Here is a 69,913-nt window from a genome sequence, read left to right as displayed (position 1 = left end):
CCCAGCTGGTGAGGCCTTATTTCCTCTCTCTCTCTCTCTTGTTTTTTCCCTTTTGCACTTCACAGACTCCTACCAAGGGTGTCTGACACTTTGCCTTTCAGGGCAGCCTCCTAATTGCCTGTGTAAGCAGCAAGGGGTGCCCAATCCACATCCCAGCAAAGGTGATAATCAGGGAGCTCCTCTGGCTTTGGCTGGCAGCAGCTGGAGTCTGGAAAAGGGGAACCGAGGGCAAACAGGGCTGGGGAGGTGATGGGAGTGGCAGGGAGTACGGCAGAGATCCTGCAGGGCTTTGATGTTTTTAGAGGATTTGGGCTCCTCTGTCCGCTCATGGAGCAGGTGTAGGAGAGCAGCATGAGCAAGCAGCACATTTCAGAATAAAACAGAATAAAGAGCTCATCAGGACTGCTGCCTCTGGCCTCTGGACATGCTCAGGCACTCCAGAACTGCTGGGGTGCCTTGGTTTCCTGTGGTAAAACCAGCAGGTGCAGAATGGCCAAGAAAGAGTTTTTAAGCTTGGCAGGAGATAACAGGTTATCAGGAGATGTTGGGCACTGGAAAGTGTGTAAACCACCCACAGCTCTCAGTATTCTATTTTTGATAATTGTTGAATCAGGGTGGGGTTTTGTTTGTTTGTTTGGGTCTTTTTCCAAGCTATTTATTAATTTTGTTTTAAAGCTTATCCTAAAGTTTATTTATGGGTTTTCTGTTTACATTTTCCCTTCTGATTTTAGCTATTAAAAAAATCTGCCGCTTTGGAAGCCTGGGATGCCTGTACTCCCTTTGAAGGTCTGTTTTCTGTTCTGCTGAAAATGAATGCAATCAGTTCATGATCATTACTTCCCAGGTGACTGCCAACTTCCAGCCCAGGGGTCAGTGGCCCTGTCACCCCTGGGAGGTGCCAGGTACCTGCTGGATGCTGGGTACAGCATCACACTGGCCATAATGTGCCATCTATAACCACCAGACCTCAGAGAACTGTTTAGGTTGGAAAAAACCTCCAGGGGGATCATAGAGTCCATTAACCCAACACTGCCAAGCCCACCACTAAACCATGGCCCACAGGTATCCACAGGGATGGTGACTCACTCACCTCCCTGGGCAGCCTGTTTGTGTTCTCACTGAGGTGTGTAATGCTCCCAGCAGATGTTTCACAAGCTGGCTGGCTCCTTATAGACACTCCTCTTCTCTCCACAGAGCCCAGACAGGTCTTTCAAGAGCTCCTTGCTCCTTTCTGCCCTGCAAGTTTTGTGAAAATTCCTGATTCCCTGTGCCAGGTTAGAGAAGCAGGCCAGGCAGCTCCTGCATTCAGGCCACTGGGACAATTTCCAAGTGTGAAAAATGCCAATCACTTGTTCTTTAAAATTTTAAAAGTCTAATGATAATAAAATGGTTATAAAAACAGTAATATAATTAGAGTAATAATAATTTGGACAATTTGGATTAGAACAGTACCAGACAATAAAAATAAGGAGTTATGGACAGTCAGGGTACCTCTTTCTGGGCAAAATAAGCCCAGAAAAGGACCCACGTTAACAGAGGATTAATCCTTAAAAACAACACCCTGTTGAATATTCATACATCTCATACAGGATGCATAAATTCCATTCAAACACAGGATTCTGTCTGGTCAGTGTCAGCTTCTTCCTCTGAATTCTGATGGCTCCTTCAGGGCTGAGTGAGGTGGGAAGAAGTTCATTTTTTCTGATAATGGAACAATAAATTCTCTGAAAGATTGAGGTGTCCTGTGGCTGCTATCTGGTGCGAGTACCCCATTCCTTTCTTAAAAAAAGTATCTCATACACATAGTTTCTATTTTAACATTGTGTTATAACCTAAACTATATTTAACACACTACTTAAAAAAATTAACACAGCATAACTTTCTAACATAACACATATAATATTCATTTCAATATTTGCAAAAAGCCAATATAAAATAGGCATTTTTCACACAAGCATGCACAGCTGCTGGCTCTAAACCCGGACTAACTATCCTGGTTTAGCCCAGCCTTTAGCAGAGCTGGAAAGCTGTGGTGCCTGTCCAGCCCCTCCTCTACAGCCGGGTGAGCTCAGAGTTGTCACCTCCCTCCCTTCAGGTGTCATTAGGCACGTTAATCTGCAAAGCCACCCTAAGTGCTCCGCTATAACAAAACCCAAACCAGCCGAGGTGGCGGTGCTAACAGGGGTGCAGGCATTACCATTTCCAGATAGATGTTTTGGAGAAAGCTTTAGGGTTTAAAAACAGCACCTTCCCGAGAACAGGCATCGCTATAAACCAACCTTTCAAATGCCAGCATTGTCCAGAAAGCAAAATGTTGGACAAGAATGAGCTGCAGGGGGATCAGAGGGATTGATTGTGGCTGTTTCAGGAACAGGCAGAATGGCGTAAAGGTGGGGAAAATGTGTATTTTATGATTGGCTTTTTGCAAATATTACAATGAATACTGTATGTGTTGTGTTAGAAAGTTATGCTGTGTTAAGTTTCTTAAGTAATGCGTTAAATATAGTTTCGGTTATAACATAATGTTAAAATAGAAGCTACGTATGTAAGATACTTTTTTAAAAGAGAGGAACGAGGTACTGCCACTGAGATAGCAGCCACAGAACACCTCAACCTTTCAGAGAAAGAGAATTTATTGCTCTCTTATTGAGTTCTTCCCACCTCGCTCAGGCCTGAAGACACAGTCAGGATTCAGAGGAAGAAGCTGACACTGACCAGACAGAATCCTGTGTTTGAATGGAATTTATGCATCATGTGGGAGGTGTATGAATATGCAACAGGCTGTTGCTTTTAAGGGTTAATCCTCTGTTAACGTGTGTCCTTTTTCGGGCTTATTTTGCCCAGAAAAAGGTACCCTGACTGTCCATAACTCTTTGTTTTTATTGTCTCATATTGTCCTAATCCTAATTGTCCAAATATTTATTATTCTAATTATATTACTATTTTTATAACCATTTTACTACTATTAAACTTTTTAAATTTTAAACCCAAGTGACTGGCGTTTTTCATAAAGGTGTGACCCATGTCCCTGCTCCTCAGCAGCCCCCCCTCAGGTGCCCTGTGCGGAGGGATGAGGCTTTGGCAGCGCTGCTGGGATCGGACCCATCCTCCGTGTCAGCCCAGTGCCACCTACAGCACCCAGAGCAGAAGCTGCAGTCCCGGCAAACCGATGGAAACAATTCCAGCACCTCCAGCAAAAGGCGTGTTCACATCACTGAGTGCCCTTGGAGGAACCAGAGCAGAAGCTGCAGCAGCCAGCAAACCGATGGAGGCAATTCCAGCACCTCCAGCAAAAGGCGTGTTCACATTGATAGTAAAAGATTTTAAAATCATAGAAAATTCAGGGAGTTAGAGAGAAAGTTAGGCTTAGTAGGCACTGGGAATATGCTAGGCCTTGTATTTGCTAGATCATGTCAAACCACACCTGTGTAGTCAGTATATGATAAATAATTGTTAGATGTGATTAAATATAATTATTGTTTAAAGAATCATGAGAAACTCTAACACACTTTAACACGCTACTTAAGAAAATTAATACAGCATAACTTTCTAACACAACACATATAATATTCATTTTAATATTTGCAAAAAGCCAATCATAAAATACACATTTTTCACACAAGCATGCATATTTGCTAGATCATGTGAAACTGCGCCTGTGTAGTCAGTATATGATAAAGGATGTAATTGTTAGATGGGATTAGATATAATTATTGTTTAAAAAATCATGAGAATTTATGTTAGGGGTTTGAGGGGGATCACGAGAAATCCGTGCTTGGATGAATACAATAGAACAATGTGAGTTTATTAATTAATATGTAAGTTATATAATGAGAGAACATGAAACATGTTCGGCTCAAAACCACGTCAGGTCAGGTTTGGGTCTGTGCACCCCTGACACCCAGAGCTCTTCAATAAAAGCACCTGCATATAATCATTCTGTGATTATGAGTTCCTGAACACTAACAACATCACTGAGTGGCCTTTGAGGAACTTGCTAGCACCGTGCAGGTGAGGGCAATGGAATGGAACCTTTTAGCAGCTGTTATTGTGTCTGCTGGTGGTGGTATTGCTAAACCTCCAGTGGTTCCTTCCCTCCATGACCTGTCCTGTTCCCTGCTGTTTTGTGTATTAGATGCACTCATCTTTCTTTCCAGAGAAGAGATGGATCCCTGTGAAGTGAGGAAAAGCATTCTCTCAGGCTTGTGCCAGTGTTTTCACTCATTACTTTTTTTCAGTCAGTAACTCTGAAATGCCAGTGAAACACGAGGCAGTGCTTAGGTCCTTGAAATAAATGCATTTAAAATGACACTTCAGAAGTGTGACATCTGTAAGTCACACCACTTGCTTTTTGGGGAAGTGATTCCATAGGAGAATTACTATTTTTTCTGGGAAGATATTCACAGTTTTGGTGCATTTACAACCAGAAACATCTTTGAAATCTAAAGTTACATAAATACTCAGGAAAAGACAGACACAGGCTGCAAACTGCATTATCCTCTTGCCCTGGACTAGAAAGATCACCTCTGTTCTGATGCCCTTCTCCTACAGAAATTGCCCATATAACACTGGAACTGGTTCAGTTTATATTTTTTTTTCCAGCTGTTGACTTTTCTGTTCTTGTCCAAATTCTTAAAAAGCTTCAAGCCCTTCACCTACTTGTTTCTCTTCTGTTGAAAGACCAGTCTAAGTCCTGTTCTTACCCAGCTGTTTTCAAAAGGATGCCCTTTGAGCATGTGAAAGTCCTGAATTGCCAGTGGGCACCCCTCTGGCTCTGCAGACACAATAATGCTCTAGGCTAATCCTCTGTGTGGGAAGATCCTAGAGCAAATGCTTGTTCCTTTTTTAACTCAGCAGGAGCTAAACAATTCCAAAATAAAATTGCCAAAGTGTGGAGCTGGTTCAAGGTACAGCTGTTGCCCTCTAAAATAGATGTAGGGCATTTCTTTTAATTCTGGCACTACTGAAGATGCAGTTGGTCAATAGTGGTTGGTGCTACTGGTGGTTTAAAATATCCTAACCAGTGTTTTTATGTAATCCTTCTTCTGTTGTGCTGGCACAAATTTGCTAGAGCCACATCAGGGAACTGATTTGGTTTAATGAGGAACCCACAACACTAAAGGCAAGTGTGTGACACACAGGGTAGGCTTGGAAGTGGCTGCATCAGTACAAACTGAAGCAAGAGAGAACTGCAGTGAGGGGAAATAACTTGGGTAGAGTTGCTGCCAAAACACACCACTAAAATGGTCAATTCACTTTTGTCCCACATTCCCCTTCCCATACTAAAAAGGAGCTTGAGTGTGGTCAAAGAGCTGGAGGCTCTTTTGTCCCACACATTGTCACTGCCTTTTAGAGAGCTGGTGACATCAAAGCTTTGCCACCTGGGCAGGGACTGCCAGATCTAACATCCCCACCCTCTGGATTTACACCAGCAAAACTTCAACAGGCCAAGGTGACCTCCCAAGCACCCTGCATCCCAGTTTCCTAATGAAACAGTCAGTAAACACACCCATTTCCCTTCCACACAGAGTCCACTTGTCCTGTCACAACCTCCATGAGATGTGATTTGCAGAGCCTCAGTGTTTCTCTTCTCCCTCCAGTACCCTGTGGAACAGATTCCCAAGCACTGTGTCTATGATGATATCCTTCCCACCTGCCCATCCTTTCCAAAACTCCTTGGGAAGCTTGTGGATGTGAGTTCAGAAGCTGGGGATACTCAGTTGAAAGGATACCAAGAGCTTTTATTTAATGACATCAAATACACATGCAAAAAAAGGTAAATATTCCCAAATCTAACCAGAGGTTTTCCCTTTAGGGGGCTTTGCAAATAAGGATGGCTTGATCTGGTCTCTAGACAGACCTCTCACTGAAAAAAGCCTTGCTGCTCTTTCCTTCAAAGTGCCTCCACATTTCAGTCCCAAAGACATCAATCCCATCTTCAGCTTCTCCAAACCCAGGGCTTCCAGTTCAGCAGCAGAGTTGAAGGCCAGCAGGTCTATTGGTTCTATCTCCTGAAAAGAGAAAAACAATTGAGAAAAACATTCAAGAAAAGCAGGAGTTCAAGAAGACAATGGAGTTCATTTGGACAATGCTTTCAGGCACATGGTGTGATTCTTGGGGCTGTCCTGTGCAGGCCCAGGAGCTGGACTTTTGAGTCTTGTGGGTCCCTTAGACCTCAGAAGATTTTATGATTATCCCAGGAAAGTTCAATACTCCCAAGAAAACTGAATGAAAAACATCAGTTTGCCATCTTGCCCAGCAGTTCAGTAGCATAACCTTGGCTTCCAAAGGCACAGCAAAGCTGACAGCCCCTTTTTAGCCTGATGCAGAATATAACCAATACACCTCCAGCAGGAACAGGAAGGAGGATTAAAGTTATTTCTAATGCAGTTATGCTGTAATTAAAGAAATTTATTAAGAAGCATCTCTTTTAAGTAAGATTAACCCCAAAAAAACAAGTTGTGAAGATCACATCTCATCCTGCCACTAAAAGAAAATGTGGATTAAAATTTCATCTTCAAAGGAAATTGGTATATTTGCAAACTGACTGAAGGTAAAAAGGACCCCTACAGATAGTCTAGTCCAATCCAGAGCCTTGTCTACAAAAGACCATGGAATAGATGGGATAATTCAAATGCTGGAATTTACTAACACACTATAAAGGACACCAAAATCTAAGCCCATTTTGTTCAAAATTTAAATGCACATACTGCTCTTATAGTCTGTACCCAGAGCAAGGAATAACAGCAGTGGGAATGAGAGAACTCCCCTTATGCACTTGGCAAAAACAATTCTTGCCAGTAAAATCAGAACCTTTGTCCTGCTAAGCATACACAACCCCAACTGGTTACCTCATTATTCTCACCCTACTTCTAAAAAAAAAAAAAAAGGAAAATTCATCAAGGACTACTATAAAAATATTTCCACCTGCAATAACAATCTGCCACAGCATTGGTGGAGTTTCCTGTTCTAGGAATAGAAAGTCTCACAAATACTGAGCAAAAGGTAAACAGTGAAGAATGGTAAACATCCTGTTTAAAACTTGCCAGCTCTAATAGTACAGTAGATGCCAAAGTTCTAATTGATCAGATTACATCCTTGGTCTTTTCCCCACTGACCTGTAATGAACTTTCACACATCAGAGTTCATTTGTGCCAGTGGCAGACTTTACACCCAAGGTGAAAAAAGGCAGAAAATCCCAGTAACTCCCTAGCTTGAAAAAAAGAGCTACACTTTTTTTTATTGCTAGAGTAAGGCCAGATTCATTATCCCCACAAATCTTTAACAGTAATATTATGCAAGGACCCATAAAGCAGAAGTATTGGAACCTTCTGCTGCCCAACATCAGTTGGGCTTTCATCAGTCCAGTGGGAAAAGCCACATTGCTGGAGCTTTTTTGCTTCTTCAGCTCATTTTGTCCTACTTACTGTGCTCTGGGACTGGTTTGTTTCCTGTGCCTTAGCAGGAACATTTTCTTGTTCTTCTTTCTGAGCTTGAGTCACTCCATTCCTTCCTTGGGTGTCTTCCTTTGGGGCCTCTGTCATTTTGCTGTTTTCTCCAGACAGAATTTCAGCCTGCCCACCTGTGCACACCTCTCCTTGCAGATCTCCAGGAGCTTCTGGCTGCTCCAGTGGTTTCTCACTTGCACTGGTAGATGGACTGTCCTCTGCTGAAGCCACAGAGCTGCTTGAACACTCAGCTGGATTTCCAACACTTCCATTAGCACTGCTGCCTGATGGACAACTTCTGTCAGATGTACAAGGGGAGTCATCCTTATTGTCATCCTCACAGCCTGAGCCTGTGGCCTCATCCAACCCTGGCCTGGCACAGGGAATATGTTACAAATTAACATGCATCTATCTTAACTTTTTGTCTTTTAAATATATTCTTTTAAATTGCCAGATTTCTCTTTCCAAAACCATCCTCAGAGAGATATAAGGAGCTACTCCAACAGCTTTTTAGGTTAGTTTAGTTAATGGAAGAGCTATCAATATTGAAAAGGAGCTTCAAATGCCCAAAACAGGTACTACAGCATTCCTAATACAGAAATGACTGGAATCTTTGACTTCTCTTCCATGTTACATTAGATGAAAGATGCCAGGGGAGAAAACCAATCTTTTTAAGTTAATTGTAAATTATAATTAATTTATGAAGAAAAGGATAATAGGAAGTAGTAGAATATAATCACTTAGAAGGGGTGGGGGGAAAAAGTGTCTATTTTTGCAAATGAAGTTTGTCTGCTCCATCTGGGACAGAATTATAGGAATGCAGAAATTTTTACTTTCAGTTCTTCGATTTAATCAGTTCAGTTTTCTTATTTCAAGTCTACATCTCAGACTAGACTCTGCTTACTTGCATGTATCTAACTTTACATCCTCTTTAAGGCTTAAGGCTGCAGTATAAAAACAAGGTATAACTCTTACCAAGGACATTTTCTTTTTTCAGATTTTGTTTCGCTCTTCCCAGGCTCACCCGGGCGTTTCCGACTCTTGCCACTTTCTGATGACATTGCTTTGCTGGCAATAACCTGCAAGCCTTCAAAAGAAATTTGAAAGTGAACTTCATCAAGACACAATTAATGTCTGCTGTAAATGCTACTTGTCTTTTCACTTCAGATGCAATTTAAAACACTAGTGGAAAGAATCACTATTGGTGATATAAACTCAAAGCTTGAACATAAACTGAGTAGCAGCAAAACCTTTCCTACATGGATTTACTAAGAGTCAATTAAAATTGGATTCCTGAACTGAACTATCAGGTTCTTCATCCCATTCAGCCTCAAGTTTCACTATCTAGCTGACAGCAAGAGAACAATATAGGGATAAACAAAGTAACTACAAAGACCAGGAAGTGAAACAAGGTATTCTGCAGCTGGATCCAATATCTAGTTTTTAATGTACAACCCAAACCCTTTATAGTTTCACTGGGTAATTCTTACTCACAGAATCTGGCTCTTAATCCCAAAATTAATCTCAATCTTAAACTCAGAATCTGGCTAGGTGACCTAGCTAAGCAAGGTGAAGCATCACTTGTATAATGTCACACAGTTCAGTGTGTGAAAAATGCCTGCCAAATATTTCAATATTTGCAAAAATGGCTTTTTGCAAATATTGAAATTAATATTATATGTGTTATGTTAGAAAGTTATGCTGTATTAATTCTCTTAAGTAGTGTGTTGAATATAGTTTTAGGTTATAACATAATGTTAAAATAGAAACTATGCTATGTAAGATACTTTTTTTCTAAAGAAAGGACTGGCACTGAGATAGCAGCCACAGGACACCTCAGTCTTTCAGAGAAAGAGAATTTATTGCCCCATTATCAGGAGACATGAACTTCTTCCCACCTCACTCAGGTTTGAAGATGCAGTCAGGATTCAGAGGAAGAAGCTGACACTGACCAGACAGAATCCTGTGTTTGAATGGAATTTATGCATCATGGATGAGGTGTATGAATATGCAACAGGTTATTGTTTTTAAGGGTTAATCCTCTGTTAACGTGGGTCCTTTTTTGGGCTTATTTTGCCCAGAAAGAGGTACCTGGACTGGCCGTAACTCTTTGTTTCTATTGTCTCATATTGTCCTAATTCAAATTGTCCAAATTATTATTACTGTAATTTCATTACTATTTTATAACCATTTTATTCCTATTAAACTTTTAAAATTTTAAAACCAAGTGATTGACGTTTTTCACAAGTGGAATTTAACAGACACTGCAGACAAAGAGGAAAAATTAAACAAATTTCAGCAAATTTCTCTGAAATTTAAGATCTCATTTAACTGAAAAAAAACGACCAATTCTTTTTTAAATTTTCCTACTGGGGTGAGGCTAGAGAGGCTCTCAGCGTGCAGTGTGCTGCCGTACCGATGCGCAGCGACTCCTCCTGGCGCTCGGCCATCTCTCGGTACTGCCGCTCGTACTCGGGGTCGGTGAACGTGTGCCGCGGCTCCGCCAGCTTCCGCTGCAGCCTCTCCAGCCGCCGCTGCTCCTTCTCCGCCTCCCGCTCCGCCTGCTTCTTCACCCACTCCGCCATCCTGCGGCGACACCAGCCCACATCAGCGCTCACAGCGGCAACAGCAGCTCCCCGCCCGGCACCGCAGAACGCTCCCACCCCGGCTAGGCTGGGAGGCAATGGGAAATGACAACACCACCCAGCAGAATGACTGAGGAAACCGACAGGGACTCTGCTACAGAGAGGAGAGCAGGGTTTATTCTGAAAGCCAGAAACAGCAGTTCACACATCCCCAAGACTGTGGTCCTGCAGCTTCAGAGAGAACTGTGAGAATTGCACACGAGGAATTGTGAATTGTGCACCAAGAGGTGCAGAACAGTCTCTCAGACTCAGGCTGCAGTAAAATCACATCTGTTTTTGCAATAACAGAATTACAGTCAGGAAAGCCCTGCTGGCTTCCAGTCCACCTGCACTTAAGATTTCACTTCTGCTCTTTTTAGTACTCAAAACACCATTTCATTGCTACAACAGACAATCATTTGACCTCTTTTGTAAACTACAGGATGAGGTTGTTTTATAATTTCAGCCTCTGAGGAAATGCCTTACGCTTTCTCATGATTGACATCCCTCAGTCTCCTCCCACTGAGATCCCGACACGCCTCTCTGTTTGTGGTCTTCTCAATCTGAGCACCCAGGGCTCGCAGCATCGACCCAAACCCTTCCAGAGGAAAAAAGTGAACAGGAATTAGCTACACAGGAACATCTTGTCAATGTAAGGAGTCCAGCTTAGGTTGAATTCTGAGATCTTGGCATTTATATATATTTTTTTAAATAATAGAACATAAAGTCACTACTGAGATCTTGACATTTATATGTATACACATATTTAAATAATAGAAGATAAAGTCAACTAGGTCACATAACACACTCAAATCACAGACTATTTGTACCTGAAATATTTGTCCTAAGTGACCACTGAATGAAACTTGGCAGCCTAAGGTGACAGGTCCTTTTCAACACAATTTCAACTCTGAAGTCACTTTGGTGCATGCTACAGACTTCTACCAACAGAGATAAGCTGAAAAGGGATGTGAGGAAGATCTGGACTTCTTCAGCTTCCCTGGTCAATCCTCAGCTTTGCACAAACACTTGGGTTTTAGCTCAGAGACTTTGTATCAGTCATACACACAACAAGAGGTCTGCCAGTATCTGAGGACTCCTGCTATCAGTACAGACTATGGAACAGCAGCAGTTTTTTAGCCTAAGAATCTAATCACTAAGAAGCAGAATCAACAACAAACCTCCTTTTCCAGCACAGAGCCTCGGCTCCAGGCTATAAACAACTCCACTCTGCAACTCATCTTCATCGCTGACCAGTCGCCCATTACACTTGACATACAAGCTTTCTTCTGGGATGCTCTAAAAACACAGCAAAATTGAGTCAGATCATTGAGCCAGAAAAAATGAAACATTCTGACAAAGAAAACCATTAAGCACTTGTGTTTTCTTCCTTCCAGAGAGGAGCAAAAAAAATGAGACAATCTGAAAAGCACGAACATTCTCTAATGGTGCTTGTTTTAATTCCTGGTTACCAAAGGACTGAATACAGTCTAAATCAGCTTGCAAAAGTGAATGGGGAAAAACTGTACAACGGGAAAAATTCAGAAACAACCTGTGATGATCTGACCATAACCTTCATTCCCTGTCCTCCAGTGCCACTAGTGGGAAGGAGATAAGGGGAGAGAAAGAAAGAGTGAGGGGAGGAGGGAAGGCGTTTTTAGGATTTCTTTTATCTCTCATAATCCTACCCTGATTTTGACTGGTAACAAATGAAGTTCATTTCCTCAAGTCAAGTCTGTTTTGCCTGTGATGCTGACAGCTGAGAGATCACCCTGTCCTTATCTCGACCTTTGACCCCTTTTGTTACATTTTTCTCTCTCCTGTCCAGCTGAGAAGAGAAAGGAGAAAGCACCTGGAGTCCTGCCAGGGTCAACCCAACTGTTTATATATAAACACACACACATATGCATATACATATATGTGTATATATATATATATATATATATATACACATGTATATATATATATATATATGTACATATATACACATATATGTTTATATGTACACATATATATACATATATATACACACATATATATATATATATATACACACATATATATATACACACATATACACACACACACACACACATATATATATATATAAAACACGCTGATAAGAGGCTACAGGACTCTCTTACAGCAAACCCTGCTGCTCAGCTAAGCGACAGCACCGACAGCAAGGCGCGCACAGATGCGGATCGCGACCGCCCTTCCGCGAGTGCGGGCGGGAGAGGCCGCGGGCGGCCTGCGCAGCGCCGCCGGCACCGGAAGCGCAGCGCCTCCCGAGGCCGGAGGGCCCCACACCGCTCCCCGCTGCCCCGGCACTCACCAGCTCCCGGGCGCGGTGGCGGCGGAGGCAGAGCACGGAGCCGCCCCCGGGGGGCAGCGGCAGCGGCCGCACCCGCGGCCCCAGCGGGTCCCGCACCCACAGCGAGCCCGGCCCCGGCGCCGCCATCGCTGCGGCCCCAGCGGTCACGTGACGCGGAGGGGGGCGGGGCGATGAGGCCGCGGCCGCTCCCCCTCAGCCCCGCCCGGCGCCTCCCGGCCCGTTTTTATCGCGTTTTATAATTCGCGGTTCCTTATGCGCACGGTTCAAGGCGAATCCTTGAGGAGCTTTGATCCCGTTCTAATCCGCGGGATTCCTGCAGCCCGACGGGTTGTGCGGCCTTTCCCGAGCCCGTCACGGGCGGAGCCGCGCCGTGGCTCCCGCTGGCGGCGGCGGCGGCGGAGGGAGAGCGGGGAGGGAGCGCTCGCGCCCCCTCAGGGCCGGGCCCGGGGCGCCGCGGGGGCACGGCCGAGCACCGCCGGTGTCGCAAGTGTAGGAAATGCAGCCGACACGGGCAACCCTGCCTTGTCCGGGCAAATACGGTGCAAATTTCACGCGAGCATTTGCAGCGCGTCCCTGTGGATCCTTCGCCTTGTTTACTCCCACACGCGGTTTCGCGTAGGGATGGGAACAGGCCCAGAACTCCGGTATATGGGGGAGATGAGTCTGGATCGCATAACACACTCAAATCACAGGCTATTTGTACCTGAAATATTTGTCCTAAGTGACCACTGAATGAAACTTGGCAGCCTGAAGTGACAGGTCCTTTTCAACACAATTTCAACACTGAAGTCACTTTGGTGCATGCTATAGACTCCAGGTGACTCCTGGGTGATCCCAGACATGAGGACAGACTGGGAGATAAATTCATTGGGAACTGCCCTGCAGAGAAGAATTGAGGATTCTTTTGGGTGAAAATCTGCACAGGAGCCAGCAGGGAGTAGTTCCAGTCCAGAAACCCAAACACATCCAGGGCTGCATCCAAAGAAGGACAGCTGGCATGTCAGGGGAGGCATTTTGCCCCCTTTCCCCTTGTGAGAGACAACTGCTCACTTTGAAAATTTAAAAAGGTTTATTAAACTGTACCAAAAGTACAACAATGGATTACATAAGGAAAAAGCTGCAGTGCTGGGAACTGCCCCTGGAAAAGCTTGGTGATTAGGCAATCTGCATTCAAATGTCCTCTATGTGGATGGTTATGTCGAAAACATGGAGGAGATCTGAAACCACCAAAGATTACAATGCTTGCAGTGCCTGAATCACCATCATACCTCTGTACACATCCTTTCCTGAACAGGTAGAGGTGGGATTTTCTGGAAAGGATGTGTACAGAGGTTGCTCCCAGATGTCTCTGGTGGGAATTGTTTCAAACACCACCAAAGATGTGGTTGGACTGCCCTGAGACCTGCAGTGTCATACACCTGTCACTTTATCTCCAAATAGCAACGTTTCCTGCAGTGCCTTTTTGTTTCATAGCAGCATGGGCAAGGACTGTTGCTCACAGTGTCATCTGCCCACTTCAGGTGTGTCCCCAGCCGAGGTGGGAGCTTCCCTGCCAGGGTGACACCTGGAAAATCCCTGTTAGCAAGTGAGCTAGGCTCCTGTGCTGGAGCCTGCAGCTGAATCCAGCTCTTAAGCGTGGTGCTGGTTTAGAAAGATGGGGGTTGTGTCTGAGCTGCTGGGCTGTTCCCAAAAGTTAGGTGATATGGCTGTCCCACTTCATAATTGAATGATTTTTCTTTAAAGCTCACTCTCTAAAAACAAACAAGGCTCATTTTTCATGTATGGAACCTTTTTAATTTTTAAATTTGTTTTATTTTCTTTGGTTTTTTATTTTATTTGTTTCTTCAGCCTGCTGAAGAGCCCTGCTGCCTGGCCAGGCCTGTGCCAGCATGGGTAAGTGGTTCTCATGCCAGGCTGTCTTAAGCTGATGTGATAAAGAAGGAGGAAGCTGGGAAACAAAGAGGCAGAGAGATGACTTGAAGTGGAGACTTCAAAATGTAAACAAAGGAGTAATAACTTAATTAAGGGCAATCTCCCGATGGGTTTGTCTTGGCCAACTCACAAATCAAACATCACCCACCATTTCTTGCACTATAATTTTAGCTAAAATATTTTTGTAAAGGATTCTGACCCAGACAATCCCTTACTGTCTTTATTTGCTACAACAGGTTGATATTTCTGAATGATGTGTCACGTTGACACAGTGGAGCCATTCAAACCCTATGTGTCTGTAGCCTGCAAAAGCTATGGTTATTTTTTGCTGCATCAGGCCCAAATCCAGTTGACATTGTATTTTAAGTCATGTGGTAGTGCTTGTTTCGTGCCATGTGTGTGGCATGCCACCTGATGTTAAATTCCACCAAATTTGGGGTATTTTTATTTATTTGTCGTATCTAATTGAAATGTAATAGGTGAATCTGAGGTATGCATGTATACTTATGCATATGAATAAGTATTTTCTTCTGATCTGTGGGATTTCACTTGCATTCTGAGGGCATGAATCATTTCCTCCTCTGAAACTCCTGTTCTTGGCATGGAGGGTGTGGAGCTTGCCAGTACAGGCCAAAGAGGTGGAGTTGTACAGGAAAGGGTTGTGCCACAGAGCTGCCCTGTGGATGTTCTGGATCAGTGTAACCCACAGGTTGTTTGAGCTGTGTCTTCTCTGAATGTTTCTGTCTACTCTTATATCTCGGGTTTTGTATCACCTCAGTGAAAAGTGGACCTAAGAAGAGGGTCCTGAGACCCCATCCTGAGAGATGTCCATCCATGACAGCAGCATGACAGCATCCTGACTGTGACACCCAGGTTCTGCCTGCAGGTTAGAGCTGGGATACCCTGAGAGCAGGAGAGCTGACAGCAGTGGGAGGGTGCTGACACAGATCAGGCCCTTTGCAGCTCCTACAGCACCCCCTTACAGCTGGTTTTGGGCTCCTCATGCCATTCCCTGTCCAGTGCTGGGCTTTGTGGTTGGCTGATTGTATCTGTGAGACCTGCCCAGATCCCTGCACACAGTCAGACTGCAAGCAAGCAGCATTTAACAAGCAGAGGAGTGGTTTTCTCCCAGCTCAGCCCTACAGCAGACCCTGCTCTCAGGATTTATGCAACACCATTTAGCTGGTTCATGTCAGTGGGCGAGCGTTCCTGTGTCTCTTGTTCTTCATTATGCTTCTATTCCTAGAACTCATCAAAAGTCTATTGCCTTGCTCCTCACAGAAAAGTCTAAATAAGTCAAAAGGGCTGTTATTATAATTTCTCATTTGAAATGTATTTTATGAGAAGTGTTATTCTCTTGGTAAAACAATGAACACTCTCTGATTCTGCAGTGGTGCTTTGGACTTAGTTAATAAATCATGCTTGCCACTTTTCATTTAGAAAGGATTTCACAGACATAATTAATTAAACCTGACAGTATCCTTGTGGGATAAGTAAGTACTCTGACTATTTCAGTGGTGACACTCAGGCAGACTGGTTATTCTGCCTTATCAAATCAGTCAAAGGATCAAGTCTAGAATTTAAAACTTTCTGCTATCTTGACATAATTTAGGAGATGAGACCACTCATCCTTTTTGTATTTCATCCTGATATCCATATGTGATGGAGATAGTGGGTGGGGTTCTGTGGCCTGGCTGTGATCTGCTTCAAATCCATTCCTTGATCTGACATGGAACACAGATTTTTCAGTCTGTCTGGAACCATCAGATGTGTTACTGTCATAACACTGCAATTCATTCACTTGTTCATTCATTCACCCTCATTGTTTCCTCCAGTGTGTTCCATGTCAATGGTGCTATCAATGCTTTCCTGTGTTTTTTAATTGTTTGTCAAGACCAGGATCACAGTATGGTACTTGCTGGCCCTTGTCTTCTCATCTGCACCTGAAAGATGCTTGTGGGAGTGAAGAACACAAAACCAGTTCTTCACTAGGGGCCCAGACCAGCAAGGATGGGTCAAGAGTTGTTCTGGTAAAAATTCAGTGTTCTTCACTTCTAAAAGTGCTCCTAGACACAGGTAAGAGAAAGGATGGAAGACTTCACTAAAAGTATGAAACAGATGTGTGTGTGTTCCTTTTAGAATATTCTAAGTGTGCAAAGGTGAATTTTGTCCACTGAGGTCACTTCCAAAATTTGAAAAGCTGTCCTTTAAAAGTGGGGGGTTTTGTCTGCTAGGAAGTCAGTCATGTACTATCATAAAGATATTGAACTGGATCATCTGGATATATTTTCTTTTACATTTTAATGGTATCCCAAAGGCTAAATTCCACATAATGTATTTGCAATTAAATGTGTTGCATGCTTTCATATTATTTTTAAATGGAGGATAAGGGATGAAAAGAAACATGTGTGTGTTCTTAGGACAATAACTGAGAGGCTGTATGACATGAGGGAACACTTTTTACTTCAGACAATATGATACTGTTTGACATATCATCCTGTTTGAGAAAAATGTAATTAACTGTAATGAGTCTAAGCTGATATTTGCAAGAGCAGTTTCCTGCCAAATGTCAATAGTCAGTTGCTTCAGTTTCTGTGTGGTCGGTGCAATGGGGAGAGACAGGGAGTCAAGATACCTGATACTGGGATGGGAGCAGGTGGGGGAGAAATAGAAGTGTTACTTATACACTGTATAAATGCAACAGCTAATGTTTAATATTCTTATTGTCTCACAGGGAATGCCTGCATTTCAATCTCTGTACAAATCTGGGGCCAGTAGCTGGATTTTTTTATTCTTACAGCCCATAGTCGTTACTAGTGCACATACTTAAAGATAATCAAGATTTTAAGGCAACTCTAAACCCAGTTTTACCCTCACATTGTGCTTAACACCTTTGTCTCTATTCTGTGCAGGGATATGTAAACTTTGAGTTCTTTCAGGGGAGGAACATGCACTGCTCTACACCTACATATGTGAGAACCTGAGAAACCAAGGTCCATCTTTCTTTGGCCATAAATATCATCAGCACAGTCAGCCTTGTTGGTGTTATTAATAGCAATTTGAAATTTGGCAGCAATAGTTTGAAATGAATTGATTAATTAGACACCCAGGTAACACTGTAGAAGGTAACACTTCAGGTTCTAAGAATTCCTTAACCTTGTGTTTTCTCTGCTTTGCAGGTCTGAATGCCTAGATTTGGTCTGTTGTGGTTAATTTTAACCAAATACAGCTGGAGAGTGCTGAATAGGTCACTTGTAGTGAACAGTGTATTTTATAGGAAAATAATACCAAAACCAGGTCTCTGCCTCTTTACTTTTGCTCTCCCTCTAATGAAGCTTTTAATTACAGCTTGCAGACACACTGCAGAGACACTGCTTAATTACTAAATCTCTGTGCAGGGACTGGATTCTGGTTTCCTAATTATCACCTGTGTGTTTGACAACTTCATAAAAATCCAAAGCTAAGAGTGAGCATAAGATATGAAATGTGTATATTATATGCAAGGTGCATCTCTATTTTCTGTCAGACCCTTATACCTTAAAGTTTTTAAAAAACAGGAGAGAGAGAGTGAACATTTTATGGCTTTGCAATGTGGACTTTTCATCCCATCATGACACTGTCTGCAATAATTAGACCAAAGTTATACTCTTCTTGAAATGATCAGCTGAAGGGGAAAAAAAAATCAGATCAGGTATCTTCATTTGTTTTTCAACTGAGATGAAAATTGATTTGGAAATGTTCCCTGCTAGAACTGAAGTTGCATTTCCAGTAATTGGGAGGAGCTCCCAAATTATACTGCCCCACCCACATCTGCCTGCTTTCGGTTTACCTGAAGAGACTACAAAGAAACAGAAAGAGGAAAAGAGGACAGCAACAAAAGGGAGAGCACACAGGACAGGTGTGCTCTGAAAAGACAGAAATTTCAAGCAGAGCGGCTAAGCCCTCATTTTGGGTTATGTTCAGCAGAGATAGCACGTGCTCAGCAGTCTGTGGCATGGTGATGTTCATAAATCCTGTTTAAAGCAGATGGTGACACTGATCATTTGACCTTTGATCAAGTGTTATGAGTCAGATCCTCAGCTAGTGTAAATTCTCAAAGGTCCTCTGGCTTGAGGGGGAGATGCCCCAAGTTCAGGATCCAGTCTGTAGTGGAGAGAGGCCTCATTCTTTGGGTGCTGAGTTTGACATGGCTGCCTATTGACTGGATCATACAAGCCCCACTTATACTCAGACAACATTCTTGTGGGAGTAATATTTATCTTCTTGTGTAGAGAATGTTCTGCCAGCTTGCTGAGGACCTACAAATTAATAATAACACATTCATATTTGTTTCTCTTAGAAAAAAACATACAAATGTTGATTTAGTTTTTTTGTTGTTGTTCTATACCATAAGTTTGAGTTGGAGAATACTGACATTATAAGATTACAGATATGTGTAGCTTCTTGTTGATTTGATACTGGAATAATTTGCCATTTTGTTTACTTTTTGCACCCATGCAACTGAAATTAAATTGTTAGTGTGATGTTCAGGGAGTACCACTGGTTGGATTCCTCTCCAGTTGTTCTTCTAATCCTTTCCAAAACAGAGGTAATTATATGTCATCTATGAGGAATTTGTAATACAGCTCACTATGCCCCTTGAGGATCTTTCTTAAGTCATATGTATGTGAGGCCTGGAAAAATCATGTCCTCACATGGTTATATTTCAATATTAGAAACATGATGATGGTACAGTTGTGCCTTTGTTCCTTCGTGCTCCTGTCTGACTTGGGCTCTGGCCTAGAAGTGATGTTGGTGTCAGAGTATGCCAGATTGGTTGTTTCTCAAAGCAGGGCTATGAAGAAGTTCTTGCCAGTGTGTGAAAGTCACAGCTGGAAAATCTTGTTGATGATGGTTGTTTTGTTGTGGGTTTTTTTTTTTTTTTCTCCCTCATGTTCTTTTGTATCAGGAAGTTACAGGAACAGTTTGTCAGGAGAAGACTTCATGCCAGTTGTACCCCCACATCTGCAGACTGGGCATGGCTCTGACCTGTGTTCACTCCTGCTTTGTGCAGGTGTCCCCTTGCCTGTGAAGGTTCTATGGGTGACCTTGTGCTTCTCAGAACCAAGAACCTGAAATATTGCAGATGTGGCAGGAGCAATCTTCTGGGCCCTCTGAGCCACATCCCGAAATTCAGGACTGCAGGCAGCCAGCTTGTGCTTCAGTGCACCACGGGAGAAGAGTGCTGTGTGCTGTTAGCAGGGGGAAGTGACCGTGACTCCAGGAATGCTGGCTCTCCATTGGCCTGGGGAATATTGGTCAGGGCTAGGCCAAAGGGCATAACTTCAAGCTGGAATGAAGTGTGTAATGTCAACTTCAGTAGCATCTGATAAATGACTCCCTCTCACACTGGGGGTTTATCCTGCAGAAGCACAGCCCCTCTGCTGAATGCAGGACACAGTGCCAGCATGGAAAGTGTGCCTGGAAGCCTTGTAGCCCAAGGGAAGCAGGCTGGCAGCCATTCCTGTAGTTCTTTGCTGCTGAGGTTTCAAGTGGTGCTGCTTCTCTGTCTCTGCCCTGAGATTTGTGCCCTGCAGTCCATGTTTAATCCAACTGATGTTCTCCACTTTAGTTGCCCAGGCTGTATTTTAGCATCACTTGTACACTGTCAGTGGTAGTGCCAAGACTTAGCATGCAGGAGTTGTAGTGAGTCCCCACAGAACGTCAGATTTGCCAGAATCATGCAATGTTAGCACATGCTAAATTTGTACATTCTCATTTACCTTCTGGTGCTTGTTTGTTTTGATGAGTTTGGAGATTTTAGAGGATCAAGCTTGTTTCTGCAAATACTACTGTCTGACACTTTCTTTAGATTTCAAAAACAAAAGATGAGATTTTTATGTTATCACCTGTCTGGCTTTTGGTAAAACTCCCCAGTCTCATTGCAAAACTTAAGAGGGAATTTTGTCAGAAACTGACTAAGACATACAAATCAAATATAATGAACTGGTGCTGCCTGACAAATCCTTCTCATCACCAGTGATCTCTGGACTCCTTTAGGGCAGCTGGGCCCCATGACAGCAGCTTTGTGGCACTCACAGAGCGAGTGAGGTTTGTCAGGCACTGTTTGATCAGAAGGAACCACTGTTGCCACATGGTTCCTGTGCACCCTCGCTTCCGGCCCCTTCTCTGACACAAGACATGTGCTCAGAGCCTGTTTGGGAGACAGGAACTTCTAATTCTGGCTCTGGCACTTTCTCCCTTGTGATGTGAAAGCAGCTCTATGGGCACTTTAAAGGAGTTTTTAAAAAATAGCCTCTAATTAGGGTGCCCACACCTGGGTCTGTAGTCAGAGGCACACTAGGTCTCATTTTCAGAAGTGAATATCTGTGAATCCTCTTATTCTCAGCTGCAATTGTGGATACTGAACATTGAGTAGTCAGGGCAAATTGTTCTTCAGTAGGTTTGTACATGAACTGTGTTGCAGAAGTTTCTGAGCATTAGGAAACTAATGAGAAGTGCTACTATAAAGTGCTACTCTCAACAGCAACTGCAGTTTTCATACTGTGATGCCTTGTGAGATGTGAATTTGAGAAGAAGAGGAGGAGAAATGAAGAAAAATTACCTAAAAATATGGTACAGAAAAGTAGAGTCTGCAGAGTGTGTGACTTACAAAGAATGTTGGGAAAATAGGAAGCTTTCATTTCTTTAAAAACCCCCAAAGCTCTGTAGTCTCATAAGACTGAAAATAACTTCATGTTCTTTGCTGATGCTTTAAAATGTAATGTCTGCTACTCCATCTTCCCTCTCCCTTTTCTGCTCTCAGGAGACCACTTTCTCCAGAAGTGGGTTTTGAGATTTGGGAATACTTGCTCAGAAAGATGGGACGTGTCAGAACACTTCTCAGCTGTCTTAGAGCCAGACCTCAGAACATTATTTTCATTTTTGAGACCCTTCCTCAGCTGAGGCTTGAGGAAGCATCACAAATGAGGCTTATGAAGCATCAATGCCATTTCAAGACAGTCTTATGTTTTTACAAGAAACAAGCAGATTTATTTTGAAAGCAACCAGCCTACAGAATATTGTTCCAAATAAATGAAGATATAGGGTGTCGTAGCTGGTATTTTGGTCTGCTGTTTGCTGTTGGAGCCTGAGTACTTTGGTCTGTGCTGTCTGAATTGTACTAAAGAGTAGCTGAGTTTCATTCTGCCTGCTATCCCCAGGGCCCTCATGAAGAAGAGATTCATATCTCATGAGATTACCCTACTGAGCAATGAAATGAAATAAATAATATTATCTTTGAGTTCTGTCAAGTATAGTAGCTCTCAGAGCCTTTCAAGGCAGTGTTAGCAGGGGCTGGAGCCTGCATCAGTGTGTGAAAAGGCATTCTTTACAAGAGCAATGCCGCAGAATGGAGCCAATGGGAGCCTAATGGGTGGTGGGAAAGAGTGATCCTTCTTTTCCCCTCCCTAATGCAAGCCTGCAGGGGTTTGTTTTCCAGCAGGTGAGAGCCTTGGGGCAAATCAGCCAGCTGGAATTCTCCTACAACAGGAGCTCCTAGGATATCAGTGTACTTGTAGTAGGGATCTTACTTGGGAACCAATTAGGGCTCGTGTTGGTTGTTTCTCCTTGGCAGTTTTAATGAACTCATCACACAGAAGTACTGGAAATAAAAGATTTTGCAGCAGTTTCTGTTAGAAAACCATGGGCTGCCCAATTCCTTCCACAGTAGAATACAATGCTTCAAAAGACAGCAAAGGTTGTTATCATAACTTAGTCATGTGTGAAGAGCCAGGAGAGCTAAAATCAGTTAAATAATTTTATTCTGCTGTAATGTTGGGAAGAAATACTCCCCAGAACAATTGTTCTTCCCTGTTCTGCAAAAAAATTCTGCAAAAACCCACTTGAAATGTGTCTGTCAATGCAAACTAACTCAGGCAGCTACAGTAAATTTCAGATTCTTGCATTATCATTACAGAGGAAAAACTCCCTTTTCTTTTTACTTGTCCACCAGTCCTTTCACTCAATGCCTTTAACATATTTCTATAATTAAATTTCACATAATATCTCTGAAATATGTTATCACATTTGATCATACTTCATCTGAAAAAATCACAGATACTCCTTGTCATACCATCCAATTTCCAGGCTTTGGCAGGGCTGTACAATAACCTCACCATTATCTGTCCTGCCCTATTCCCTATCGGGTGCTAGGACTTGGTTTCTGTTTCAGTTAACCCTTTAGTGCACTCCAAACTGGCAGTATCCAAGAATAAATCACAATACTGTCCTGAGAAATGGAGGAAGATTGGGCATAAGCTTAGAGAAGTCAATAAGAAACTGAAGTTCTACTGACAGGGGGTTTCTGTTTAGGATTTTTTATAGTGCCAGTGTAATAGGAATACAGCTTTTTTGGGCATGATATTGCAAGTCCTGTTTCCACCTTAAGGTACTGAACTGTTGCATGCCAGTCCTTCAGAGCTGATAAGAAGAAATGAAGACTGTGGTTACAGTTACAGTGCATTGTATGTACCTGGAACTCTTCTTAGCTCTGGATCAGGCAATTAAAGATATTTTTAACTTCCAGTCTTCAAAAGGTAATGGAGATTTTTTTACTTTCTATTAGAAAGTGTACTAAAATATTAAGCATATGTAAAAGGCTTATTATGGACAAACAAATAAGCAAACTAGATAGGAATAGGAATGGAGTTTCAGGATGTCATTATAGGGTGCTCATACAGGATTTTTGTGACTCTTTCCACCAGAAGAAACTCACTAGACCACAGAAAACAAAGAATTAGCAGCATTTTATAGTAATGTTATTTTCTCTTTCGTGTTCTGGGGGACCTCATTAGAAGGATGAGTTCCAGCAGTGCATGTGTGTTAATAATGGGCCATACAAATGAGATTATAATAAGAAAATCCTGGATGATACATAAGGAATTAGAGCCAGGAGTCCCTATATAAAAGCAGACATATACTCAGTGAAACTTGAGGAGCTTGGTAAGTCTTTATAGGAGAGGATCCTACAAGTCAAACTCACCAAGCATCCTAAAAATTAATGGTAATCCAAAAAGAGAAGCAAAATCCAGAAATCCTGAATCTTATTCTCTGAACTATTGTAGGCTTATTTTCATTCTTTTAGAACTTTGTCCTTGAAATACCTTTTGGGAAAAACTTTTCATTGAAATAGTGTTAATTACCAAAAAAGGTTTGGAGAAAAAAACAGATTTACTGCTTTTGGGTTATGAGACATTAGAAAAATGCACTTTATCTCCAAAGTCAGTTGTCCTGAATCCCCTGGCCATATGTGATGCTCAAAGTGTGAAAAGAAGTACCTGTGGACTTTGGATGTCAGGACTGATGATTTTGCATTTTAAGGTAGCTGTTTCTTTTAAGCTTTCCTGAAGAACCCAGGAATCCCAATAAATTTTTTGTGTGGCACATGTATACTTGCATTGTTATTTAAACAGGGAGACTTTCCTTCAGGCTCAGTTTTCAGGGATCCACTTTTTTTTCCAGGCATAAATTAAAAATTTTGTATCCTCCCCAGGAACCTGTGGAGCTTGAGAGTTGCTTAAAAGTAAACACTTGTGGAAGAGTTTTCTCTGAACAGCAGGACCATAATGTCTGATATATGTGAAGCATTTCAGAGAACTGCAAAAGGCAAAAGACACTATTAAAAGACATGATAAAAGTGAGGAAAATGCTGTGTCTACTACTCCTGCTACTCCACAACCACTTCTTATCTGTGTTTCCAGTAGGTGCCAATCTCTAAAGATAGGTGTACTACACAGCTGCTAGTTCTGGCCAGTGTACTTTTGGTGTCTGTACTGGCAGAGAATATAAATATTCCAAAGGATAGGAAGGTGTCCTGTGTGATGGGCAACCCAGCATATCAAACAGCTCTGCAGTGCAATGGCTGCTGTTACTGTGCTGTGATTCTGTGCTCTACAAACCCATGACATAGAAACCTTCAAAACAAATCCTAATAGAAAGCTATTTACACAGAGGCAAGATGATTGTAACTCATTTTGAGGTTTTCAGGTGACTTGTACTTTCCTTAACAAGTGCCAATGATTGCCACCCCTAGTAACTTCCCAGGAAAAAACAGCAAATGTGTATTTTTGTCTTTTATGTAGATGATTATTTAGGAATATGTTTAAATCTGCACAAAATGTACTGTTAATGCAAAGTTAAGGCTACAAATATTTTAATTCTGTCAAAATGCATTTTAAGAGGAAGATAGTTTTAAAGCTTGTGAGCATTTTGTACTGACACTTAACTTTAATTTCCAGGAGAAATTGTAAGTGCATAGCAGGCCTGCCAGGACTGGAGTGAGGATGAAACAACACAGTCCAGTGTTTTTTAAGGATGGGATTGAAATTGGCTAGGAAAGGCTGTCCAGCCTGGGAGCTGCAGAAGGGAACACAGCAGGTATGGCACTGGGGCTGGCTGAAAAACTAGGGGAAGGTAGGAATTGTTTGGCATCAGAATCAAGAGGATGAAAGACAGAGATAGAAAAAAAAAAACAAGCAGAAAGAAGAGAAAAATGCAACTGTCTGAGCAAATACATTGAGTCAAAGAGGTGTGTAGTGAGTATGAAATAAGGAAATGGGCACCAGGCTGGGAGCTGGAGCAGGAAATAGGGGAGAACTTGCAGATCTGGAGTGCAAAGGTTGGTTGGAGGTTCAATGAGTTAAAGAAGGGAGACTGAGAACAGGAAGGGAGAATTGGGTCTGGGAGGAGGTGAAAGAAAGTAGGAGTCAGGTGAAGGCTGTCGATAAATAAAGGTATTCTTTTATACTCCTTCCATCACCAAAATGTCTGAGTAGCTTTTAGATAAATATAATAACAACCCCAGTTTTCCCTGGGTGATAGTGAGGACCTTTATCTGTTGAGCTGGAACTAGACTAAGTCATTTGGATGTTTAGTTTGTGCTTTTGGGGGGATAGGAAAGAAATATTTCTTCTTTGATCAGAGACCCTTTGGAGTTTGGTGACAAACTGTGAATGTCTTTTGTAGTGGGAAGCCTTTCTCAAATGATTCTGAAAGATTACCTGCAGTGTTGCTTGAAAAGAACCATACTCTGATCATACTCTGGACTCCCTTTTTTATTTTTTAGTCCAGTTAACCTCAAAAAAGGCAAACTTCATCTGCTCTGTTGTGTTTTGTTTGGCTTGTACTCTGTGCTTTTGCAAAGGGAAGCGGCTGTTGCAGTTTGTAGATGTTCCTGCAGTCTGTGATGCCACTGGAGTTGATCTGGTAGCTCTTCCTCCAACTGGTCCAGTGCATTACCCTGGAAGCTGACTAGGAGCTATTTGGAAAGGTCCAAAGCAACAATGTGTTAGTTTTGCTTGTTTTGTGTTTCATTTTGTTTGGTCTGGGTTTGTTTTTTTTTTTCCCTAGTAACATTTTGAAACAGTGTTTTTAGCTTGATATAAAGGTTGCAATTAATGCATCCTGATGGGAAAGGTGACTGCCTTTGCTCAGTCTCCCAGGCAAGAGGAGAGTTTCCCAACAAGGGAAAAGTGGAAGAGATTATTTTGAAAAACGTCTGCCACTTGGACAGCCCAAAGGAGTACAAGCAGTGGAAATCCACCTCTTTTTTGCTGAATGAGGGCTGTCTACTTTCTATGAAAGATGCTGAAAACAACTTCTGATTTGAGTGCTCCTCTTTTCTATTCATGATATTTGAATCTTCTTTGGCTCCAAGCTGCACCAGCTGTTTTCCACCCTAATCTTCTTTCCCGTAGCAATCTGGCCGCGTTTGCAGCAGCGGTGGTTCCGCCGGGTGAGGATGAAGTACTGCAGTTGTCCTTGGCGTGTTCTTGCCGGCTAAACCAGTGGAATCTCATTAGGGTAGATTCCTTCATGGCCGCTTATGGATGCCTTAGGGTGGAAGATGCCTGTGGTCTGCAGAGATAAAGGCCTTCGGAAAGGAGGAGCAGAGGCTTATCGGTGCTGCCAGTGAAAGATGAGCATCTGGAGTCTTTTTAGAGTTGGGCCAGCTCTTTCTGTGCTGTTCTGTAGGCACTCAAATAGCATTTGTGGCAAAGCTCAAAGGGCCGTACCTGTTCCTGCAGCTCTGGAAAAGCACGGCTTTAATGGCATTAATGGCATTAATCAGCGAAGGTGCAAAACCTGGTAATACTGGAATAGTTTTTCCTTCTCCGGGCAGACAATACGCTGTAGTGCTGACTGCGGTGCTCCTCACGCATTAGAAACCAGCCGGAGCTGCCAGCGGCAGGGCGGGAGCAGCGCTGCGGCCCTCCGGGACACACGAGAGCTCCCGGAGGAAAACACGGGCTCGCCGGGGCCGGGACAGCCGCGCACCCCGCCCCGCCCCGCCTGGCGTCATGGAATTCCAGGGCGCTCCCGCCAATGGCGGCGGGGGCACGTCCGGTAGCACGGGGGGGGACCGGCCCCGCCGCTGACCTCGGGGCTCGGGCACGCCCGGCCAGGCAGGGCCGCAGCCGGGAGCGCGGAGGAGCAGCTCCGCCTGCGGGAGAAGGGAGCGGGAACCGCCGGACGGAGAGCCCTTCCTCCGCACCCCCGGGAGCGGGCAGAGCTAAAGCTGACAGGGACGGGCTATGGATTGTTAACCTCCGGGCAGCTTCCTGCGGCTGGGAACCGGGGCTGCCCCCTTCTAACTTTTCCATCATGGGATATGTGTGTTGTGTGGGGAATTGATGCCAATTTCGGTGCCTGGCTTTTAGAGTTTACTGAGCATTTGCAAATAGTCTGATTGTATAATACTGAACAGCTCAGAGTTCACTTTGGACTGTCCGGTAAGGTGCTGTTCTCTCATAAAATGCTATGAATAGATAAATCAATCCACCAGTACTTCTGTAAGTATAAATAAAGTCCTTTGTGGTTTCTCTTTCCTGACAGCCACCTCTCATAAACTCACCGTAGGGTCAGAGGTGTGTGTGTGTGTGTGTGTGGCATATCTGGTCATGTCTGTGTAGTGCAGCCCGTTGTTTTTATCTGAGCACTAATGCAGACTATCTCTATTTTAGCAGGGTGTTCTGCCCACGATAACACTCTCTTTCTTGTCAGGTTTGATTAGCCCCAAGTGAATGCTCACATGGCTAAACCACTTCTGCTGCTGGAGGTAGTTTGGATGTCTCCACGCAGAGCTGCATTACATCATCATCCGTAATAAAGATTTTGCAAATCAAATATGGCTCCTTCTAATGCCTAAATGACAGAGAAGATGGTGGCACCAGTTGTGTGAGCAGAGGCTCTGACTCTGTAGTTGAGATGCACTTACAGCAATTGCTAGTGGCTGTTCAGTTGTATTAGAGTGCAGGTTACTTTCCCCCAGGGCCTTTTGATCCTGACATTAATAGAAAATAAAGAGCAAATTTTCCCACTAAACATCATGGCAGCTGATACAACTGGTTGGGGTCTGCTGGTGGTGACAATGCTAAACTTACAGTTGCTTTTGCAATAGCTGCACCTCAAACCCCAAACCGTGGCCCAGCACTGATGCAGGAAATGAGGTTCCTCTTCCTTCCCCAACAGCAGATTTTCCTTGTGAACCATCGTTCCTGCAGTGTGTTTCTGAGACAGAAGTACCCCAGCAGCTCCTTCTGACACTCAGGTCTCATTTTACACACCAAGCATGGCCCTCCCACAGCAGATCCTTGCTGGGTGGGCTCTGATGGGCCAGCTTACAGGGAGAAATTTTGTTTTGCTTCTGTGTAAAGAAAAAAAGCCACAGAATCACAGAATCAATTACGTTGGAAAAGACCTCTAAGGTCATTGAGTCCAGCCTTTGTCCAAACACCACTTCCCAACCAGACCACGGCACTAAGTTCCATGTCCAGTGTTTCCTCAAACACATCCAGGGGACAGTAACTCCACCACCTCCCAGGGCATCCTGTTCCAATGTCCAGTCAGCCTTCCAGTGAAGAAATTCCTCCTAATGTCCAAGCCAAACCTCCCCTGGTGCAATTAGAGGCCATTTCGTCTCATCCTGTCACTGGTTGCCAGGGAGAAGAGCCCAATCCCCACCTAGCTACAACCTCTTTTCAGGGGCTTAAGGTCACTCCTGAGCCTCCTTTTCTCCCGGATAAACACCCCAGCTCCCTCAACAGTTCGTCGGAAGATGAATGCTCCAGACCCTTCCCCAGCTCCGTTGCCTTTCTCTGGACAAGCTCCAGCACCTCCACGTCCTTCCTGTAGTGAGGGGCCCAGAACTGGACGCATCACTCCATGTGTGACCCGGGGAGAAAATCACTCCCCTAGTCCTGCTGGCCGCGGGGTGACCCCCAAACCCAAAGAACCCAGCCGGACGGGCAGCGGCGGCCGCGGCTGTGCCCGTCGGCGGGGCGGGGGTGGCGGCCGGGCCGTGAGGGGGACGCGGGGACAGGGAATCCCCGGGCGCGCGCGGCGTGCCTTTTGTGTTTGTACACACGGCCCGGGGGCGGGGCCGGGGGCGGGGCCGCGCCTTCCCTCCATTGTGCGCCATTGGCGGCCGCGCGGGGCCGGGGCGGGGCCGGCGCGCGGGAGGCGGGGCCGGCGCGCGGGGCCGGCCCTCGCCCGTCAGCCATCTTTCAATTGTGCTCCGAGCCGCCGCCAGCGCCAGCCGCAGCAGCTCCGGCTCCTCCTGCGCCCGCCCGCCTGCCCGCCCTCCATCCCTCCCTCCCGCACGGCAGCCGCGCTCGCCCAGCGGACGGGGTAAGTCTGGCGCCGCGCCCGCCGCCCCCCGCGCCCCGACACCCACCGCCGCTGCCCCCCGAGCCTCCCCACAAACTTTTGGGGCGCTCGGGAGGCGGTGGCGCCTCGCGTTCCCCTCGGCCGCGCCGCCTTCCCGGCGCAGCCGGAGCGGCTCCCTCCGCCGGCACCCCCGGCCCCGCTTGGCGCGGTCGTTGCCCCCCTCTGCTCCCCTCGCCCCCGCTCCAGACCCCCACCAGCGGTCTCCCCAGCCCCTCAGCTGCCTCCTCAGCCCGACATCCCCCGGATCGGGGCCGGGAAGCGGTCGCAAAGGGGAGCCGCTCGCCAGCCCAGGGTAACTCTCCTGCCTTCCTTCCCCTGCTCCCCACAGTTGTTGCTCAGCTTCACCATCTTGTCTCTTTTCTCTGGTCACCGACCATATTTTTTTTCCTATTGCATAAAAAACAATAAAAAGGGAAAGAAATTCGCCGAAGGAACGACCCAAACGCGACGCAATTTTTCGGTTTTCGAGTGCAAACTTTTCCGCTGCCTCCCCCTGCATCTGCACCCGCACGGTTTGGAGTTCCTGGCGATATTTTTGGCGTTATTTTTCGCAATTTATTTTTTCCTCCTTTGCAAAAGGACTAGGGCTGCGTTTCGTGATTGTTTCCATTTTGTTCTGGCTCTGGGAGCTGAGTTTGCCTGTGAGAGGCGCTTGGGAGCGAGGCAGCTCTTGGGGAAGCAGTTGCACAGAAAGAGAAAGACGGCACCCAAAAAACAACCCCCCGAAAACAAAGTTTGTTGCTTTCTCGCACTTTATCCGGCCCCTTTCCTTTTCGCACGATAAACGCCGGGCTGCCTGCGGTTGCCGGCGGCTCGGGGAGCGCGGGCGCCGGGCAGCCCGGGGAGGGCCGGCGGGGGCTGCCGCTCCTCCGGCCCCCGCTCCGCAGTTTCGGAGGAGGTTTTCCGGCGGGTGGGAGCGGCGGGTCGGTGCCAGCCCCCCGATGTTTGCCGGGCGGTATTTGCAAACACTTGGCAGGTGACGGGCGGCCGGCGGGGGGGAGGCGACAGCCGCCTTTCCGCGCCTGCTGCCGTGCGGCTCGCTCGGCTTCAGCCGCCGCCGCTTTGATATTGAATTCGTGGGCAAAAAAAAAGCTGTATTTTAATATTCCGCGATCGGCCGGCGTTTAATTTCTAATTTAATTTTTTCCTTTTTTGGTGTGTTTTTTTTTTTTTTTTTTAACTGGCCGTCGGAGGCGTTCGGCCGCCGCGGGCTCGGCGCTCGGGGCTGGCGGGGCAGGGACGCGTTGCGCGGGACGGGGGCCGCGCTGCCGCCCGCCCCGGGGGCAGGTGCCGCGGGGGGGCTCACGCCCAGCGGGGCGACCACCTCCCCCCCTGCCCCGCCTGCCCACCTTCCTCCTGGCAGGTGTAAGGCAGCGACGTCGGCAGGAGCATGGCCCGTACCAAGCAGACCGCCCGCAAGTCCACCGGTGGCAAGGCGCCCCGCAAGCAGCTGGCCACCAAAGCCGCCCGCAAGAGCGCGCCCTCCACTGGCGGGGTGAAGAAGCCGCACCGCTACAGGTAACGCAGCGCCGCGCACAGGCGGCCGCGGGGCGCGACCGGGCAACCTCCCCCCCCCCCCCCCCCCCCCCCCCCCCAAAAAAATCCCTCCTTCTCCCCCCACCCCGCGGGACCGATAGGCGGGGGGCGCTTCTCCCCGCCTCCTCCGCGCTCCGCTCTCCGAGCAGAATAACAAAAAAAAAAATTAAGAATAAAGAATAAAACCACCAAAAAGAAAGCAAGCGCGAGTCCACGCCAGCCGCAAAAATAGAAATTCCCAGGGCGGCACCGACCCCCGGCGTTTGTCATCAGCTCCTTTCCGGGCGTTCCGGTGCTGGTGACTACAAAATCGACACTCCGCCCCCCCGCGGCGGACGCGGCTCGGCGATTCTTTTAAATTTTTATAATTCTGTGCTCGCGGTTATCTGGAGGCCGCAGCAGGGCTGCGCCGCCGCCAAGTTTATTGTTACCGGCGCGGTCCGCGCTCCGCTCGCGGGGCCGGAGCCGGCGGCGGCGGCGCTGGGCGGGCGCGGGGCCCTGCAGGGCGCGGAGCCGCCGCCAGAGGGAGCCGCGCACCCGCGGATGCGGCGGGGATCCCGCAACCCCCGCGCCCGTCCCGGATCCCGGCCCTGGGATAGCGGAGCGGAACCGGCGACAGGGCTGTCACAGCCCCCCCGGTCCTGAGCTTCTCCACGCCTGGCTCCGGGCAGAGCGGCAGCAGTCGTGGTTCAGCTTGCGGGATGGTTTTGGGCTAGGTGTAGGTGTTCCTTGGGGAAAATATGGATGGGGAAGAAGTGGGTTTTGAATAGGGGACTTAATGTAAAAGTCCAAGAGGGGATTTATTAATGCATCGAGGAGTCTGAAGAAGATGGAGCTGGGCTCTTCTCAGTGGTGCCAAGCAACAGGACAAGAGGCAATGGGCAGAAATGCACAGGAAATTCCACCTGAACATGAGGAAGAACTTTACTGTGAAGGTGACTGAGCATTGCAACAGATTGCCCAGAGTGGTTGTGGAGTCGTCTTCCTTGGAGATATCCAAAAGCCATCTGGACACAATCCTGAGAAACAATCTCTGGGATGATCCTGTTTGAGCAGGGAGGTTGGGCCAGGTGACCCACTGTGGTCCCTTCAAACCTGACCCACTCTGTGATTCTTGCTCTAGGTGTGAGGCAGAATTCATCAATTGGGAGAAAAGTAATAAAGCTGGATCAGGAAAAGACAAAGCTTCCACAGAAATAAATGTGGTATTGATTTCACAGATGGACATCATGTTTGCAAACATATGTTGCTATTCTGAATTTGTCATTCTGACACCAAAACTAACGTGGGGAAATACACTGGATAATTTTGACTGTCAATATAACAGAGAATATACATTTTGTTGGTTCTGTGAATGTTGACAGTGGAGAAGAAGAAGCAATTTCCCTTAAAATCAGGGTTCCTGTCAGGCCCCTTGGGGGGTACCTTTGGCACAGCCGAACTCACGGCAGCTCTGTGGTTTGCCACATCTGCACTGAGCTGTGCTGCTGGTCACTTGGACAGCACATGTTGGCCAACTGTTCCCTTGGTGAAGTCAGTCCTTGGGAGTGTGCCTGGCCTGAGGGATCCCTGCTGAAGCCAGTGGGAGTTGGCAGAGATTGGTGGTGAGGAGACAGTGACCCTTTGCCAGCAGAACTCATTCTGTGTTGTAAATGCTGGGACTCTCATAGGAAAAACAGAAGTGTGTAGTGCTTGGTTTAGTCTGGAGGGTGGACTCCTCTTTTTAAGGCAATGCAGAATATATTTTCAATACTAATTATCTTTATTTCCACTGTGTTTTAATTCTAACAGGCCGGGTACCGTGGCTCTGCGTGAAATCAGGCGCTATCAAAAGTCCACCGAACTTTTGATCCGCAAACTCCCCTTCCAGCGTCTGGTGCGTGAAATTGCTCAGGACTTCAAGACAGATCTGCGCTTCCAGAGCGCTGCCATCGGTGCTTTGCAGGTGAGCTTTGGGAGAGCCCCGGTCGGTCGGGATCCCCCCGGAGCCCCGCCCCACTCCCCCATTGGCCAGGCTGTTTCCAGGCTTCCTCTGGGTGCCCTCTGATTGGTGGGGCTGCCGCGGTGGGCGTGGCCCGCACAGCTGGGAGGGATGCTCACCTCAGCCTTGCCTTGCCCTGGGAGTGCCTGTGGGCACCATAGGATAAAACAGCACAGGGGCAGCTCAGCAGCTCCTTACAGAGCCTAAAAGTCTGGTTTTATAGGTGGTGCTTTGGGGTTTTTTTTAAATAGCCCCTGGATTTGTTAGAGTAGTGCTTAAGATGCTCAAGGAAAACACATTTCCTCCACCTTTGAGCTCTGCAGTTGAAGAGGGAACAGTGTGTGAAGCAGATTCAAGGGTTTCCAAGTGGGGACGTCTTGGTGTCCTCAAATGCCCTCTAAAGAAAAACAGCCCAATAAGCCACATCTAAACACAGTTAGGGAAACAGCTGCTTTCCTAGGGTGTATTTGATACTAAGCACATTTAAAAATATATTAGTTATGTAATTTATTTAGATTATACAGAGAGAAAAATATTAATTACTCTTTCTGGCCCAAATTTTTGAACCTAAGTTAGGACCCCCCACAAGACTGAGTTCTTATCATGGGGACATCTCCCTCTTGTGATAATAGACACTCCTGATTGAAGATAGCTGTTGAAAGATTGTTCCAGAACATATCTGTAGTTGATGTCTGACATGCAGGCAAAATGGTCTCTTTCTAGTTAATGACTTCCACTTGATAAGGGGCCAAGACATTTGCCATGAGAGCCCATAAACTTGGGCATGTGTTCAGCTTCAAAAGGGGCCTGTGTGTGTTTGCAGAGCTGCTGTTTTTGCTTTTAGTTATGTGTGGTAGTTCTTAAATCTTGAGGTTTATCTGTGTGTCTCTTTATCTAGATCTGCCCATTAAAATTTAGTAGCTGTTACACTTTCAGAAAGCTCCTGGTTTGAATGTTCCTGGTTTTGCATTAAGGAGTTGTTGGTATGCAACCTGGTCACATACAATTCCTAGTGGGTCCTGCTTGCATTTGAAAAAACAAGAAAACTCAAAAAAGTATTTTTTTAAATTAACCCCTTGGGTACCATGATGTTTGTGCCAGCAAGGATATTTGGTGAAGTGTCTTAACTTTTCATGTAGTGATTTGACAAAACTGCATTAGGGATTCTCATATCCTCCTGCAAATTAAATGACTTCGTAATACCACAGTCCTCATGTGCTGTAGTAAATATTGGGTTTATTTCATATTGGATAATCTTATGTTTTTAAACAGGATCTTTGAACCTAATAAGTTGATTCCTGGAGTTCCTGGCAATGAAGTGGTTCACACAAGTTGTTCTCTTGTGTGTATTGTAGAAAGAGTGACCTCACCCTCCTTCTTATGATTGAGCCCCATCATTCCCCCCTTCTCAGCCCAGGTGTGGCTGTGTCCAGTACTGGCACACTAAGGTGCTTCCTGGGAGATTGATAGGGTTAGAATTCCATGTGTTCCAAAAGTGTTTGAACAATTACCATTGCTGTGCTGGGCTTAGCAGCAGCTAACTTCAGGTGAGTCAGGGAAATATTTGGGTGCAGCTGAGCATCTGTGTAGCTCAGAGTCCTGCCTGCAGCTGTCCAGTGACAGGGAGAACCACTGTGCTCAGCTTTGTTCTTGTGCTGCCCCTGGCTCTCTCAGGTGTGAGCTGAGAGCTGTCTGTGGTGGTGGGGGCCAGTGCTGTGTCCCCAGATGGGCAGGAAGGAAGTACAGGAACAGGACAGTGTCTGATGGTAATTCCCTGACTGATGCCTGGTTTTGATGGTTCAGGGAGCTCCTGAACCTAAAGGAGTTCTCATTTCTGATAGTTCTCAGTAGATTTTTTTCCTGCTATTTTTTGACTTAAGCCACCTCTTCAGTGTCTGTGGAAGGAGCTGTATGCCTGAACTGTGTGTTGGGAAGGAATACGTGTTCTTCATTTCCCTGGCACCTGCCAGTTTCACCTGATGCTCAGTGACTCTTAACTCTGGAAGAGGCAACAAACAAGTCCCTCAAACAGTGTAACCCAGCCTTTGAAAAGAGAATTTCCTAAACAAACTAACCTGCTGATAATGTAACCCCTTCCTGTCTCGTGAGAGTCCCATGGGAGTATAAGTTCTGCTGTGCTCTGGAGGATGTCCTTACCAAATAGCAGCAGTACACTACTTTAGACATGAAATATTATAAGAAAGTGGAGGGTTTTCATTTCTGAAAATCTCAAACTTTTGATATTTGTGAGTAATAAAGATCAAAACCTCAACTTAATGCCACGTTACCCTGTATTTTAATCCTCAACTACGAATCTTTCTTTTTCCTGATGCTCAGAGATTGAAAATGCTCTTCCCTCTTTTCTTCCACACTAGGAGGCAAGTGAAGCCTACTTGGTTGGGCTGTTTGAAGACACCAACCTGTGTGCTATCCATGCCAAACGTGTCACAATCATGCCAAAAGATATCCAGCTAGCACGCCGCATACGTGGGGAGCGTGCCTAAAGCCTCGCCACCATGGGTCTGTCATCCTCCAAGCAAAATCTTCTTCCTGTTATTGGTAGTAATGAACGTTAGATATTTTTTCCATGGGGTTAAAAGGTACCTTAAGTATATGGTTGCAAGTGGAAAAATAGGGGACAGAATTGGGTATTGGCAAGTTTTCTTTCCATTTTCATTTGTGTGTGGATTTTTAATATAAACAAGGGGGACATAAAAACAAACAATGCGGTCAAAAAAATAAAAAATAAAAAATGTGAATCGTTGAAACTTGTTCACCAAAACAACTTTATAAAAAAAATTATAAATAAACATGTCAAATTTTTCTGGACAATGCCAGCATTTGGATTTTTTTAAACAAGTAAATTTCTTATCAATGGCAACTAAATGGTGTTTGTAGCATTTTTATCATACAGTAGATTCCATCCATTCACTATACTTTTCTAACTGAGTTGTCCTACATGCAAGTACATGTTTTTAATGTTGTCTGTCTTCTGTGCTGTTCCTGTAAGTTTGCTATTAAAATACATTAAATGATGCTTGGTTTTAGTCTTGATTTTTAAATATTACACATGGGTTATATTGATTCAAAAGTGATCAGCCTTTCCTCCCCTTTTGCTCTTCAATGCATGGCCTAATTCCTTGGGGCAGATCTAGGAAATACTGGGGGTGCTGCCTTGGCTGAAGTAGTTTATATATGAGGATCTTTTAAGAGTGAGGATTGGTCTGCTCCACATAAAAGTGAGTTTAGTGAGTATAGTACCAGGTGGAGTCTGGAACCGAGCTGAGCTCTCTAAGCTATAGTGCTGAGAAGCAGCAATTTGTTATTTAGATTCCTTTCTTACTTGATTTTGTGCTGAATTTGGAAGCATTTCTGATTTCATGTTTTTTTAGTATGGTGTAAGTGGTGGAATGTAGCGGTTTGGGTTTTTCTGTTTTAGGGTTTTATTTTTCTTGGGTGTTTTTTGTTTTGTTTTTTTTTTACCCTTTTTTCACTCCATTGGTTTCTTGGTTTGTAGGTGTTCCCTTTTTGGTTGACTACCTTTCTGTTTCCATCACACCCTGTAGCATTTTTGAGAGCTTAGTCCACATGTGATTAGTTTCAGCTTGTACACGCCAATCTAAAAGACACTTTTGTACCATTTTTGTTACAATTCTTCACAGAAGCAGTACCTGGACAGGATCACACATTTCAAACCTACTGGGTTTTTACATTCTCCTACAATTGCTGATGGAAGTTCACATGAAGAAATTTACTGCTGAAATCCCATCCTGTGGAAACCTGGTTTTCATTTTTCCCCTTGAAATTTGCTGAAGGGTTCTGGCAGACCAGTCTGGAAACGAGTTATGTGCTGTAGTTCTTGATAGCTCTTGCAGATAATGAAATGAGCTCCACAGAAAAAAAAAACGTGGGTGGTGAACAGATTTCACCTCCATGCTAAGGCTCCTGCAGAGCTTATTTGCTGCTAACTTCTTTTGAGAGGTTTTGAGTGAGCTCTAAACACAAGTGAATTTGTCTGAAGATTTCCAAAGAGGATTAATAGAGATATATTATCTGCTTTGGTATCTTGAACGGAGAGCCAAAAATTACAGAATAAATCACATTATTCATAACTTGCTCGGCTTTGGTAATGAATGCTATCTGCAAGGGTTGTGCAAAGTAAAGTCTATTTAATAAATGGAGTGGCTTGTCACAGGCAAGACTAATGCTAGACAAAATGTGATCACATCCTTTTGATGCCATGCAGTTCATAGCTATCAACTAAAAATTAAGGAAGACTTGTCTTGGAGCACCCAGAACAACAGAAATATTAAAGGTGAGCAATTGAGATTGAACTGATTTAGGGTGTCACTTCTGTCTATTGATAGCAAGCCTGTTAAACTTGCTATCAATGCATTTCAATATCATTAACTACTTGTTTTGTCCTGTACTTCAGAATTCTGTTTCACCTATCAGTCAGCAGTGCTGCAAGCACTTACACAAACAGGTAATTAGGCTGAGAGTTTTTAGTAATTAATCTGGGACTGAAGTTAGATAAGGAATTTAGGCGTTTTTTCTTTCTTAGGAATGTTAGGAAACCAAATCTCAAAACTTTGGTACTCAAATGACATACTGAGTTCTCTCTCTTTGAGAGAATTGGGGTGAGGAATATCCCAGTTTAACTGACAGTGCAGTTAAATAGTTCAAGGCAGAGGAAATCCTAATAGAAGATGAGGGGATCAGGAATCTGAGCAGATAACATTTTACTGTTCAGTGCTTTGCCTCCAGCTTAGGGATAAACTTTGCCTTTTTGAAAGTTGTGGTCCTAGATGCAGGGGTATCCTTTTAGTGATTAGCTGTCTGTGCCTGAAGCAATGCCAAGAAACTTCAGTTTCCAAAATAGTTTAAGTCTTCCTCTCCTTCCCCTCCAATACCAATTTTTTTGTTTCCTGGGCAGTGCAGCTACAGCTGAGATTTTGAACACCAGAAACAAGTTCTGGTCCTGTGGATGTGCTTCTGTGGAGCAGTTTAACTGTTCTGAGTGGAGGGATGGGTGTGAAGTGGCTCCTTGTTAGTATCAGTCATATCCAGAAGTTGAGCATCTCTTTAAAATGTTGTTTGATGTATGTCCAGTGCCCAATTTCTGAATTATTTTGGTGAAGTCCTTTATGATGTGTTTGTGATAAGTAGGGTTTTAGGTCTCTGTTTTACATTTGTATTTTAGCAGCTGTATTTGCTTGCTGTTTCCTCCAGAGCAAATACAAAACCTCATTTTAAGTTGGTTGCTTTGTATCAGCAACACAAAAAGTCAACTTGCTTACTAGAGCCAAAAGTTAACGTAGTGGGAAATAATTTCAGACACAAGATCAATTTCAGACACAAGATCAGTCTCTCTTATGTGGCTTTATCAAGTTCAATGAGCAGTTCTTGAGAGCTTGACTAAGAGGGAGCTTAAGCCCAGCATTTCAGATTTTATTTAGGAAAGTAACTTGCTGACTCTAAATTAACTAATATTGGTGTACCTATGTTTTAGTGTTGCCTCTCTGGGCTGTGTTCCTCCAGCCCTTTATCCCACCTGGCAGTAGCTGTTGGGTGATCCTAATCCAGGCACCAGATTCCACTTTTTTTTTTAAATGAAAGAAGTGTATCTCACATCCATACTCCCTGTGCCACCATTTTTGGTCTCTGCATATCCACCTGCTCTGAAGATCTGGAGCTTAACTTTAAGATTTAAGGTTTAATAAAGTACAGGCAATGTTCTGGTCAAATATTTTGTTCACTGTGATTTTATTTCTTGCTCTGGCAAAAAACCCACTTGACTTTTCTTGGCCTTCATAGGAGTAAGAACTTAACAACACTTTTCATAGAACTTGGTTTCAAAGGCTGTGGAAGTAAGAGGAGGAATTCTAGTGTCAGGATAGTTGTTGGGTTCTTTTTTGCCCCTGGTCCAGATCAGGAAGATATTGAGGAGCTGTTTGCTCAGCTCTTACTTTGTGTAATGACTCATCCTCAGTGATGAGATGTTTTTGCACTAAGTGGATGTTGCAGACCTGTTTGTGACAGGTTGGCCTCTAAATATTTTGTTGAACAGAAAGGCACTGTTTGTGTATTCCTTTTTTTAATCTGTGAGGAGGCTTAGATCTTTAGACCTTGGTAATACAATGTCAAAAAGATAGCTGGGTGTGTAAAAAGCTTTACATCTGTAAATAATAGTGTTAAAAAGGGATTGTTAGGATTGCATGGGCTTACAGGATCTTAATGTAAGCTACCTTTTTGATTGCCTTCCTGGAAATATTACCTGTTACATGATCAAAACTAAATAAATATACAAGAAATTACTTATTTTAAACCAAGACACTTGCCTAATTCTGAGAAATGGCTGTAAAATGCTGAGGCTCAGGAATGCTCTCAGCTGCAGCACATCTAGGCTGAAGCTTTCTGCTTTTTCCTTGGTGGTGATCCTTACTGTCCCTCCACAGCAGTAACACCATGGATCAGGACATGGGGGTAAAATCCCACAAAAAACAAGGTTGGGGTCAAAGGCAGGGGGTGTGTGCTCTCCAAGTCATCATAGTTGCTCTTCAGTGGGAAATAAGCCTGGATTTTCTGTCCATCTCTCTTGAGAACACATTTGTAGGCTTCTATGTGATTTGAGACGTGCTCTGCTGTTGTGTCCCCTGCCAGCAGCATCCCCCTCATCTCCTTCTGCAGGCAGGCTATTACACACAGCAGGGTCTCTAGCAGCAGGGGGGCTTTATCTTACTGAAAGCTCCTGTGATGTCAGAAAGATTTAAGTTTAAAAAAAAATAAATCCTGGAAAAGAAAAAAAAATCCCTACAGCTCTGGCAACCACTTGTGCCTCCCGATGGTGGCAGAGCTGAGGGTCCTCACCCTGCTCCCTTGAGAGGAGCTGCCTTCACCTCTTTGGGATCATGTGTGTGCTGTTCCATGGAGGCATCCCGAGCAAAACCCAGCTGGAAAATATCTGTGGAAAATGCCTCTGGACCCCAGAGTGAGTGAGAGCTTCTGTGATAAATGCTGACCCTTGGGTTTGCTCCTGAGCAGTTGCTCTCCCTTCCTGCCAACCTAGATTTGCAAGAAATTGTGTGATTGAGGAAAACTTCAGTTGAATTGGCGAGGGGTAAATTCTCCCTTCTGCCTTCATCTTGTGCCTGCTTTGAGGAGAGGCTGAGACAGCACCTCAGTCAGCAGCAGGTGAGGGATGTTCCTTTATTTTCCTGGGACTGGAGGAGCAGGAGGCCTGGAGGAGCTGCCCAGCCTCCCTCTCCCAGAGCATCAGTGCCTGGCAGCTGAGCCCTGTCAGGAGGCCAGGCTGGGAGCGCTGCCAGGAGAACACATGGCCATGGTGCTGCCTGAGGAGCCGGCCCTGGCAGGATGGGCACCGGCTCCCGCTGAGGGGCTGCGTGTCCTGGAGCCTGGAGCCGCTCCCAACAGCCCCAGAGCCGGCTCAGGAGGGGCTCGGGAGGGCTGCCAGGCTCGGGTCTGCACATCCAGGGACCTCGGGCTTGGGATCGGCCGGGGAGCGGGGAGGGACCGGCACAAGGGCCGTGTGCTGCTGTGCTGGATGGATGGATGGATGCATGGATGGATGGGTGGATGGATGGATGGATGATGGATGGATGGATGGATGGATGGATGGATGGATGGATGATGGATGGATGGATGGATGGATGGATGATGGATGGATGGATGGATGGATGGATGGATGGATGCATGGATGGATGGATGATGGATGGATGGATGGATGGATGGATGGATGGATGCATGGATGGATGGATGGATGCGTGGATGGATGGATGTGTGGATGGATGCATGGATGGATGGATGATGGATGGATGGATGGATGGATGGATGGATGGATGCGTGGATGGATGAGTGGGTGGATGGATGGATGGATGCATGAATGGATGGATGGATGGATGGATGGATGGATGGATGGATGGATGGATGGATGAGTGGGTGGATGGATGGATGTTGGCTTTTCCTTTGTGCCTCCTGCCATCTCCGGCCCGCTGGGCCGAGGGTGGGGAAGGTTCTCAGAGGAGGGGAGGCTTCTCCAGCAGATCCTGGGGGTGTGAGCAGCATTTGGAGCATGGGTATGGAGGGGCTTGACAGCTGGCCTGCAAGCAAAGCTGAGGTAATAGAGGAAATAACAATTGATGATTTTCCAGTGTATCCATAGCAAAGAAGAAGACAAGACTGTCAGCATAGAAACAGACTAGAAAAGATACATGAAAATTTTTGTAAGCTACACTATGTGCATAAGTAGATGTGTATCCATGCCTTATTAAATTTCTGTAAAACTTTTGCCAATTATATTGACGTTAATTGCTTTGCACCAATGAATATAATAAGTTATTGTGATGCAGTTAATGACCTAAGATCACGCTTTGTTAAGAATATACAAGCTAAAGACCACGCAGAATAAAAAACTTTTTTCTTCTTGGACCCTGATCATGTGTGTGTGTCACATCCAACCCAACAGTGACACAGGGGGGGCAGGCTGAGGGCAGCACTGCTCTGCCTGGGGAACAGGGTGGGAGCTGGGCCTTCAGCAGGCAGATGTGAGCAGCAGGAGCAGCCCCAGGGGCTGGTTTGGGGGATCCTGCTTTGCATGGATGCACTGTTTTCCTGGCATTCCCTCTGATACATTCAAGTTTTTTTTAAGCAGTCCCTTATGATGACTCTTAATGCTGATTTCTAATTCACAAAAGAGAGACCCTGTTTGCTGACACAGAAATTACATCTCTCAATTTAAGGACACAGTTTAGGTCAGAAAACCTCTCAGAATGGATCCTCCTCTTTCTCATTATACTGATTTAGCTAAATGGCAGTTTTGGAACTAGAGAGTGCCACGGCAGTAGTTTGCAGCGCTGGCTCTTGGAGCAGCCACAGGGGTGACACCAGGGAGCTGTGACTTGCTCCTGTCTGGGCTGGAACTGGGCTGGGTGGGGAGCTCAGGTGTTTCCTGAGAGAACACAGCACCAGCAAAGGAAGGAGTTACACAATCTGGGGACTTGCAGTAGCTGTGGGCTCCCTCCAGCCCCCTCCTTGGGTCTGTGTGTGCCAAAAATGAGCAGAAGCTTTTTCTTTGCATCGTTGAGGAAGAGGGACTCATTTAGTGGATCAGGGTTAGGGGCTTTTGTGCTGATGCCATCCCCACCCCCCCAAGAGAAAGAAATCCTTCCTCCTTCCCCTTCCCTGGGACATGAAATGCTTTAACATTATGGTATTTGCCCTTGTTTTGAAGGGTGGAACTGGCTCTTTGATAAAAGCTCCAGCTCTGCTGTGCAGCTCACACACAGTGGAGTTGAGAGATGTTTTCTGCCTGGTGTCACCGTGGAGCCTCGCAGACACTGAATCCCTCTAGAGGAGGGCACATCTGCTCAGGAATCTGATCTCATTTCTGCCTTATAGGCTCTCCAGCTAAATGGACCATTTGCTCTCATGAAAGTAATTGCTTTGAATGCTGTGGAGAAGAGAAGCCAAAGCCTCAGACAGCATCTAACCTCGCTGGTGTTTATTCAATGAATTAATAAACACCAAGAGGGCAGTTCACAACAGCACACAGCCTGTTTTTAAGCCATCCTGGACACTGCTAGGAGAGCACAGAGTGCAGCAGCCCCTGCTCTGCCTTCCTGAGCCTCAGGAGATGCTGTGAAACGCTCCAGTGCCAACACTGAAGCTGCCCTGGCCCTCCTGCTGCCCAGGGAATGTGCTCCCAGCAGCAGGGACGGAACACAGAGAGCCTGGGAAGCCTGGGTCACCCAAACTCCGTGTCAGGGTGACTTGTGTGCTCTCCCTGCATGCCAGAGAGGCATAATTCCCTTCCTGCCATCAATCTTCTTCCTCTCTGCCCGGCCCCTCTCTGCACATCCACAGCTCTGCTCCCTGGAGCACAGGAGTGCCACAGCATCCCCTGTGTGAAAGGAGCAGAGGGTCCTGCCCTGCACAGGCTCCCTCTCCTGCCACTGCACCCACCCACAATGAAAACAGTGCTATATATACATAAATTTATTGTAAATATAGTGTATGTAATTATATATGTGCATACTAAATATATCATAATAATATGTTATTATTAGTTATTAAACTAAACTAAACTAAACTAAATTAAAATAAAATATATAAAATAAAATATGTTATAAAAATAAAAACAGTGCTATATATACATAAATTTATTGTAAATATAGTGTATGTAATTATATATGTGCCTACTAAATATATAATAATAATAATATGTTATTATTAAAGTTATTAAAATAAAATAAAATAAAATAAAATAAAATAAAATAAAATAAAAATAAAATATATAAAATATATAAAATAAAATATGTTGTTATGAAAATAAAAAGTGTTATATGTACATAAATTTATTGTAAATATAGTGTATGTAATTATATATGTGCATACTAAATATATAATAATAATATGTTATTATTAAAGTTATTATAATAAAATAAAATAAAATAAAATAAAATATATATAAAATAAAATATGTTATTAAAAAATAAAAACAGAGCTTTATATTATATTTTATATTTACAATATATTTATTGTAAATTTAGTGTATGTAATTATATATGTGCCTACTAAATATATATATTTTATATATATTTATATATATAATATATATATAATATATATAATATATATATTTTATATATGTATATATATGTATATATATATTTATATATTTTATTTTATTTTATTTTATTTTAATAACTTTAATAATAACATATTATTATTAAAGTTATTATAATAAAATAAAATAAAATATATAAAATAAAATATTTTCTTATAAAAATAAAACCAGTGCTATATATACATAAATTTATTGTAAATATAGTGTATGTAATTATATATGTGCATACTAAATATATAATAATATGTTATTATTAAAGTTATTATAATAAAATAAAATAAAATAATAAAAATAAAGTATATAAAATGAAATATGTTCTTATAAAAATAAAAACAGTGTTATATATACATATATTTATTGTAAATATATTGTATGTAATTATATATGTGCATACTAAACATATAATAATAATATGTCATTATTAAAGCATGTGAGGTTAGACAGATGCTTTTTTAATGTTCAAATTATAATATATTTATGATAATTATATATTTAGGCATATTAAAAAATACTTCCTCAGTCTCATTCCAATGTTACAATGGGAGAGGAATGGAATGTTATGATAGAAGGCTGCTGCTAGCTTTATATATATATATAACTCTATACTTTTATTTTTCTGTAGGGCTATTTTATTTCTCCATAGGGTTAAAGGTAGGTTGCCCTAGGTTTACTTGGTAATATTGCCTTTTCTGTATTTTTTTGTAAGTGGCAAAAATTATTGTGGATTCTTCAGAAAGAAGAAACATATTTACTGATGTACAGTGTTTAAATGGCACCAGCCAAAGTGTGGAGCTCACGTTCATCACCCAGGCCACAGCCACCAGGGGCCAGCCCAGGCTCTTTCTGTAGAGGCTGTGAAGGGCTGTGAAGGGATTTGTGTCCCTCCTGCTCTGCCCTGCCCTCTCCTCCCCTCCTCTGAGAGCCACCTTCACAGACCCAGCACACTTCTAATGATCATTTCTTTCCTGGGTTTCTTTTACCAGATATAAGAAAATTAATTTTGTTTCTCCAGCAGTCTTCCATCCTGGTGGGATTCCAGCAGGTGCTCTGCAGAGCAGCTCAGGCTCGGGGGGGTGTTTGCCTTTGCAGAGATGACCTGACTGGCACCACATGGAACTGCTTTTCTTCATTTATTTTATTTCTTTTATTACGCTGCTGCTGCTGTCCTCAGGATCACTCCTTCAGCTGGCCTAATCGTGGTGTGTTTGTTGGTGCTGATTTTGTCCCAGCACTGTGGGCATTCACAGAGCACCCATTGCCCCATCCCATGGGTACAGGGAGCTGCTGGACCTGGGAGCCAAACCTCAGCCCCTGGGTGAAACCCGTAAGGAGCTGAGCTGTAGCTTTGGGGTGAAGGCAGCCAAAATAAAATTAACCCAGAAAATACCCACAGGTGTTTGTACAATGGCACAGCTGTGGCCAGGGCTCCACAAGCTGAGGAAGAGCACACTGGAAGTGTTTCCATATCAAATAAACTCGGGACCAAGCACAACAAACCACAGGGTGGAGCAAAAGTGTGCTGGAGACTCAAAGGAACAAAAAATGGGGACTGTGGGTGCAGTCAGCACTAGGAATAGACACCCAGCCCTCTCTGTGAGCCCAGGAGCAGGATTTCCCTTCCAGCCTTGCCCCAAGAATCACTCTCTCAACTCTTTTGGGCAAGTTACATCACTTGTGATTTTTTTATTTTCTCTCCTAAACACGAGGTTGCTGCTTTTATGCCTTGGCAGCGTGGCTGGGACAATTTTAATTGTTTGCAACATGCTCCAAAGAGGCACCAGGTGAGATTTACCCAGGAGAGGAGGGATTCAGCTCCCGAAATGCACCCTCCTCCCATTACAGATCCTCTGGAAGCTGGAATTGATGCTCCAGTGTTGGCAGAGCAGGAATTCAGGCGGGACCTTAGAGGTCTCTCCTGGGGAGCTGGGAGAGGAGAGCATTCCTGCTGATGGAAATCAGCTTTCAGCAACGTTGCTGAGCTCCCTGCTGCTCAAAATGCTTGCCTAGATGTTAATAATGATGTTGTTCCATAGCTGAACAGATTCAAACAGTGGGAAATACACCCACCTTATTTAGAGGTGGCTAAATAAGCATATTTTATTTAATAAAATGTCTTAACACTCTTTTGGCATTAGGCCTGTTCTTGGTGTCCCCTGTGCTGGTTCCTGTGTCTCTGTTGGGTACAGGGCTGCCTGGTGCTGATATTGGCAGCCAAATAATTTTTTTTAATGAGGAACCAACATTTTTGACTGAGGATTTTGGCTCCACTTTGTGACTGCGATCAGCCAGTGACAGTTGAAGACTGTGACATTAAAAATATATTTTTTAACTACAGTTAATTGATCCTCATGGGAAATTAGCATGCAGTGGGCTGTTTGCTCTCTATTTATCACTCTGCTGTGCTGAGTGAGCTTGGCTGTGCTGTCTGCTCCTGTATTTCCACTGCCATCCATGAATCCCCCCGTGCCTTGGTGATGCCAGGCTTGGATTTCAGAAGGCAGAGCCTTAACCCCAAGCTGGGACAGGCAGCACTCAGGTGCCCCTGGAGGATTGCTGGATGGTTTCAGACATTCTGTGGGTGCTCTGCTCCACTTTCCATCCCCATTTTTTCCTTTCTGCTGCTTTCCTTCCCCTGCCCTGCCGTGGCTCCAGCTGGGAAGCCAGGGCCATGTGTGTATCTCCAGGCTACACATGGAAACTCGGCTTTCTGGGGCTGACTGTGCCTCTGCCACAAACCAGGGGAGCCTGGCCCTGCCTGGCTGGCACATTCAGCAGAAGTTCAGTCTCCAGACCTCATTTCAGGCAGACAGAAATGAGAAGGGAGGGGATGATTTTCTCTCCTCCCCGAGAGCCAGGGATGCTCCCGCATTTGCAAAGCTGCAGCCCCGGCGCGGGCAGCTGTGCTGGACTGCAGGGATGCTCCCTCCCGGGATATCTGAGGCTGGCTCCAGCTGCAGAGATGCTGGAAGGATGCTTTAGAGGCACTGAAGAAATGCTGAGAGAATCTGCTGGAAGCTTGGGGGTGGTGGGGCTGTGCCACAGCCGAGCTGACCGCTTCAGCTCTCCTTCGAGCCACTCTATTTATTTCTTCCCAAAGCAGCTCAATTTTTCATAACTGCCCTGTGTGAAAGGCTTATTATTTTCTGCTGCTGTTGTTATTCTCCAAGGTTACACAGCATCTCTGAGGCAGAAATGCAGCCCTAGGAAGGAGCTGAGCCATCTTGGCTCCATTTTCCCACCCGTGCAGACACCTTTGCCCTTGGCAGTGATGGGGAGATGTCCCGTTGACAGAGGGATGTAATCAGGATTAGAAATGGAATAACTGGGCACAAAGAGCTAATTAATGTGTAGATGTGCTCTAGTTAATTGGGGAGCCCATAAGCACCACTCTACACAGTTAAGGGGAGGTGGTTTGCTCCTTTCCATCTGACACATGAGGAGGAGAGCGGGAAGTTCGCAGCCTTGTGCTCCAGATAAGAGGTTCAGCTTTCCCATTTCCAGGTTAGCCACAATCTCCAACCCCCAGCTGTGCAAACTGTTGTTAAAATGACTCCTTGTGTTCCCATTTAAGTTGGTTTAACTGCACAAATGACTTCTGTAGGTCAAAATTGTAGGATTCTGCTCCTCTGCTCTGGAGAGACCCCACCTGCAGGGCTGCATCCAGCCCTGGGAACACCAGAGCAGGAAGGACCTGGACTTGCTGCAGTGAGGAGAGCTGGTTGTCCAGCCTGGAGAAGAAAAGGTTCTGGGGAGACTTTGCAGCACCTTCCAGTACCTAAAGGAGACCTAAAAAAAAAAACTGGAGAGAGTTTTGTTTTTGAAAGAGCCTGTAGTGAAAGGACAAAGGGTGATGGCATTAGACTGACAGAGTTTTGGTTTTGGTTTTGGTTAGATACTGGGAAGAAATTCTTACTGTGAGGGTGGTGAGGCACTGGCACAGGTTGCCCAGAGAAGTCCTGGATGCCCCATCCCTGGAGGTGCTCAAAGTTACATTGGATGGGGCTTTGAGCAACCTTTTCTATTGGAAGGTGTCCCTGCCCATGGCAGGGGGGTTGCAACTGGATGATCTTTAGGGTCCCTTCCAACCCAAACCATTCTGTGATGATTCTGTGACAGATTACTTGTCTAAAGTAACCGAAAACTGCCCCTGCTCTTATGTACATATTCAGGGAGCAGTGGCTCTGAAGAATTCCTGGAGAATTCCTGGAGAGGGGTTGTTTGGTGTGCACGGGGACAGTTTGGGCAGTTTTCTTCCAGCAACAAGGCAAAAAGAAATGAGGGTTAAAGATTCACATGGAACAAAGTCTGCCTGGGGCTCAGAGTCAATTCAGAGATGTCTTAGAGTGCAGGGGAAAAGTGATTTAACAGAGCACAGGGCTCCACTCCCAACAGTGTGGGACACCTGGAGCCTAAGGAAAGGTTTTCCCAGGAGCTTCTGTCTTTGGCAGGGCCTCCAGGGCAGAGGCCATCATCACCTGGCTGGGTGACACCAAAGGTCCCTGCAGCTCCCCCAGGGCACCAGCAATGGAGAAAACTGGGGCTGGAAAGGAGGAGGTGACAGGGCTGGGAGGTGGTTTTGGGTAGCGAGGGGGACAAACTGAGGGCGTTTGCTCAGCAGATGTGCTGAGGCTGCCTGGCACAGAGAAAGATGGATCCCTGCCTGCCTCTGAGCTGGCCTTATCACATCAAAACAAGGGGCCAGAGAATGAGCTTTATGGCTGGTGTGTCTGAAACAAATCAAAGGAAAGAATATTTGTCTTGCCTGAGTGTGGCAGGGAAGATGCCAAATATTTCACATGGGAGCCCAGGGGTCAGGGTGTTGCTGTGCTCTGTGTTGGAGTGGCACATCCTGGTGGGCAGGGACTGATGGCAACAGCAAGGAATGGGCCTAAAGTCACAGACAATGGACCAGAATTGAAATAAAAACTCCACAATTTATTGTACAGCTCAGAATTTGGAACAAAAATCTGGATGTCACCCCAGGGGACTGCAGCCTGCTTTAGGGACATCCAGCTGCACTGCACTGCTGATATCCTGCCTTCCCAGTCCCTTCCCAGTCCCTTTCCTGTCCCTTCCCTGTCCCTTCCCCACCCCACCTCCCTTCTGCAGCTGATGTTGGCTGTAGAAAAGGTCAGGATTTCAGAAACAAGACAAATAAAATGCTCCTTCATTTCCATCCACCTGTATTTGCTCCCTCACTGACTGTCTCTCTGACTTCCTGAGCCAGAATTTAGCACTTCTCGCCTCCCCTTCCCACCCCTCCCCTAATTTTTGTGATTTGGGTTTTCCCTGGGCATTTCTCTACTCATTGGGATGCAAAATTTCCAGCTAGGGGCATCCTTTGAATATACACACATACATATATGTACATATGCATACATACATATATATAATATAATATAAAGGCTGACAGGGGGAGATGAGAGGCATGGAAGCCGTGTGAGGGCTTTGGTGTCTGTATAAACCTTCCAGAAATGGCAGATCACTGATCTGGGGGTGGCAGGAGTGGCTCTGCAGCCTGAGCCCCCCTCACTGGTCCAGCTTTGGGATGGAGGTGCTGGAGGGAATCCCCTCTGCTTGGGCAAGGTGCTGGAGGAGCAGCAGAAACTCCTGGGCGAGCTGAGCCAGACAGGAAGAAACATGGTCGTGGCTGTTTTAGGATTTTTGTGCTGCTGCTCCTCAGCACCCTGTCCAAACCCATCCCTTTAATGGATGCTGCCCCAGAGGAAGCACATGCATCCTCCTGGGAGGGGGTGCTGTGCCCAGAAGCTTTCCCCCAGCCTATAAATTGGTCCTATAAAAGATGTTACTCCTCCCTGCCTCTCCTCAGTAACCCTGTGCTGTGGCCAGAGCAGCTTTGCTGCCAGCAAATTTGTCACCAGTCCCCCTCTCTCTGTTCCTCCTGGCTCCTGAGCAGCTCCCAGCAAAACCAGGCAGTTCAGCATCCCAGAGGGGGCTGGGGGATGCTCTGGGAGCTGGGGGGACACTGGGTGCTGGCAATGGGGCCATGGGGGAATTTGGGAGCTGGCTGGGTGCACAGAGTGGGGTCCCTGCAGCTCTGCAGCCACCAGGGTAAATCCTCTGCTCTTCCAGGCTCAGCCTCCTGGGATGCTCCCTCTGAGGATCTCAGTGCCCTGTGGGGAGCCCAGCCCTGCAGTGGGGGCTGTGGGCTCAGCATTCCTGGCTGTGTGAGGAGCATCCCTACTGCTCCCACCCGGGCTGATGGGTTGTGCTGCCCAGTCAGTGCCCAGCAGCACCAGGGTGGGGGTGAGATGGAGCAGGGAGGGTTCCCAGCTGGCTGCCCCATCTCCTGCCCATCCCTCAGCACAGTGCTGGCATCCCCAGGTGCCCCAGGTTGCAATGCAAGTTGTTCTCCATTCCCATCTGTAGGCAGATTACCTTTGTCAAGCGGGCAGCTTGCCTTATCTCTGCCTTTGAGTGCCCACATTCACTCCTCCCTGGGGAGGGGACATTGCTGATAACAGCTATGGGATGTCACTGCATGGCTGATAAGAGCTGTAACATCCCATTGGGAGATGCTCTGCCCAGGGGGAGGAGCCAAGCATTCCTACCTGGATATAATCCAGAGGTTTTGGAGACACCAGCACAGCTTCTCCATGGGATTCCCCAGAGGAACAGCAGCTGCCTCTTCCACTGGATCCTCAGAGGAAGACTCCACCCTTCTCTACAGGACCCCCCTTGCTCCATCAGAACCACCCCTGACACTGCAGGAGGGCTGCAGCCACAATTCCAATGGCACTGCCACCAACACCCTGACCCACAGGGTGTCAGGTTGGGTTCTGACTCTGTCAGTGTTGTTCTGGTTCACTGCATTGTTTATTTTATCCTTTTATTTTTTTCTCTTCCCTATTAAAGAACTGTTATTTCCTGCTCCCATATTTTTTGCCTGAGAGCCTCTTAATTTAAAATTTACAGCAATTTGGAGGGGTGGGGAGGGTTTCTATTTCCCATTTCAGGGGAGGCTCCTGCCTTCCTTAGCAGCCTCCTGTCTTTCCAAACTGAGACACCAGGGAGCACCAGAGACCCCCCCCCCCCCGACCCTCCCACACCTCAGAGGGGGAGACTTCCAGCTTTATTTAAAAACAGAAAATTCCCAGTTCCCTTTACAAGTGACCAGGTGGGGAAGAGCCCATCTGCACCCAGTGCCACTGGACCAGTAGCAAATTCAGGTCCTGTCTGCATGCCTGGCACCCAAGTTTTGGCTGGTGGTGCCTTTTTGGGGCTACTCCTCTTCCTTGCATGCTTGGGGAGTGTAGCAGAGTTAGTTTGTGTCTGGAAGTTCGTGTTTCTTTTCCCTGAGGATGTCAGAGCCCCTTCACTGAACACCAAAGAGGTGATGTGGTGTCCTTCAAAAATAAATTCATTCCTTGGGTGCTCAGGGTGTAGCAGGGCGGCTGCTGGAAATCTGCACAAGCCCAGCATCAGGAAATTGTGTATTGAGACAATAAAGGTTTAAAATAAACCCTCTGAGGGTCCTCTGACAGCTGAAGCTTGTGGGAATCCCTGGGTCACTGGGTGAAGCCCAGGCTGTGGTTCCTGTGTCACTTTGTGTGCAGGGCTGGGTGCTGCAGGGATCCCCACGCCTGGGAGTCCCCACAGCTGCATCCTTCTGCACAGAAATGGGATTGAAGCAGGCTGGTCCTCCCTGCTGCTCACTGGGGGAAGGAGAAGGGAGCATCTCAGAGCCACCAGACCCTGTCAGCTCACATCTGGCACCTCCTGCCCAGCAGGCTGGGTGACACCATGCAGCTGCCATGCCTTCTCTCTCACTTGTGCCCAGATTTTTTAAAAAAGAAGATCCCTTCCCTTGGCTCTTCATTCCCTCTCAGCTGGGCTGTGACTCTCCTGCTGCAAGTTTCTGCCAGGAGCAGCCCCCTTTGCTTTCTGCTCTCCCAACAAAGCATGGCCAAGTATGTGCACGAGGGCAGCTTTAATGAGCTGCTTTCCTGACAATGTAAATAATCTTGTCATCTTCCTGACAAATTAATGCTTAACCCCCCTCCCCCACCTCCTTCTAACTGGCTAAAGGGTTCCCCATTATTGCTTTGGGGCTTATTAATATTTTGGAGTACAGCAGTGACGCTGGGAGGATGCCAGGAGGTTGTGGTTGTATGAATTAATGCTCCTTTGCCTGTCAGGGTGTCTAAGCCTCAGGTTTGGGATGTGGGTGATTTAAATAATTCCCATGGATTCCTCAGCTCCCCTTGTCACATGCATGGGGACAGGAGAAATCACACGTACAGGCATGATTAACTAATGAGCTGTCTAATGAAGTGCCTCTGACTGCAGGCATTAACCAGCCACTGCCAAACAGATCAGGGAGGGGAAAAAAGGGGGAAAAAAAAGCATAATCCCATGTCAGGGCTCCCTAATGTGTCACCCTGCCCGTGGTGACAGAGGCTGCTCCCACCCCACGTGTGAGGGATGCTCCCTTCTGATAGGGACAGGTTTCTTTAACCAGCCCCAATTAAATCCTCTCATTAAGCAGCCTTGAGCTGGGGGCTGCCAGCTACAAAACCCAGCAGGAACCCGAAATGAATAGCCCACAAAATGAGGAGAAATTTAATGAAAGCAAAAAAACCCCAGAATTTTTCATGTCTGATGTGTATAAAACACAGATTATCACACAGGTGCTCTGACCACACACCTTTCCAACAGGCAGAAGTCACTCCCTGCCTCTGGAGCTGGATTTGCCTGGGGCTACAAGGCCAGGAAACAAATGCAGCTCTGCTTCCTAATGCAGCTAAATCCAAAACTTTCCATGGGAGCAGGAAAAGCAGTGTCTGCAGCTGGCTGAAAAGCTGTGCAGGGTCAGCAGTGCCTCTGGAGGATGGGGAATGTCACCTCTGGGATGCAGGGAACTGCACCAGGCTCCTCTCAGATTACTCCAAGGAATTAGAAGCCTCTCCTGGGGCTCCAGCCTTCCTGCCCCTTGGGTTGGGACTGGGTTTTTTATCCCAACATGGCATTGCTCAATCCCCAAGGAACCAGCCTGTCTCCCTGTTTTTCTCCTGGAGAAAAGGGTTGAAACAAGGGTGTCCCTCCAGGCACACAGAGGATCAGAGGCACTGCTGGTGGTTTGCTGCTCCCTGGGCTGCTGGGAGGGGTTTTGTGCTGGGCTGGGATGTGGATCCTGGAGTGTCAGAACTCAGCACATCCCTCCGGGTGTCCAGAGTCACCGAGGACCCTGCCGGGAGGCTCAGAGCACCTGTGGGTGTGACTGTGACCCCTGGAGCAAGTTACCAGCTTTGTGTGAGGACCTGAAAGTCACACAAGTTTAAATAGTATAATAATAAAATGATCACAGGGTGAAAATGTAGATTTTAGGATTTTTGGTACGGGGGTTATGGGGACAAGATGGAGGAATCAGGGCGTGTCTAGTCCTTCTACTTCTTGTTCTCCATTTTCTGCAGCGATGTTGGCACTCTGGGATTGGTTTAGAGTAGAAGTGCACTGTCTAACACAGGTGATAGGTATCAGGAATTAAGAGTAAATATGTTATATGTAGTTTGTAGTATAAAAGGACAACACAGCCTCGGGGGCGGTCAGAGTGCCTGTGGCTGCCCTGCTGAGCAGATCTCCGCTGGGCAGAAAGAAAATTTTATAGATAAGATTTAATAAACCACCTCAAGACCGAAAAGCGAAGAGCTCTGACTCTTTCTTCAGATCTGGGCCGAAGCAGAGACACCCTGCACATCTCAGGGCAGCAATGTGCAACCATCTGCCCCAGCCTGGGCAGTTTGGCACACCTGTGCTCTGGGGTGAAGCACCATTCCCAAAGCCATGAGACATCCAATGGGATTTTTGCTGTGGGTTCTCGGGGTCTCTCACTGCTCAGAGTGACCCTGAGAAATGTTAGAAAGTCTCTTTTCCCAGCCTGGCGCTTGAGGAAGGAGTCAGAGCTCCTCAGTTCTTGGTCTCAAGGTTGTTTATTGTTCCTTATCTATAAAATTCTTTCTCCTGTCCAGCTGAGATCTGCTCAGCAAGACAGTCTGAGGCACTCTGCCTGCTCTCGGGGTGGTGTTATCTTTTAATACTAAAACCTTCATGGACAGTATTTACAATTGCTTTCCAATACCTATCACCTATGTTAGACAGTGAGCTTCTCCTCTAAACCAATCTAAAAGTGCCAACATCCCAGCAGAAGATGGAGGCCAAGAAGAAGAAGAAGGAGAAAGGCTGGACATGCCCAGATTCCTCCATCTTGCCCCCTGAACCCCCATTCTAAAAACTTCAAAAATCTATTTTTCACCCTGTGATAGATTCACTACTATTCTACTTAAACTGTTGTGGTTTGTAGTTCTTCCTATAAAGGTTGGTAATTGTTTTTTCCAAGGGCTAAATCAAAGGCACAGGTGTCCTGGGCTCTGTGCCAAGGTCTCTGAGCCCCTGGGCAGGGTCTGGAGCCCTCCAGGGCAGCCAGAGGAGTTTCCTGGGTTCTGGCAGTGGCTGTGGGCTGTGAGTCCCCCCCTCATTCCCTGTGTTTAGCCCCTTTCCCCAGGGGCTGAGTGGGGCCCTGCTCAGCCTGGGCTGGGATCTCTCCGTGAGCGTTTCCTCAGGAAGCGCTTTTGGAGGGATGGTGCGGAAATTCTTTGTCTCCACTTCCTCCTTCCTTTCCTGCTCACCCCCCTCCTGCAGCCACGTGTGCTGCCTGCTCCAGCAGCCTTGGCCTTCCATGTCTGCTATTTAGTGCTTTCTAAAGGATGGCAAGGGCTGGAATTTGGTTACCACTTGGTTTGGTGTGGCTGTCCTGGTGCAGCACAGGGGCTTCTCCAGGCTGATCCATCCTTCCCAAAGGCTGGGGTGGCCCTTGCCCTGCTGAATGTCCTCCCAGTTCAGGTGCTGGGAGAGCAGAATGGGTTTGTGTGCAGCCTGAGGGCATCCCTCCTTCTTCTCATCCTGGATAAATGGCTTTATTCCCTCAAATAAACAGGATGTGGGAGCTGCCAAAAATCCCGGTGTTTTCTGGCAGCATTGTCAGCAGCTGTTCCTGGGTGCTCCTGTCCATGAAGGGACAGCAATTTGCCTGCTGGAAAGTGAATTTGTGCTACACAGAACGTGCCTGTGCAGGGAGGAGGCCAATGGTCATGCCTGCAGTTTGGATTTGTGGTCCTTGATCCAGAAGTTCCCACTGATGCTGATGCTGCTGGGACGAGGGCCAGCCCAGCTCCCCTGCCTGAAACCTCCTCCAGCACCCCAGAGGCTCCTGAGCTTGCAAAAGGGATGGGATGGGATGGGATGGGATGGGATGGGATGGGATGGGATGGGATGGGATGGGATGGGATGGGATGGGTGGGATGGGATGGATGGGATGGGATGGGATGGGACGGGACGGGACGGGACGGGACGGGACGGGACGGGACGGGACGGGATGGGATGGGATGGGATGGGATGGGTGAGATGGGACGGGACAGGACGGGACGGGATGGGACGGGATGGGATGGGTGGGATGGGATGGGTGGGATGGGATGGGATGGGATGGGTGGGATGGGATGGGTGGGATGGGATGGGATGGGATGGCCCCATGGCGAAGGGGTCTCACTGTGGCTTGGAAAACCCTGGGCAAGCTCTGCCCCCTGTTCCATGGATGCGCTGGTTCCCCCAGGGATTGCTCAGCTTGGTGTTATTTTGGAGCTTCAAAGTCTTCAGCTGGATTATTTTTTTCCCCCCTAAGCATTTTTCCAGCACCTGCAGCCTCGACAGTTCCGTGGTTTAGGCCAGGAGCTGCTGAGACTCTTTCTGGCAGCCAAAAGAGCCCATGGGCAGATTAGCACTGCCTTGGCCAGGTGTTCCTGTGATCCAGGATCATTTCCCATCTCTGTGATCTGTGTGCCACACCAGGGAAAACCAAGGGATGTTACAGGCTGTGAAAAACGCCAGTCACTTGGTTTTAAAATTTTAAAAGTTTAATAGTAATAAAATGGTTATAAAAATAGTAATATAATTAGAGTAATAATAATTTGGACAATTAGGATTTAGAATAATACGAGACAATAAAGACAAAGAGTTATGGACAGTCTGGGTACCTCTTTCTGGGCAGCAGGAGCCTGAAAAAGGACCCACATTAACAGAGGATTAACCCTTAAAAGCAGCAGCCTGTTGCATATTCATACACCTCATCCATGATGCATAAATTGCATTCAAACACAGGATTCTGTCTGGTCAGTGTCAGCTTCTTCCTCTGAATCCTAACGGTGCCATCATGGCTCAGCGAGGCAGGAAGAAGTTGATTTCTCCTGATAATGGAACAATAAATTCCCTTTCTCTGAAAGATTGAGGTGTCCTGGGGCTGCTATCTGGTGTGAGTACCTCATTCCTTTCTTAAAAAAATATCTCACATACATGGTTTCTATTTTCACATTATGTTATAACCCTGAACTATATTTAACACACTACTTAAGAAAATTAACACAGCATAACTTTCTAACACAACACAGACAATATTCATTTCAATATTTGCGAAAAGCCAATCATAAAATGCACATTTTTCACACAGGGGAACGGGGATGGATAAACTGCAACGCCAGGAGTGGGAATCCACTGACTTCTCCCACCTGCAGCCCCCGTGGTGCTCCCATCCCTCTGCCATCCCACAGGTGCCCATCCCCTGGCTCAGAGCACGGCAGGGATGCTCAGGATTTCCTGCTGACCCCGGGCAGCTCCTGCTGGGAGTCTGAAACCCAAATCCCAATTCTGTAACCACAGCCCCATCTAATGGCCCGATCCCAGCAGCTCCCGGAGCATCCTGGAGTTTGGGGGATGCAAACCCCGCTCAGGAGCTGGGGGCAGGAGTGACCAGGGACACACAGAGCAGCGGCTGCCACCGCCCTGGGGACAGCACCTGCCCTGGCTCTGCCTGAACGGGGATGGTTCCACCCCTTTTTAATGTGTAAACAAAGCTTTGAGGAGCTGTGGGGCTCTGCAGCCAGGCCGGGCAGCATTCCCTGTCTGGGGAGCCCTGCAGGAGCAGCCATGGACAGACAGAGCAGCCCAAGGACAGACAGACAGCCATGGACACACAGAGCAGCCCAAGGACAGACAGAGCAGCCATGGACAGACAGACAGCCAAGGACAGACAGAGCAGCCCAAGGACAGACAGACAGCCCAAGGACAGACAGAGCAGGCCAAGGAAGAACAGACAGACAGCCAAGGACAGACAGAGCAGCCCGAGGAAGGACAGACAGAGCAGCCATGGACAGAGAGACAGAGCAGCCCAAGGACAGACAGATAGCCCAAGGACAGACACACAGCCATGGACAGACAGACAGACAAGGACAGACAGAGCAGCCAAGGACAGACAGACAGCCATGGACAGACAGAGCAGCCCAAGGAAGGACAGAGCAGCCCAAGGACAGACAGGCAGCCATGGACAGACAGCCCAAGGACAGACAGAGCAGCTGCCCATGTCCACCCCAGCCTGGCCACCTCTCTGTCTGCTGCAGGGGCTGGGGCACCCATGGAATGCCAGGCTCAGCTGCCTCCCTGCCCTTTCCAGGCAGGCAAATGGGGACATTCCCAGCACACCCAGGGCTGGGCCAGGCACCCTCTGCTCCGGTGGAACCCGGCTCTGACACCCCAGTGGCCACAGAAAGGTGCCCTGGTGGTGGCTCCAGCTGGATTCCAGTGCTGTCAGAGGCTGGGATAGGAAAAGCCATGAGGAATCAGCCATGAGGAATCAGCAGCTGCTCCAGGGTGCTTTGGTTCTGGGTTTCTTTTCTAACAGCATTTCCACACACCTTCAAACATTGCTGCTGACTCCAACCCAACCCCCAGTGCCAGATGTGGCTGATCCTGTCCTCTGGAGCCAAACTGTGGTGTTGGGATGATCCAGCAGCAGGCTGGAGCTCCTGGATGCTCTGCTGTGTGCAGTGAGGGGGGCAAGCCCTCTGTGCTGCCCTGGGCAGGTTCCAGCCCCATGACCCACGTGTGCCAAGGTGGGACTTGGTGCTGCCAACAGCAGGGAAATGAGGAGGATGGAGGATCAGCAGGAACCAGGCTGCAGCTCCTCACCTTGAAAACAACTTGGGGTTGAAGCCTGGACCAGGATTTTTCCAACCTGGCTGAGAAAAATGCTGGACAAAGAAGCTCCTCTGTACATCCTGCACCCCTTCCAGTGCTGTAGGCATTTCCCTTCACCTCCCCATTCCTCCATGCTGGAGGCTGTGCCCTGGCCTCCCTGTGCCCTGGCCTCTCTGTGCCCTGGTCCTGAGAGCCTCCTGCTGGATGAGTCTGAGTGGGGATGGTGATTTGGGGCTTTTTGGGAGCCCTGGGGGGCAGGAGGGCATTGACAACAAGGTGGCATCATCAGGAATTGTCCCTTTGGCTCTGGAGCAGGACCATGGTGGGAGCAAGCCCCAGCTCTCCCACAGCAACACTATCCCATGAAAGCCCAGAAATGCAGGAATTCCACATCTGGAGCCTCAGGATATTTCTTTTTTCCCACTGTTTTCAGTCTTTGCCCTTCCCTTGGCACCAGGGCAGGGGATCCTCCAGCATGGCTGGGACTGGCCAGGCTGGCACCACCACTGGCCCTGCCAGTGCCTCCCTGCTCCTCCAGGGTTTTCCTTGGCTTTGTGGCCTCTGCAGGTCCCACCAGCCAGGCTGGAAGGGAAACCTGGCCCATCTCCCCCTGGGCTGGCTCCAGGGGAGCAGAAAGTGCCTCTTTGAGGGGTCCCTTTGGCTGGGAGAGGGAGCTCCCCCCCAGCCTCTGTTTATCCAGTACCCAAAGCCTACCTGTAAAAATTAATTTTGGCACAAGAACCCCAGGGAGGGCGTTTGCCAGGGAGAAATATTTTCAGCAGGCTTTAGGAAAGCAGGATTTACTCACCCAGGGGAAAATCACCCAGCCAGGCTGAGCAACCTGCTCAGACCTACTCAGCACAGCTTCGTCTGCAGTTCTATCTCAGATCCAGCTCTATCTCTATCTCTATCTCTATCTCTATCTCTATCTATCTCTATCATCTCTATCTCTATCTCTATCTCTATCATCTCTATCTCTATCTCTATCTCTCTATCTCTATCATCTCTCTCTCTCTCTCTCTCTATCTCTATCTCTATCTCATCTCCATCTCTATCATCTCTATCTCTATCTCCATTTCTATCTCAGATCCAGCTCTATCTCTACCTCATCTCCATTTCTATCATCTCTATCTCTATCTCTATCTCTATCTCATCTTCATCTCTATCATCTCTATCTCTATCTCCAGTTCTATCTCAGATCCAGCTCTATCTCTATCTCTCTCTATCTCTAATCTCCATCTCTATCATCTCTATCTCTATCTCCAGATCTATCTCAGATCTATCTCTATCTCACTCCATCACAGCTTTATCTGCAGAAGGTGCCTGCACAAGGATTGTGCTTCTCCTCAGTGCTGCCCCACCTGGGGTCACCCAGTTCGCCCCACATTGGGTTCCTGCAGGCTTTTGGGTCCCCTCTGAGGGACACATCAGGACAAAGGGGACATTTGTGGGGTGTGGTGGTTGTTGTGCTGGGATGCTCCTGGGGCTCAGCCCTGGGGCACTGCCTGGGGGCAGCTGGTTCTGCCTCCTGCCTGGTTCTTCCCATCACCAGGCCTGCATGAAGTCACTTTCCCCTGGGCACGGAGCAATCCAAGCTTTAGTGTCACTTTCTTTTCTTTTAAATACCAAAAACCTCTGTTCTCCTCAAGACAGAGCCAAACTCAACAAGGATCAAGCAGAGCTCTGCCAGGTACTCTGAGCTCACTCTGTGACCCTGTTTGGCTGCCCTGACACGGGTTGCAAACAACTTCCCAAAGCTTTACACAGCTGAGAGATGGGATTTGAGAACTCTGGGGAGCAGTGCCCATCACCCAGCAGCTGCTTCCTTAAAACAAATCTGCACAAAAGCTGCACTCCAGCACTGGGGAAAACACCAAACTCCAGAGAAGTGGAGGCTGAAATGAGGAATTATTCCTCCAAATCTGAGCACCAGCAAGGCACGCCAGTGTTGGCCCCCTGAACAAAAGGAGCAGGTTTCTCACCAGCTTCCTGATGGAGATGGCACAAGATACAAATAACAAGGGCTGGGAGAAGAAATTATTACAGAGAACCAGTGTTGCCTTGTTTTTCCTCATTCCTTACAAGCTTCTTATTTTTTGGATACCAGATGATAACTTTTTATCTATATTTCATGGCCATATCTGTATCTCTACTAGTCCAAGCAGTTCAATGTGTTTCTTCAAGCCAGTCTGATGTTTCAGCAAAACTTCTGATGTCCAAGGGGCAGGCCTCAGAGGAGCAGTATTTGGGGACAGATTTGGGATGCCATTTCATGCCTTGCTCAATCCTCCAGCACATGGTGGTGGCTGTAGCTGTGGTGTGAGTTTCCAGGTTTTATTTTTGAAAGCAATGGGCCCCAAAGCAGGCACAGCTGGCATTGGTGACCTGCCCTGTGAACCCAGCTGTGGGTCACAGCAGAGCCCAAGGCAGGGGTGCTGCTGTCCCAGTGTTAGCACAGGGACTTGCACATCTCTGTGCCAAATAAAGCAGTGACCCAGCCCTTAAATTTGTCCCTTTGACAGCAGACCCATGACTTTGCTGACCCTGCCCACCACAGTGACCCCAAAGGCTGCATCCATCTGCTCCAAACCACAGCCTCTCATCTGTGACTGACACAGCACAAGGCAGAAAGTGCCCAAAGCCAAGGGGTGGGCAGGACAGCAAAGGGGACAAGCAAGGATAATGGCACAGAGCAGACAAGTGGCTTCATTAGGAAGTTGTTTTGAGCTCACTGCTTCTCCTTCTGGGAGAGCAGAGCCAAGGAAGACCCTGCCTTGCTGGCTCTTACCAAAGTGCCTCCAAGAACCTGTTCTAACACTGTTTTCTGCCTGGGATTGGCTTTTCCCAAAGGACCAGTGTATTCAGAGCTGAGCTGTGTCAAGCTGGTGATGCTGTGGCACCTGGTGCCACTGCCAGTGACTCTGCTCATCACACAAAGTGTTTGCAGAAACTCCTGTGCAAGGGAGCTGCCCAAAGAGAGCTGTGAGGAGCACAGTGCTTCCCTTCCAGCTGGGGAAAGGGGAATTTATACATGCAGGACAGGTAAAATAGGCTCAGCTGGGGCAGGCTTGCTGCTGTAATTGCTTTGGTTTTCAACACACTTGCACATTTTGTGTGAAATTAGCTTGCAGCATACCCAGACTGTGGCACACTGAACTTCTCAGCACCTTGCTTCTCATAGCACAGCACTTGCTTTGCTCTCTCTCTGAAGAGAATTCTGCTCCCCAGGTGAACAGGGACCAAATTAGGGCACATCCTGGCCTCAGCTCCAGGATAAGCTGCTCACCAGCAGCAGCAGCTAAGCAGTAAAAAGTGACTGACACAAACCTCAGCATAACTTGCCTTTTTGCCTCTAGCTCCTTGCTTTTCCTCTTGTTCACTCTAAACTGTGCATGGTCCTGTCCTGCCCTCCAGCTGAGGGACTGCAGGACTCTTTTGGAGGAGAGAGCTTACAGGTTTCAGCTGCCCACATCCAACCCCTTCTGCTACCCCTGAAAACCCAGAGAGACCCTGCAGCTCAGGCTGGGCTCTCCCAGTACTGACAGAGGGCCCCATGCAGGGAGCCAGAGACATTCCTGGGCAGAGCCTCTGACCACAGGGTGAGCAGGGTGCTGCACCTCTGGACATGGGAGAGATGATGACAAGCTTCTCTCAGCTCCAGAGCCATCCACAGCAATTCCAAGGTTTGCAAATTAATAAAAAGCCAACAGCATTACAGATAAATGTCTTTTAATTAGGATTAAATACTATCTCAAGGTATCTTGAAATCGCACTTGTACTGTACTATCAACAGCCAGAGGCAATAAAAAAAAAAGTCTGAAAATGTAGAAGTTCTAGCATCCAACACATGACAGTAAGTGCTGCCATTTAAAGCAACAAACACCGCTCCCAAGAACAGATATTCTTAAAGGAAGAAGTTGTAACATTTTTGTATGGACAAAAAAAACCCAAAAAAAAAGTAATTTGAAGACCAGAAGAAATATATTAGTGCCTGCCTTTTTAAAAGGTTTTTTTTTGTTGTTGTTTTTTTCTTTTTTTTTTTTTTTACATTAAATACAGTTTTCTTTAAAAGCAAGGTACTTTCTAAATTCATGGTTTATATACTGTATGTACACAAGAGCAGAACATTGTACAGTGTTTTTGGATAAAGCAGCACTAACTAGCTGTAAGCTGGTAAGGTGTTGCTGACCCAAAAAGCAAGATGACAAGTGAAGCACTCTAGGAGAAGTATCTCCGTGGTTGGTATGAGCAAAGGAAAGTATCATGTATGTACAAAGTGACCGTTCACACAAACCCTGCCAGCCCAGCATCATTTGCCATGGAACTGCTCATGCTGCAGCTGATCAGTGGGAGCCTGACTGCAAGAGCTGGTCTGAGACCCAAAGCAACCATTTCCCTCCAGTAACAAAGTGCATCACCCATGCAGAGAGCACTTGCACAAATTATTATTGCAACAGGCACCCCTGGGCTCTGGGGAGAGGATTCTTACTGCAGCCTCAAGCCAAGGGACACCTGCACTGCTTTTTCACTTTAGGAAATACCAAATGCCCCAACCAAACCAAGTGAAACTGAGGTTAAAGCTACCTTAAGGATCTGTATGTGCACCTGGCCTTTCTGCCCACAGCTACCAATTAAAGCAGAAAGTTTGCACCCCACTATCAGCAGTTCAGACTAAAAAGGAGTGGCAGTGATTTCCATCATTAGTGCAACGTTTACTCCTATACTCTGTCAAAGTGACTGACTGCTTTCCAGGTGCACAACATGTATTTTGTATTACAAAACTGCTTTCAAGTTGGTAGCCTTGTAGTTTTTTTAGTCTACCCCATTAAAAACCCCATTAAACTCAGGAGCAGTCTGTGTCCTGTTCAAAGTTAACTGCCTCAAAATATGACTTTTATTCTAGGGTTATCAGTGGGGCAGAGATGAAGGTTCTTCTTGTTACACATACTTTTGAACATCATTCAGCTTATGCCTTCAGAAGAGGTTGTTTGCTGTACTTTCAGGACGTTGTTCATCCTTGCCTTACACACTACACTGCTTTAAGGAACTGAATGGTTCTTCTTTGATGAGGACAGAAGTGAGACAACTTGTTTCTAAACTGCATAAACTCAAAGTTTCAAGTTTTAATGGTGTAAAAAATCTGACATTCAATTACAGTTAAGAGAAACTTGCTACACAGCAAACTGCATCCAAATCTACCAGTTACTGATGGGACCTTTAAATTAACCATCAACGAGTTATTCAAGGCATCCAGACCTGGAAACATCAGATCACCCAGCCAGTGAGCCAGCACCTCCCTCCCCCTTTTTCATGAGGCTTTAACAAGTGCAATGGATGTGACCTCAGCACTGGAGCCAACGGCTCCAATCCCCAAAAAGGTTAGGGAGATCCTGTGTTAAGCCCAATGCAATATGCATTAGTGTCATGGAGCAGGAAGATCCCAGTGTCTACTTGTTAAAAGTTCACACAAACCATACAGATACAGACAGGATGAAACACAGACTCAAAAGGATCCATTATGCTTGAAGAAAATTCCAAATAAAATGACATCTTCTGCACAGCCCAGCCTCAGACACAGCCACACCTTTATCTAGTATAATAAACTCTGTAGTAAACTGTTTTTGACCTCCATAGAGAGTAGGAGTTGTCAAATTTAAGAAGATAAACTCCTCTCCCTGGGTACTGGTGGCTGCCAGCATACACTTCTTCGTGACAGTCTCGTCTGTACACAGGCACTATTTCATCTAGCTGAGGCTTGTTGGCATTCTTTTTGGCTTTTTCTTCACTGCTGGTATTTTCTGCAAGGGAAAAAAAAAAAAAAGAGGTGTCAGTGAACATGGGTGGATGCTTTATGAAGGCAAGTCAGCCTAATCTCTAGGGGACAGAGCCCTCTTTGTCAGTTGAGGAATGAGAGGAGTCACAGGGATTCATACCAATGAATCTGGGGCTGAAGCACCCAGAAGCAGGAGGAACAACAAGCATGCTCACTTTATCATGGTTTTAGCAGTTTGATATTAAAACTCCCCACACCCATCTCCCCAGCCCAGCCAGGTCAGTTTGTGGAGATGCCAAACTCCAGTTTTCAGTACCATAATCACCCACCACTGATGTGCCATTACTTGGTAGTGACTCCCAAAAAGCCACTGCTTCCTAGGTCAGGGCAGCTCCTTCCAAGCAGTCACATGCTCATTTCAAAACATTTTTGTGATGGTATGCTGGACTCCTCCACAGGCAAAGGCTGTGACCTGTGTCTCAGCCACTGGCAGGACTTGCTCTCTGAGGCTGTTTTGCTGTTTTTCCTCAAGGAAACTTCCTCCCTAGAAACACCTCTTGAACAGCAGGACAGGATTGTTCCCAAGGTTTCAGAGTGCAGATCCACTGAGCTCTGTCACACCATGGCTTTCAGTTTACTGAGGAGCTGACTCAGGAAAAGGATTTCCCCAGCCTCAGCTGCTTTGGGTCTGTGACCCAAGGAGGGGACTGAAGTTACTGCAGAACTGCAGCTGCTATTTAAAATTGAAATCGTGACTGCAGCCAGATGGAAGCCAGGGAAAGCAGGAGATTCCACAAGACCATCACTGGGGGTTTCCCTCACAGCAAAGCCCGACAGTTTACAGACATTAGCACGCTTACCTTCCTCTTCCTCCTCATCATCACTGGACTCGCTGACATGCACACTGACTGCAGTATTAGGGGAGTCTGTCCATTCAAAATACACCCCAAAACCAATGTCATAATTGTCTGTAGCAAACTCCCAAAAGAGGTAGGACCCCTCCTCATGAGTTGGGACTCTGACTGTGACCACTTCTCCTCGGCCCACTGTGATCACAGAGTCTGCATCCTGACGGATTTTCTCCTTGAAGTCTTTGATCTGGGGTCGTGTCCACATGGATGGGGCAGCAATCACTGGGACAGAGTCTGGAGACAGGGCAGGAAATACTCCAGTTAGGCTTTGTTGCAGTTATTTATGCTGCATCCTTAAGTGTGTGCCTTGTTAGCACTTGAGGGCCCCAGGCATTAAAGTTGCTTCCAGGTGATTTTTTTCCAACAGAAGGAGGTAAGTTTCAGCTCTGAAAGGATGCATGAACCAGTGCAAACTAAATGCTACCAATTCACCCACCCAGCACATTGAAAGCCAATGCACAAAAGCCTCAGAAGGTAAAAGTACTGCTACAGGTGACAGGTTATACTGCACAGAATCCTTTACTAGAAGATCTTTAAAGCTCTGACCCACTTCAAATGAAACTGAGCATATTTCTGCCCAGAACAGCTTTGTGCTAGAACTTTTATGCCCCTTTCCTTCAAGTCTAGAGTGACAGGAGGTTCTGGATCCCATCAACTTTGCTGAAATGCTTTTGCTGCCTCCTCTTTCCCTCCCCTCCCAAAGCTGAGCTCTGACTATGCAATATTATCCTCCCATCAGAGACAGCAGCCCCAGGAATCAAACCCAGCTTTTCCACAGGCAAATGAAGCCAAACAAAGAACCACAGTAACCCTACTTAAGACACCTGAACCCTAAGAAAGGCTTTTGCTATTTATTTTTAAGTAAGAAATTCAGCTAGTCCCACCTTTTGGTCCATTCTCCAGTGCTTCTTCCAAAACCTCTGGATCCAACTCCTTTTCAGGGCTGTCTGCATGTGCACTGGCCTGCCCATTGATGGATGGGGTGTCCCCTGGGGCAGGGCTGTTCACCTTTGATGCAGTAGTCAGGGGTGTCCCTGTTGCTGCCACCACTGCATCCTGCTGCTTCTGTAAAGCTGCCTAAAACAACAGGAATTTAAGTCAAGTACAACCAAACCCTCCCAAGATGCCAGTTTTATACCTTCCAGCAGAAGGTATAAAGACAATTTAACCCTTTGACCCAAAAGCAGCACACATTAACCAGTTACATCTGCTCAGTCCCAAGGGATGGGAAGTCACTTGGTTCTAGACTGGTGGATACAACCTGAACAAAACAAAATTCAACTTTCAAATGAATTATGGTACACACAAACTCTTGCACTTAACTATGGAAGCTTTTCATTGCTGTAACATTTCTATCAAAGTTGGAAGTGTGACTTGTTTGTTGTTGTTTTTTTTTTTTTTTTGCTGGCTGGAAGGGTTCCATCCAGCCTGAGCTCACCCAGGTCTAAAAAGAGATGACTACTGAAGGTCTATTAGCTACTTGCCAATTTATGAATCAAACAGAGAACTCTATTTGAGCAACTTCCCTGTCCCTTGTTACCTGCTTAGAGAGACAACACAGGCTTATTTTTTTTGGGACAGGGAAAAGATATAAGTGACAGTGGCACTTTAAAGGATAACCTAATCATGACAAGATTTTGATGAGCAAATGGAATATAGGTATCCTGCAGGAATATGAAGACAATATAGAAAAAATATCAGTTAAGATTTCAAATTTAAGCAATTGCAAAGATGGTGTCCAGATTTCACTGTCTACTACAGCAGTTTTGTGCACTGAGAGAAAGGTGGTGTGAACTTTTCTACATTGCTATTGCAGAGAGTCTTTCCAAGATTATTGCATCAGAAGCTGATCTGTAAGCAGAACAGCACTTCCTAACTGCACTAACAGATCCCAGTGCACCTGACTCACAGGCATCCAAATAAAGTATTCCTCAGAAGTGTTACAGAAACTACATGAGGGAAGCCCAAAGAGTAATTATAACAGGGCAGAAAGTCTCTGACTGTCCTACACCACCTCAGCTCCATCCAGTCGTGGTTTGGCTTAGAAGGGAGTTATAAAGATCACCCAGTTCCACACCCCTGCCATGGGAATGGACACCTTCCAATAGCCCAGGGTGCTCAAAGCTCCATCAGACCTGGCCATGAACCCTTCCTGGGATGAGGGGCATTGCTGAACTTCACGAGGTTCACACAGCTCCCTGCCTTGGACATGTCTTTACTGAGAGCATCAGCCTCCACAAAATACAAACTACCTAAATCTCTTACTGAACTGTAGGTCTTTAGCTCAAGTACAGAGCTCAGGCTGGCAGCTACAGCCTGTCCTCCCACCCAAATCATCAGCAGCTTTTTGCAGGCAAGCAACTTCAGCAGGAATTAGTGTGTGATGAAGTCAGGCAGGAGGAGCAGTAGGAGAGAGAAGTCAGCCATGCTCAGGCTGGCAGGGAGAAGCAACCTCCAAGCCAGCAGTGATGCTACAGTGCTGCATAAGCACTGATCTTCAGGAGAGTCACCTGAAGAGGTCTGTTTGTGGTACTTATATTTTTTAAAAACTAATTTTTTGTTTAGGATTTTTCTCTTGGGAAGCTGAGAAGCTTTAGAGGAAAAAACCCCCAACAATTATTATCTCATTTGCTTCTTTTGTGTTGTGTTCATGTGTAAAATGTGTTTAGAAATTGTTTGTTTACAGGTAATTGTTTAATTAGTTGTAAGTGTGAGTTGTTTTAACTCATTAACTAAGTTATTAGTACTGTAAGTATTAACTGTAAGTTATTAGTTATTATTAGTTATTAACTGTTAGTAATTAGTACTAAGCTGTGTTAGGATTCTAAAAAGAGTTACAAGTTTTTATTATTATCTTTTTAGCATTCAGTAAGTATTTTTTTGTATTCTTTAGTATAGTATAGTATTCCTTTATAAAATATAGTATTATAAAGTAATAAATTAACTTCCTAAATACATAGAGTCAAATGCATCATTCCTGCCTTTTTTGGGGCATTCCTTGCAAATACAATATCTGTTCATGCTCAGAGGCACTGGTGTGTCATTAAATTACACACACACATCACCAACACTGCAGCAGAGCAGCTCACATTTCATCTCTAATAATTATATTGAACCAAGTCATTAGTGAAGAATGCTTAGTGTTCTCTTAATTAACAGCTGCTTCAGAAAACTGCTCCAAAAGATGAAACAAATAAAGGGGCTTTGGTGTTTGACTCTGAAGCAGCATTAGTCACTAGCAGGGTAGCTCTCCCTGTGGCAATTATCTTTCCAAGGAGATAACAGCAGACAAGTTAATGTATCCCAGTGACAGCCTGGGACACAGAGCCCAGGTTCCCCAGTGACACAGAGCCCACGCTCTCCAGTGAGACAAAGCCCAGGTTCCCCAGTGACAGCCTGGGACACAGAGCCCACGTTCCCCAGTGACACAGAGCCCAGGTTCCCCAGTGACAGCCTGGGACACAGAGCCCACGTTCCCCAGCGACACAGAGCCCAGGTTCCCCAGTGACAGCCTGGGTGACAGAGCCCAGGTTCCCTTCCCCAGTGACACAAAGCCCAGATTCCCAGTGACAGCCTGGGAGACACAGAGCCCACAATTCCCAGTGACAGCCTGGGGGACACAGAGCCCACAGTTCCCAGTGACACAAAGCCCAGGTTCCCCAGTGACAGCCTGGGACACAGAGCCCACGTTCCCCAGCGACACAGAGCCCAGGTTCCCAGGGACACAGAGCCCACGCTCCCCAGGGACACATTTCCCAGGCTGCCCAGCCATACCTGCTGCTGTGCCAGCTGCACCTGGTAGAGCTGCTGCATGTACTGCTGGTAGTGCTGCTCCTGGAGCTGGCGGATGAGGAGCTGCTGCTGCTCGAAGTTGCCGGGGTACTGCTGTGCCGCGTACTGCTGGAACTGCACGGCCGTCTGCGAGTTCAGCGCTGCCATGATCTGCTGCCTGCACAGCACACACAGCACACACCTCAGCCACAGCCCAGGCACTGGGAAAGCCCTGCATGAGCTGCCTCTGAGGCCACTTACAGCTCTTCGTGCCATCCTGCAAAACCCAATTAAAATGAATCTGCGTAATGGACCGGAACCCAGAGCTAAGGCAGACGTGTGAGCTTTGCCTAAAAATACACTGAGAACATAAAGAAGGAAGCAACGTTGTCTACCCATTGTTTGGAAACATCCAATGTTAAAACAACCATAATTTCAATCTGCAGTCTGATAAAGAGGTAGTGCTACACAAAAGCCTCATGACTAAATTTATCTAACAAGCCAGTTGGAAAAACCCACATATGCTTTTTGCAGAAACCATCCTTCCAGCAGACCTCCTAAAAATATTGGTAGGAACAAACCTGCTTCACCAATGCTTTTTGGTGAATCTAAGAAAAACACACCACATTGCTATCTTAGTTTTCCTGGTCAGTATGCAAACAAACACAAAAAACATGACTGACAGTGGATTAATTCAGGAAGAACATCAAAAAATGCTGCCAGATGGGGCATCTGCATCTCCAATAAACTCAACTGCTGAAACTTCAGGAGGAACACATGGGCTACATATACACAGGCTGTTTTTCTCCTCTCCCCAAAGAACTAACAGAAATCCTATGGCAAAATGACAAGACAGGTCAAGGGCCTGTCTGATGTTACATCCATCAGTGACCAGCTATCAGTGTTTCAGAGGAAGGAAGAAGCATCACACACCTGCAAGAAAAATTCTTTCCTTCTCACTCTTCTTCCATCCCCAAAAACCATGTTCTAAAGCACCAGTATTAGACTGGTCTAATATCCCAAGGAGCAGGATTTACTGCTTTTCAGCAAACTATGACCAGTTTAGATACACTTGGTACCCACATTCATTTTCTGTCTAAACTCTTTATCTCTGTAACCTGCTATGACCACTTAATACACAACTCCCATTCATGTGAAAAACCCTCTCAACTTCAAGGCATACCACACTTGTTACTTAGCACTGTGCAACACTTTCTATTGTATATATAAATTTATGTCTGTCTCTTACATTCCTCTGGCTCTCACCACGTTAAACAAGCAGCAAAACTTGTGGTTGAATTATTTGCTCCCTTCTCACACCCACTACACAGCGAGCATTGGATCTACTTCAGAGACACCCCCTGCAAAGACATTTTTATGGTGGAAAATAGTTGCTGACTGATGTGGAACAGCTTTACCATTCCCTTAAATATTACATGTGCAAAGCCAGATCTGTGTTTCCAGCATCTGGATGTGATGGGAACAATGAAACATAATTAGAACTGTATATTCCAATTGTCTCAAATGCAAGGCAGCTATTTTCTTTTAAGTGTTGTTTGCAGTACTCACTTCTGCTGCTCCATCCGAAGCCGTTCCTCCTCTATTCTCCTCCTCTCCTCCTCTTCCCTCCTCAGTCTCTCCTCCTCTTCCCTCCTCCGTTTTTCTTCCTCCTTTTGTAACCGCTCCCGCTCCTCCTCCTCACGCCGCCTCCGCTCTTCCTCTTCTCTCCTGCAACAGCCACACTCAATGAGCCATTCCAGCACTCCCACAATCCTAGGATGAGTTATTTTCAACATGCTGTAACCTTCTGCCTGACCACTTGAGGCTTTTTGTCTGGTACCATCTCCTCATACTTAAACTGGCCTGGAGAAGTGTCTTATTGGACACACACACACAAAAAATCAGATTATTGCAGTTTTATTGCTCTCAGCAGCATGACGAAGGTAAATCCTGTGCTACAATTTGATATTCATGCTAACCTGTTACTATGCCACCTGTACTGCAGAAAAAATTGCCTGGAAGCTTTAAACACATTTTTCAAGCATTCACACATGTTCAATAATTATGTGGATACTATGGTTTAATAGTAGCAATAATAAGGCAGCCTTTATCAAGCTGCTAACCCATATTAGAAGAGAAGTTTAAAACTGACAATTTAATATTCTCTGTATATTTAGTCCACAGACATATTGGGACAGACATTTTGTGAAG

The 69,913-nt window shown here is 46.1% G+C and overlaps 3 protein-coding genes and 2 long non-coding RNA genes across 6 annotated transcripts in view; 3 read left to right on the top strand and 2 right to left on the bottom strand.

Moving 5' to 3' along the window:
* The window catches only part of LOC139587450 (uncharacterized), a 7,396-nt gene extending 3,462 nt beyond the window's left edge, over nucleotides 1-3,934 (top strand). The window contains exon 2 of the long non-coding RNA XR_011678399.1: nucleotides 3,043-3,934. This is a non-coding gene — a long non-coding RNA (uncharacterized lncRNA). The remainder of the gene's footprint in view (nucleotides 1-3,042) is intronic.
* Nucleotides 3,935-5,720: 1,786 nt separating this feature from the next.
* SDE2 (SDE2 telomere maintenance homolog) lies at nucleotides 5,721-12,788 on the bottom strand. Of its 2 annotated transcripts, XM_071421765.1 has the most exons (7): nucleotides 12,408-12,788; nucleotides 11,254-11,371; nucleotides 10,559-10,670; nucleotides 9,865-10,034; nucleotides 8,424-8,535; nucleotides 7,428-7,821; nucleotides 5,721-6,011 (listed from the first exon to the last, which is right to left on the bottom strand). In XM_071421765.1, the coding sequence occupies exons 1-7, from the start codon at nucleotides 12,531-12,533 to the stop codon at nucleotides 5,793-5,795; spliced, it is 1,251 nt and encodes a 416-aa protein (XP_071277866.1). In that variant the 5' UTR covers nucleotides 12,534-12,788; the 3' UTR covers nucleotides 5,721-5,792. The 2 variants fall into 2 exon arrangements, with proteins under 2 accessions (XP_071277866.1, XP_071277876.1); XM_071421775.1 differs by lacking the exons at nucleotides 11,254-11,371; nucleotides 12,408-12,788 and adding an exon at nucleotides 10,903-11,217.
* Nucleotides 12,789-22,784: 9,996 nt separating this feature from the next.
* LOC139587436 (uncharacterized) lies at nucleotides 22,785-27,503 on the top strand. The gene is made up of 2 exons (XR_011678396.1): nucleotides 22,785-22,915; nucleotides 24,617-27,503. It is a non-coding gene; the product is annotated as an uncharacterized lncRNA (long non-coding RNA).
* A 1,351-nt stretch (nucleotides 27,504-28,854) lies between these two features.
* Nucleotides 28,855-35,598, top strand: H3-3A (H3.3 histone A). Its single transcript, XM_071421747.1, has 4 exons — nucleotides 28,855-29,006; nucleotides 30,409-30,563; nucleotides 32,373-32,526; nucleotides 34,938-35,598. The coding sequence occupies exons 2-4, from the start codon at nucleotides 30,436-30,438 to the stop codon at nucleotides 35,064-35,066; spliced, it is 411 nt and encodes a 136-aa protein (XP_071277848.1). The 5' UTR covers nucleotides 28,855-29,006; nucleotides 30,409-30,435; the 3' UTR covers nucleotides 35,067-35,598.
* Nucleotides 35,599-60,959: 25,361 nt separating this feature from the next.
* Nucleotides 60,960-69,913, bottom strand: part of ACBD3 (acyl-CoA binding domain containing 3) — a 17,762-nt gene continuing 8,808 nt past the window's right edge. Inside the window, exons 4-8 of the mRNA XM_071421721.1 lie at nucleotides 69,272-69,430; nucleotides 67,706-67,880; nucleotides 64,816-65,008; nucleotides 63,881-64,165; nucleotides 60,960-63,045 (exon numbers count right to left, since the gene is read on the bottom strand). Of these exons, the coding sequence (XP_071277822.1) occupies nucleotides 62,834-63,045; nucleotides 63,881-64,165; nucleotides 64,816-65,008; nucleotides 67,706-67,880; nucleotides 69,272-69,430 (1,024 nt within the window). The 3' untranslated portion in view covers nucleotides 60,960-62,833. The remainder of the gene's footprint in view (nucleotides 63,046-63,880; nucleotides 64,166-64,815; nucleotides 65,009-67,705; nucleotides 67,881-69,271; nucleotides 69,431-69,913) is intronic.

Source organism: Agelaius tricolor, unplaced genomic scaffold (assembly GCF_023055355.1).
Source record: "Agelaius tricolor isolate 1412-34295 unplaced genomic scaffold, bAgeTri1.0.p SCAF_1, whole genome shotgun sequence".
Classification (NCBI taxonomy): domain Eukaryota; kingdom Metazoa; phylum Chordata; class Aves; order Passeriformes; family Icteridae; genus Agelaius; species Agelaius tricolor.
The sequence above is the reverse complement of the archived record's forward strand: the minus strand, read 5'-3'. Positions and strand labels throughout refer to the sequence as shown.

Bases quoted from the DNA above. Each gene is read 5' to 3' on its own strand.
- SDE2 (XM_071421765.1), bottom strand. From the start codon at position 12,533: ATGGCGGCGCCGGGGCCGGGCTCGCTGTGGGTGCGGGACCCGCTGGGG. The intron at 11,372-12,407 runs GTGAGTGCCGGG...CTGTGTTTTTAG, and splicing joins GCCACCGCGCCCGGGAGCTG to AGCATCCCAGAAGAAAGCTT. The intron at 10,671-11,253 runs GTTTGTTGTTGA...TTCCTCTGGAAG, and splicing joins GCTCTGTGCTGGAAAAGGAG to GGTTTGGGTCGATGCTGCGA.
- H3-3A (XM_071421747.1), top strand. From the start codon at position 30,436: ATGGCCCGTACCAAGCAGACCGCCCGCAAGTCCACCGGTGGCAAGGCG. The intron at 30,564-32,372 runs GTAACGCAGCGC...TAATTCTAACAG, and splicing joins AAGAAGCCGCACCGCTACAG to GCCGGGTACCGTGGCTCTGC. The intron at 32,527-34,937 runs GTGAGCTTTGGG...CTTCCACACTAG, and splicing joins CTGCCATCGGTGCTTTGCAG to GAGGCAAGTGAAGCCTACTT.